Source organism: Perna viridis, chromosome 12 (genome assembly GCF_037379345.1).
Source record: "Perna viridis isolate PV_CMFRI_1.1 ecotype Kerala chromosome 12, ASM3737934v1, whole genome shotgun sequence".
Lineage (NCBI taxonomy): Eukaryota > Metazoa > Mollusca > Bivalvia > Mytilida > Mytilidae > Perna > Perna viridis.
This window is the reverse complement of record NC_142456.1, coordinates 3013148-3085236: the sequence shown is the minus strand read 5'-3', so window position 1 is coordinate 3085236 and position 72089 is coordinate 3013148. Positions and strand designations below refer to the sequence as shown.

Below are 72089 nucleotides of genomic sequence, written 5' to 3'. Positions count from 1 at the left end.
TCCACTGTTTTTCAGAAAGGTAAAGTTACTTTGGGGGGGAGTAATCAAGGGAACCACGATTATAGCAGTAATCAAGAGAATGTAATCTAGGGATAAAGACGTATTTCTAGAAACACCCGTCGAGTTGCTCATAAAAAAGTCAAATCCGTGGTATACAAAAGAGGAAAGGAAAACTATGACACGTGGATCATATATTATTAGTATATCTGTGATATGCAAGCAAATTGGTGAATATATACACTTACTGACACTTTAAGGTGAATAAATCGTTTAATACTGTATATGTGGAAAGCATGCTTGCTTTATAATTCAATCTGTTGTTAGTTGGTTCAAAAATATAAGGACAAAATATTTTTTTACCAATACTCCTTTAAAAATGTCCATATGAAATACCAAATGTGATTTCTGATTTTTGAATGGCTATAATCTGATTGTTGTTCCTTCGTTATAAAACCATTACAAAAAAAAAGGAGAATAATTCTGTTATTCTAAAGAATTGTTCATTCATCAGCTCCCGTGATAATTGCCTTCTAAATGTTAAGACTCTGCAATCCTTTTCACAAAAAATCTGAAGATAATTAAGATTTCAACTTACGACCATATTAAGAGAAATCTTAAGTCATTTTCACAAACCTTATCGTAAGATTTATTTTAAACTTATGAGTGTTCTTAAGTTTTTGTCTTAAGCTAAATCTTACGACAGCTCTTTCTATAAATAATGCATAGCAACCTAGTTTCATTTTCGGTTAACCTGCGCAATTTGACTTCCGGTTGATGTGTGTCCAAAATGGCAAAGTTAGCGTACAAGAAGAATCGGTTGTTTTCACTCATACAGGCCAACGTTCTGGGATCTTACAAATACAAATGATTTTTGTCGTCTTTCGCGGCTGTATTTTCTGCAACATACATGTACTTTCCATTCATAAAATAGTATGAATGAAAAACCATCATGTCGTTGCACCGTCTGTAGTACCGTATTGACCATGTCTGTTCTAGAATGGAATAAATCGGCTTTTTATATCATTTGTATACCTTTGTGAATGAAAGCTGACTTGTACCATGTGATATTTAAAGTTTATATTTGTTTTCAAGACTATGGCTATTTGAGAGTAGAAACACTATAGTATATACACACACACTCCACTAAGGATAGGCCTTGGATTATGTACAAAGGAGCGTTTAAAGATCAAAATTGATGTCCACAAATTGATAAGAATATAGTCAGTAAGACTAAATATCTAATGTTAGGATCATTGACAAATTTGTTAATCTCGAACCTGTCTGTTAACTTATCTTGTGTTTGTTTTACTGATTTACAGAGTCAATTCTGTGAACCCTTCAGCCATCAAACATCACGTTGTTGACATTAAAAAGAAATGGCAAGATATCCCAGAAAGCCTGGCAAAAAAGAAAGAGGCAACCCGTCTCCAAGAAGCAAGGAGAACAGCTAGGGAATCCCCCTAAGATGACTTAAAGCCATAGGAAAAAAAATTGAGATAAGGATAATTTATAATCAGTATAAGTTAACATTATTTTTTTAATGTATAGTTTCATTCATCATCATTGAATATGCATTGTATTAACGTATACAACCAGAAAAGGTTGATGTATTTACAGTTCTTTACAACTGTTAAAACTAAATATCAAAGATTAAATATATCAGATATAAACTGTGATGTTGATATACATATATATTTATCAAATGACATTTTTGGAAGTTTACTTTGGATTTGTTGGACGATCTTATCGTGGCAATGAAACCCCTTCTCCTATTTTATGTGTAGCCATCATTATCATGATGAAGGTAGGAAACTCACTCAAATTCTAGCCAGTCCTGAATACAATTTTTCAATACATTTTATATACGGTTATATAGATTTTTGCTACAATTAGCCAGCCCTGCGAAAAAAAAAAAAAAAAAAATAGACAGTCACTGGCAGGCGGACAGGCTACTATTTCTAACTCTTTTTCTTGTCGAAATAATTTCAACCCTTGATAAAGTGAATACATGTATAATCAAACTTTCCTTTAGATTGTTGGAACATTCAATAAGACCATTGTTGAAGGGGTTCAAGTCACTTTGATACTTCACACACTTCACAAGTAGTAGTTGAAGAGCAAACAGATGCTAATGGTTTGATAGTTTTTAATTTATCATATATCGTATGCTAAAGTGTTTTGTTTACGTGCATTAATCTCAATTTCAATACAAGTCTAATTAATATGTTGATAAATCATTTTTTTTTCAGTTTGAAATTCCACTGATAAATTTAATTTGTGACTTATTATCATAGGATGTAATATGACCTTGCCTTATGTTAAAATTTCTCAAGTTTTTTTCTTTTGACTGAAGCCCAAGAAGGTCAGAAAGACACTGATGGAGGTAACTCCAATACATGTAGCAAGAATGTATATAGTTCATCGATCGGAGAACTCTGAACAAGGTATTCTTGTGATTTAACCTTATCATGTTATATTTTATGCCAAAGATACTAGTGTAATATTATTTAGACAAAATTACTCATATCTCCCATCGAATTTAAACATCATACTTTAAATTTTATCTTAAAGTCTTTGTCGGAATCATGCAAATTCTGTGATATGCAATACACCACCAAAAAAGGCTACACATTTTTATTCTTGTTATTAAGTTGCTTTATAGGTCTATGTCATGAAATGTATCATTCTTCATTCCAATCTGTCTGGTCTTAGGAGATAATTCACATTGAAAATCCAACAGTTATCTCCCTTTATTTTCAATTCTATAGTGCATTATATATATATATTTTTTTACTCCTATGAAAAGCCATATGCTATTTTCTGTCTACTAAAATATTCTAAACAAAACATAAAAAATAAAAATATATAAGTTTTCCAGCCATGTTCCACTGTTTGAATGATTCTTAGTTTGAGTGTTACTTAATTTAACTTTCAGTTTCTTTTTTATTTAACGTCATTGACATAGATTAATCATGTTAATATACATTGATTCATACATGTACCAACCAAAAGCATATTTACACAACAGTGACACAGTGCAGTGCAGAATATTGTCTAACGACATATTAAGTTTTTATATGTTACATGGACAATTTAGAATGTATTTATGAACGATATTCATCTCAAGACAATAATTTATCTATAAAATGTGCATTCAATTTTTGCTACAAATTTTCAGTTGTTAGTGCACATGTAGATACCATTTCAAGCAGTGTCCCTACCACTTTTGTGGCAAAAGGAGAAAAAGGGTAATTGTCAATTAATTCCTTTTCAAGACAGTATTTTATGCAAAACGTCTGCTGACTCATCAGTGACCAAGAAATCAATATCCAATAGTACCACTACTAATAACTTGTTGGAACTATATTTAAAATTTTTAAAGTACGATATATATATATATATATATATATTTGTACTTACAGTGTATACACATTTTTGCTTTTTATGTTTCTTTGGATCATGCGATTTTAATGAAATGTGGTGTGCATGCACTTATATTATACATGTTTATAAATTAGGGTACGGACTAAGATTACATTAACCAATATAATCTGAGCAGATCTATAGATACATGTAATACATCAATCTCATCAAAAGTGAATAAATGATGAATGTATTCATATCTTTTAGCTGCAGCTTACAAACCTGAAAGTGTGTTAGAGGCTACAGAGCGTTATTTCAGGATGGAAGAGGATAACATTAAATTAAATGATCTGTAAAGGGAAAAGAGTTGAGCATTATTGAGCAGATGCTGGAAAGTAGATCAACTGTAGCTCTAGAATCAATAACAACTTCCTTAAATGCAGGACATAGTTTAGATCTTCCATCTGTGTCACTAATTATTAAATTTTCAGAAAGTTATTTTGCTTTCTTTTTTTCTTAATATGACCACGTGACTTTGTGGTCATCAAATAGTATGGTGTTGTCATTGTGTTGTTCATAGACCTTTAGTTTACGTGCAATGAATTGAAAATAAGTGGGTTGATCTGTTGAAAACTTTAAAACTACAAGAGGAAGGTTGTTATTTATTTCAGGGTTAATTCTAAACAAGAACGTAAGTGAAAGTAAATGTATCTCTTTGATATTGTACTAATATGTCACCCGAGATGTTCATGGTTTCACCTCTGTGGTCATATCAAGCTATACCTGTGAGGAATTTCATTTGATTGTGTAGGAAAAGAAGAGTGTGTTATTTCCAAGTTTACTGTTATTAAATTTCGATTACATCTGTGCAAACATAGTGACACAACTTAAAATCACAGTACTTTAGTACTGGTTCAAACGTGTACAATATACAAATACACAAGCAATTGCAAGCAAGACATTAAATGATTAATTCAGATCAATTCATATAAAGTGTTACAGATGTTTGTTTAAACATTTCATGTTTGATTAATGCAGTTATTGAATTTGACATAATTAGTTCATATTGTATTGTTTGGTAGAAAGCTTGTTGTACTGGAGTTTACATCTTAAAGGTCTAGAACAACATTAATTAAAAAAAACAATGTTTATAATCTTGTTACAAAATAATTTATTGAGGTCAGTGGTCGGCTGTCTATAAATGAACTAGCATTTATAGAAACACAGGTTATTTGGTAATAAAGACTTGAACGACAGGAATAGTCAAACTTTGATTACAGTTGTTAGTATTTTTGACTCTTCATGGCATATTAAGTACAATGAAAGTTAAGTGTCTTGAAGTAAATAAAAAACATATACCTGAAACCTGCCTTCAGTACACCAAAGGCTCTCCCCACAGTGTTCCTGGATTTACAATGTGTCTTATTATATCGTACTTCTTGTGGTGCGTTAGGGTTTAACAAGGGTGTCATGAGCCATTTCTTCAAACCATAGCCAGAATCTCCCAGCAGCCAACCATTCTGGTTCTCCATCACTGCTGGAATGTTGGAGTTTGCAAGGATGAAAGCATCCTGGGTTGCTACGGGCCACTTTACAACTATGTTTGTGAACCTGTAAGAATGATAAATTGAGATTATAAAATTCACTCCTTACCTTCAATTGTCTTGGAAACCATAAGCGATTTCTGAAATATGAATCGATTTTGAAAGTGTATGATAGCATTAATTTAACCGCATGGCATGTTAGACTTCTTCGAAATGAAATGTTTGGGTAATACAGGGATTTTTTTCGCCCCGTTCGAAGTTTATTGAACCAAGGGTTCTCGGCGGTTTAATACGACATGTCTTTGACGGCTTATAAAAATATAGGTATTTTTTTTGTTTTGTATGTCATAGATTGAAATAGCGTACAAAGATCCATAAGCCTGAGTTTCTGAGAAACTATAACCACTAGGATAATGTTTATCTTCATATTAATTGATAGTTGATGTCGAAAATCTGCATTAGAGATTGCCTGAACATTTATGGCATGGAACTGCTTCCAACATACAAAGTTAGGTTCATCAACCCCAGAATTACCTGAATAGGTATAAGGGTCCCGTCAATTGCACCTAATACATTAGGAAAGCTGCTTATACTGTAAAACATCTGTTTCACAAGTTTTTGTTCATCGTCTCCTATGGGAAAGATTATATTCAACATCTTTGTGCAAATAGCTCCACAAACTGCATGTACCAATCTTGATGCGGAGGCAATTGAGATCCCATGGAGATCAACAACCTCTGACGAGTAATCCCCTTTTGCTAGGATTCTGAGTGTTGTCATACCCTATATGAAAAAGATGTAGAAATTTTCTATTAACGTTACTGTAATTATATATACATATATATAAAATCAGGATGGTGTGAGGTATAATTCATGAAAAACTTGTAGCACCACTGTTTGTAGCTTTTGGATACACGTACATGTAAGATATGATTAGAAATTCAACGTATATAAATAGCATAACTTGAACGCAATCCTACAAAAATGTATGATTGGCTTTTTGATAAAAACAATCCCCCTAAAAATTCAAATATTGTGCGTCCGCCGAAGTGGAAGTTTGCAAAATCTGCAGTAGCTGAGTAATCATTTGATTTTAAGGGGGTTAAATTTTCTATCCTGACATATTTATTATAAAAAAGTCCTGCATTATGTCTTCAGTGCATTAAATATAAACAGAAATGTTACGACAATAACAGATACTGGTTTTTCATTTTTCTTGAGATCAATATTCTGCTTCTTTTATTCATTGAAAATTTCAATCCAGCCTTTTATTTCAAATTTCAACCAAGCACCATTATACCAACTTCAATTTCTTGAATTCTCGATAACTCGAACACATTTGGTCCCTTAGAGTTCGAGCTACCGACGTTTGACTGTATTGTGAATGTGTATTACTTTAGAGGAATAAGATATTTCACCATTTGTACCAGCTTAAGTCCTTCAAATGTAACACCATGGATATTTTTAGTTCTCTTCATGGCGTCAAGATATTGTCGAGTGTATTCCCACCACCAACCATACAGCTTGTCTTGCGAAGAAACAAGTTAAAAGAAACAGTTAAGAACTATACACAATTTGCAAGATTCTAACTTTTACTTTTACATCTATCTTTATATGCAGCATTTGAATTGTAATAGCATTATATTACAGTATTGAACTAAGGAGTAGTGTGTCCAAATAAGATTAAACCAATTAAATTTACATGAGAGAAGAAAGTGTTTTATGGTGAATCAATTCTAATTTATTTGGGAAATTAAAATATAATTATAAAATTCAAACTTAAATGGAAATCTTCTTCACCTTTTACTATGTGCTCTTCAAATTAATGATTCCACGAAAAATCAGCCGGAAATCCTCGAAGACGACTCGAAAAGCAATCCTGTAACACATGGCGATCTTTCGGATTTCTGTTGATACAAATGATTTTGGATCCAAGATCTTTATGTTTCTGAGGCAGATAGTTGTATGGAAAATGAGTATGGAAAATTATTATCGTTTTCCAGATAGGTGAAATCAGTTGTGAAATCTTAAGTGTTTTCTTTAAAGTGATATCGCGATAGTTATATCAGTTGTATGGTCTACCATCATACAGACGATTTCGTGCAACCAATAGGTTCCTTTTATAAGAAAAAAAACTATATAAGGCCACTCATTAAGTTTCATTTGACCTCTCCACCCCCATTCCCTAGACCAAAATATCACTTTACTTAATTATGGAGTTATTTCTAGTACACATGATTAAGCTTATTGCATGTCTAAATCAAATAGTAAATAAAGACATTTTCTGCAAAATATCAAATATCGTTCCAGAATAAGGAAAATCAAGAGACATCAAGATCTACAGAAAAAGAAATAACGTGAAAACAGAACAAAACATGAACCAAATACACAATATAGAATTAAAAACACTTAAAACCCAAATCACTTGCAATATTAATTCATAAAAAAAATGTTTGATTGACATCAATTGATCTGGAAGTGCGAGCATATTCTGTCTACTAGCGAAATCTGTATAATTTCAACAAATAAAAATAAGAAAGAATCAAGATCAGTGGGTTATCAAGACGGTATTATATATTATCAAGCAATGAACATGTCTCACAACTGTTTCTACAGTATCTGCGTTCTACTAAGTCGGTATATAAATTACATACACGGCAAATTATTTGATGTTTACTTTATGTTCTTTGTTGTGTGTGTCCGTTTATCATGACTGGTGTTTGTCCCTGGATTACATTCTTTTGATTACCGCTATAACCTTGGTTCCCTCGATTACTCTGTCAGAGAGGGTAAAAGCTGTGATGTCTTTATGAAACATACGAAAGATTTAAGTAGGTCATTGAGTTTCAATGCTACATCAGTTTTCAAAGACCCCGATGTAGCAAAAACATTGTCTACTAAACATAACAACTATGTTGCTGTACCAGTAGACAAAGCCCAAAATAACATTTTTTTGTCTGCAAAACGTATTACATCCAATGTGTATTTTCAGAAGTAGACGCAGAAAATAATAGCAGTAATAAGACCTATACTGTCCCTCCACTATCTCCAAAGAAGAGATAGTGGAAAACTATAAATATGTCTTATCTTTTCTTATCTCTCTACCAAAGATGATAAATGTGTTCTACCGACTATGTACTGGGTTATTAACCCCAACGGAAAACATGCAAACATCGCTACATAGCTGGATCTACAAAATTTACCACCACATCTCTTTCAAAACGTCTAACTTCTATACTCACATCTGTCAAAGAAAGTCTTACCACAACACTTTTTACTTCCGTATTGGTTTTAATTCAATATGTATCCTGAAAAATTCTGAAGATCTTCTGGAAACCCTGAATTCAAGATTTTTGTGATCATACAATAGCATTTAACCCTATGTTTTTCAACTCTTTATACTTCTTTTCCCCATACTCAGTTAAAATCTCGACACAAAACATTATGCATCGTTGTTACTCCAAAAAAGACCATCTTACTCTCGGATATTTGATATATAGCATCAACCCCAAGGAACTTGAGATAAAGAATACTACAGACACAGTGAAAACATTTGCATAATTCTAGACTTCTTACATTAAGGCTTCTGGAACAGGTCTCTGTTGCTACAAGATTGAAGTCTTTACTACATAAGTTTTATGGTCGTCATCATGAACTTGTGGAGCATTCCTCCTTCGACCTCGACTTGACTACTAATGGGTCACTCGGCGGGTGTGTCTTGAAAAACAGAGAACCCTTACCCTACTGTTGCAGCTGGTCTATGTTTCCAAGTTTTAGTGGAGTCCAAGTTGCTCATTTACTTTGTTAATTTGTATGTTTTATTTTGGTTGTTTTGTTCTCTTTGTTATGTCTGGTCTTTGTTTTAGGTTATATTCTTTTTTTCTTCCGCTAGAATCTTTGTTCCCTTGATTACTCGTATTGGCGTCCACTTACATTTCAGAATTTGTTTTTTTTTTTTTGCTTTTTTGCTTTCAATTATATATTGTGTATGCAAAGCCTGCACTTGTATGTGACCTGAATATCAATTGTATGATTTTATTAACATACATATCAAGATTGTTTTAGTTTATGAGAATGGTACAATACTGCATATGTCTTTATAATAAACTTACACAAATATATGAGTTCCATTTTCTACAGCTGATTAAAATGATCCGAATTGTTTTTCTAGGAAATATCATATACGAATTCAACGTTGTATCCTTTCATTTCTTTTTCATATATGGCGTCAAATTCTTCCTTTTGAGCAATTGTAAAATAATTCTTCCAATCGCCTACTTGCCCTAAAATGATAAAAAAATCTAATTATTTCTTTGATATCTGTGCTTTCCCTTACCACTTTTATTTCGTCAAGCTGACGATCGTCAAATTTTAGATGGACCATACCTAGACAATCAGAAAAATGTTGCACATGCACTTATTAAAATTGAAATGTTGTGTTGTTTTAATTCCCTGAGTTTCTAAATATACACTCAATCGTATTTCTAGTGATTTACCCGTTAACTACCCAACTACTGCAAATTACAATATACAAAGGATTTTTCTGGCAAACAAGTAAAAGTGCTCTATATATTAAAGATTTCTCCAATCTTAAATGTGAAAGTTTTACCATCTAAGATGTAGGCACAACTTCTGCACCATGTTAGTATCAAATCTGGGGCAGAAAGTTTCCGACATTTTAGTATTGCATCTGGGGCAGATAGCTTCCGATATGTTAGAATCAAATCTGGTGCAGATAATTTTCGACATGTAAGTATCAAATCTAACGTAGAAAGGTTCCGATATGTTTGTATCAAATTTGAGGCAGAAAGTCTCCGACATGTTGGATCAAATCTGGTGCAGATGAGTTTTGACATGCAAGTATCAAATATAACGCAGAAAGGTTCCGACATGTTTGTATAAAATCTGGGGCAGAAAGGCTCCGACATGTTAGTATCAAATTGGTGCAGATATGTTCCGACATGGAAGTATCAATTCCAGGGCAGATGAAACAATGGAAAGGAAAGTATTAATAACGAGACATTTTTTTTAATCAAGTAAAAACCAAAACTTAATCGACATTTTCAGACTTGAAATATATGTAAGTAATATACAGGAGTACGATGAATAAAAGACAAATAGAAAAAGATATATTTTTGTCACCATGACTTTTTTCGAAAGTCACTTTCATTTTAGAAGTCAGAGTCGTCTAGTGACACTTAACAACGTCTTCAGCCATGATTATCTGAAGAAACATATAAAGCGGTCGGAGAGAAAATATTTATCTTGTGCAATTATTTGAGTACTTTAATGTATTGTGTCTGTAAATATAAAATAGTGCAAATCTGACTTTTTGTTTTTTTTCCACTATTTCCAACGCGCAGATAAATCAAGAATTTGGATGCAGCTTAGACTTGTATGTATATATATATATATATTCTTACATCAGTATGCTGTTGATGCTTTCAGTATATGCTATGTACTTACATAGTAATGCACATGCAAGTAAGATGGTAGAATTCCCACATCCCAAAAGCCTTCTATGTATTATATACTTATTGGGGCTGTATTTGTATACCGTTGCAGATCATCTAATGTCTTTTATGTAAACAATCACTGAAAATTTTATGTGGAGATTTGTATGTATATATGAAAATTAGCTGAATGTGGTGGATTTTCATACTGTTACAACGCAACTCACCTTTACGAAACAGGATCGATTTTCCATCTTTTGCTAAAGCGACAGTCGCGTCAACTTTGACATGCCTTAGTTTATCAAATACCACCTTTTCGGCAACTTCCTTCACGAAATCATCATCAGCGGGTACATCGAGAAACTCTGCTAGTTTTTTTATTTCTTTTTGTGGAGTCTGAATATATATTGTAAAAAGTCTATTTTTCGATTTTTGAGCAATTTAACGGTACAAGACAAATAGTATTTAAAGGTTTTAATACAAATACAGCTTTCAACTCATGCAATCATTGTTCAAATATCATATATAACTATTCGACCTTAAGTTAAAGACCAGCCTTGTATTGCGTATAGAAATCGCGTAGATATGCGTTTAAAATCTGAACAGTAATAAAGTCATCTGAAAAGCACTAGGTACTCTTGAAAGAAACTAATTAAAAATTTATTCGAAATAACTTGGAAATTGTAAAAGTCATTCAAATGAAAAGAACTGAAAATGTCATAGTAAGAGAAATAAAATACCTTAAACAATGCCCCAGCTTAAAGAATAAAAACATCTTAAAAAAATGAACATTGTACTAGCTTAGAGTTAGCATGTATTGAAAAATGTACCAGCTTAATGAATTTACATATCTTATAAAATGTACCAGCTTAGACAAAAAAATGTAATTGTGTACAAGTTTAGAGAAGCTATCTGAATTTACCACCTATAATATCTAAGAGTTTCTATCGGTCAAAAATAAATATATAAATACCTGTATGTACCAGCTTAGACAAATATCAGAATGTACCAGATTTGACAGTATGTTTCAATTTAAAAGAATAATTTTCCATTGTATAGCAGCTTAGAATACAGTCTAAAAGTTACCAGTTTAGAAAATTAAAATATCTAACTGTGTGTACCAGATTGGAGATATAAAATATTTGATTTTATGTAATAGATTAAAGAAATGACATGAATATTAATCCATGAACAAACTTAATATATATATAATTGTTTACACCAGTTTAGAGCCAAGGAGCCTGAATAGCTCACCTAGATAATGATTTGCCTCTCAAGGGCAAAAACTCAGACGAGGAGTCTTCCAAAAAATTTTAAAACTTACCATAAGGATCATTTCATTATTGAAAGATTCTTTCTGTTTTCAAGATATTTTCTGAAAACTGTGAAAAACGTCTTACAAAGTGTCGTCACACAATTTTGATCCCTGCAGACTTTTGTAGACCTTATCGTAAGTATCAGTTCAATAACTGAAAGAATTCGGCTAAACCTAACGATTTTGGAGATATACTTTGGAGAAAAACTTCTGGCTGACCCTTTTGTTTTTTTTTGTCAGTCCCAGCGGTCATGCTTTTAGACATATCAAAATTCCCCATATATAAAGACTACTATTCATACAATGTTTGGTTCTTATTGGTCCATATTTAACTATAAGTACCAGCTGAATTAAATAAGATATTTCTAACCGAGTGTTTCAGCTTAAAGAAATAAGATATCTAACTATATTTACCAGCTTAAGTCCTTCAAATGTTACACCATGGATATTTTTAGTTGTCTTCATGGCGTCAAGATATTGTCGAGTGTACTCCCACCATCCACCATACAGCTTGTCTTGTGAGGAAACAAGTTAAAATAAATGGTTTAGAACTATTTAGATTAAAAACAATTCTAAAGTTTTTAAACTTTTACTTTTACATCTATCTTTATATGCAGTATTTGAATTGGTAATAGCATTATATTGCAGATTGAACTAAGGCGTAATATCTCCAACTAAGTTTACATCAATAGAAATTTACAACAAATAAAGTACTGTATGATGAATCAATTCAAATTTATTTAGGTAATTTGCGCCTTAAATATAACTTAAAATTTAAGATTTGAATGGAAAAAAAATTTCACCATTTACTATGTGCTCTTCAAAGTATGATTCCACGAAAATTCAGCGGGAAATCCTCGAAGACGACTCGTAAAGTAATACTGTGACACATGGCGATCTTTGGGATTTCTGTTGAAATAAATGATTTTGGATCCAAGATCTTTATGTTTCTGAGGCAGAAAGTTGTATGGGAAATGAGAATGGACAATTCTAACTTTCTTCTCGTTTTCCAGAGAGGTTAGATCTGTTGTGAAATCTAAGTGGACGTTTAAAGTGGCATCTCGACTGTTATATTCAGTTGTATGGTCTACCAGCATACAGACGATTTCATGCAACCAGTGTGTTCCTTTTATAAGAAAAAAAAACATCCATATAAAACCACTCATTAAGTTTCATTTGACCTTTCCCCCAGAAGAAAATATGATTTATTTAATTACAAATTTATTTCGAGTTCACATAATTAATTGCATCATTAAAATAAATAGTAAATGAAATAGCAAATATCGTGTTCGAATAAGGACAATCCCGAGACTTGAAAATCTAGAAAAAAAAGTCATAGCGTGAAAACAGAGCAAAACATGAACCATATACACATATAGAATTAAAAACTAAAGAGCAAACAATTAAACCCAATCACTTCTAATATGAATTCCTACAAAAAACGTTCGGCTGACATCAATTGATCCGGAAGTGCCGGAAGTTTGAGCATAAGTTGCTCTACTAACGATATCTGTATCATTTCAACAAATACAATTCGGTAAGAATCAAAAGTCTGTAAATGAATTAAATAAACGGCAAATTTATATGAGTTTTGTTATAAATACCATTTGGATTTGAAATTTATGTACCGTTAGGACGCTTGCTTTCTCGTGGGCGTTAGACCGTTAAAAATATCAAATCGATTGCATGGGCGCAGACATGAACACTTTGAATATTATTATAGCTTTTTACCTCATGATTTGTACACTTTCAAGCATATCTTAAACATTAGAAAAAACATTATATCGTATATAAATATATTTTCCTGTGGTTAAAAACATTTTTACTTCAACATCAGAACCACTATGGTCACATGTAGACAAAAGATAAAAAATAAGGATATATCCTTAAAATATTCATATCTAATATTAACCTGATTTTGGGGAGGTACAAAGTAGTATGTCACCTGCTCTCGATTCAAAGTTTTTAACTCGGTTTAGTTGTTCCTCTGCATCATTTTTAAAACAGGGATATGATGGCCAATCCCATCCTCTACACTGAGTCCAAGGAAAAATTGTCATCTCAAGATCGCTCTCAGGATTTCTAAATTTATAGTAAAATTACAATTTTCATTTGTTTGTTTGTTTGTTTGTTTGTTTGTTGGGGTTTAACGTCTGAGCAGCGATATTTCAGCAATATTCAGACGATGAACATGAAATTGGTGATAAAATGAACATGAAATGATGATGAAATGAAAAAGGGATGGGACACAAGGATAATCGGGTTGACAAATTTTGATTGCCACTGGAAATAGGGAAAGGTGGGTAGGGTCGGGCAATTTAGCCTCCTGTGGCAGAGCCCTATGGTTCCTACTCCGGGAGAATACCACAGTAGGGTTCTTTAACGTGCGAGATACATGGCATCTTTCCCAAGACGGTGCACCACTATGGTTTGCGGTCAGGTTTTCCGTATTATAGCCTGACAACCCCAGCATGTAACACGCCAGGGGTACCCCATTCCACCACCTGAGGCGCACATCCCAGTTGCTCTGTTGGCAGAGCGCCCTAGCCCCCCGCTAGGGTTCTGAGCACTATTTAGTCGCCTTTTACGAGAAGCTTAGCGCTGCTGCGGGCATATTCTTTTAACACCCGGACCTGCATGGGGCCACAATTTTCATAAAAATAGAGGAACTTCCGCTGAACATCTTTAACTTGTTCCTGTTAAAACGCCTCTTTCAATCATCACTGATTTAAATTTGTGTATAGTACATAATATACATTTACCTGTGCATCGTTTAACCGAAAAAAAAAAAAAAAAAACAACAACAAAACGTTGCGATAGTTCTTTGTATAAAACATTAACATTTACAAATGAATTAAAAGAAGGTTAACATGTATCTATAAAATTGAAAGACATTTCTAAACAAAATGAATTACTTTACCTTGCTGACATGGTGGTATGAAGGCCGACTGTAAACTAAGTGAAGTATTAACGTAATGGGATACCTTATAAATACAACTTCCCACAGAAATCATGCAGATAGTGCAAGGAGCATACTTTTATTTTTAATTTTCAAAATAGCTTCAATGCATCCATTGTAGACAAATACTTAGTTGATAAAAAAGAAGGTTCGAAAGTTGAAGAAAATGATTAAATATGTAGTAAGGACGGGGTACCATCACCGTACCTATTCTTTTGACACCCGGACCTGCACGGGGCAAGAGACAAATGACAATGATAAATGAGTACATAATGATCAGGGGTTAAAAATATAAAACGTGGTGATTTTGAAGTTTCAAAATCAAACAATTTGTTTAGTTTATTACAAATGTTGCAGAACATAGGACACCTGACAACATATTGAGATCATTGAAAGAAGTGGCTCAAATGTCTGGTTAGAAATTTCACCTGCATCTAACTTCGTGCGAAATTACTGAAGTTGCACATAAATAATACTTTTTGACGTCTTATATTCACTCCAATGTTGTAACAGCTCGTAAATTATTTTTATGTCTGGATTAAATCATCTTTTTAACAAAACAAAAATTGCCGAAAAGTCTTTTTACTGCCTAGGCCACAATTTTCCGTAAGTAACAGGACCGGACACTGGTAAAATTTAACTTAATCGTCGGATAGTTGACTCTAGATACAACACTTTCTACTTATAAAATTTTTCTATATTTGCATGATTATCAGGTGAGCCTGTTCTACAATATATTATTGACTCAAGTATGTTTCGCATACTTGTAGGATATATTTAAATTGTCTTTAAAGGTGTCAGATAAGCAACTTAAAATATCCTTATCTTTATCGTTTGTTTCGTAATACACCCAACGACTTTTCAAAAGTAAGTTAGATTCATTGTAACATAATAATCATACCATAAATAGCATATACATAAATAGAAGAGAAATGCAAGAAATATTTTGCAGTTCAGAACATAAAGTTCAAGTACTACATACCGTAGAGATGATTCGCCAACAATCAATTCTTTGGCTATATATGTTATTTTTACATAATGATAATCATTTCTGTATTTCAAAAAGATCTAGCTTCGTGCAGGTCCGGGTGTCAAAAGAATAGGCCTGCAGCAGCGCTAAGCTTGTCGTAAAAGGCGACTAAATAGTGCTCAGGAACCTAGCCGGGGGCTAGGTGCTCTGCCCACAGAGCAACTGGAATTTGTGCCCCAGCTGGTGGAATGTATTTTTGTTACTTTGTATTATGATTTTAGTTGCTTTATGTTCTTTGTTGTGTATGTATGTTTTCGATGACTGGTCTTTGTCCCTGGATTAATTCTTTTGATCAATTAAGGTAATTTTCATTACAAAGTTCAACTACAGAATGACATACATACAATCGTTATATATGGGATGTTAATAAGAAATGAAATTCATATAATTGGTAAACATGCATTAATTACACCCTGTCGGAGTTTTTAAAGACTGCCAAATATACTTAATGCGTTGAGAGCTGAAAATGGGGCATAATTATTATTGTTTTACAATAACTCAGATTTTAATTTAACGCCAACGGGATCCCTCACACAAAATATCTAAACCTAGATTAATCTTTTGACAACCCTAGCACTCCAATAATCACAATGTATACATGTTCTCAACAACTAAGTTTCCTTTCCACTAATAGTAAAGATAATATTTCTGATATCAGAAGCGTTCTATCAAACAGGTATTTTGCTAAATATATAGTTTACACAGTACCTTATAAATATCACTCTCAGTAACTTGTGACGTTTGTTTTCTCTGTAAAAGTATCCTTAGTTATTCGTTAGAATAACATATATGTAAACAAAATCTTTGTTTTGTTTTATTTGTCTTTTGTTTACCAATAATTTTTATTTTATTGTAACACTTTTGAATGCACAACGTGTCACCATTTGAGCAAAATGTAATTTTTTTCTTACATCTTTTTACAAATAATAAAACCAAACAAAACATCCTTAGTATACCTTAATGCAAAATTAAACGACTGAAGTGAATCACAATATACAGTTAATTGTTTGGTAACTTACAACTTCGACATAAAAGGAGATCCTGCTTATCATGTTTCATTGAATATTTTTTAACATGAGACCTAACTTCAGGACACTCGCCTGAAAGCTATGCATGACTTAGGCTAAAATAGTATGAATGAAAAACCATCATGTCGTTGCACCGTCTGTAGTACCGTATTGACCATGTCTGTTCTAGAATGGAATAAATCGGCTTTTTATATCATTTGTATACCTTTGTGAATGAAAGCTGACTGGTACCATGTGATATTTAAAGTTTATATTTGTTTTCAAGACTATGGCTATTTGAGAGTAGAAACACTATAGTATATACACACACACTCCACTAAGGATAGGCCTTGGATTATGTACAAAGGAGCGTTTAAAGATCAAAATTGATATCCACAAATTGATAAGAATATAGTCAGTAAGACTAAATATCTAATGTTAGGATCATTGACATAATTCGTTGACAAATTTGTTAATCTCGAACCTGTCTGTTAACTTATCTTGTGTTTGTTTTACTGATTTACAGAGTCAATTCTGTGAACCCTTCAGCCATCAAACATCAAGTTGTTGACATTAAAAAGAAATTGCAAGATATCCCAGAAAGCCTGGCAAAAAAGAAAGAGGCAACCCGTCTCCAAGAAGCAAGGAGAACAGCTAGGGAATCCCCCCCCCAAGATGACTTAAAGCCATAGGAAAAAAATTGAGATAAGGACAATTTATAATCAGTATAAGTTAACAGTATTTTTTTAATGTATAGTTTCATTCATCATCATTGAATATGCATTGTATTAACGTATACAACCAGAAAAGGTTGATGTATTTACAGTTCTTTACAACTGTTAAAACTAAATATCAAAGATAAAAAATATCAGATATAAACTGTGATGTTGATATACATATATATTTATCAAAGTTTGGAAGTTTACTTGGGATTTGTTGGATGATCTTATTGTGGCAATGAAACCCCTTCTCCTATTTTATGTGTAGCCATCATTATCATGATGAAGGTAGGAAACTCACTCAAATTCTAGCCAGTCCTGAATACAATTTTTCAATACATTTTATATACGGCTATATAGATTTTTGCTAAAATTAGCCAGCCCTGCGAAAAAAAAAAAAAAAAAAAAAATAGACAGTCACTGGCAGGCGGACAGGCTACTATTTCTAACTCTTTTTCTTGTCGAAATAATTTCAACCCTTGATAAAGTGAATACATGTATAATCAAACTTTCCTTTAGATTGTTGGAACATTCACAAAGACCATTGTTGAAGGGGTTCAAGTCACTTTGATACTTCACACACTTCACAAGTAGTAGTTGAAGAGCAAACAGATGCTAATGGTTTGATAGTTTTTAATTTATCATATATCGTATGCTAAAGTGTTTTGTTTACGTGCATTAATCTCAATTTCAATACAAGTCTAATTAATATGTTGATAAATCATTTTTTTTTTCAGTTTGAAATTCCACTGATAAATTTAATTTGTGACTTTTATTATCATAGCTTTTAATATGACCTTGCCTTATGTTAAAATTTCTAAAGTTTTTTTTCTTTTGACTGAAGCCCAAGAAGGTCAGAAAGACACTAATGAGGTAACTCCAATACATGTAGCAAGAATGTATATAGTTCATCGATCGGAGAACTCTGAACAAGGTATTCTTGTGATTTAACCTTATCATGTTATATTTTATGTCAAAGATACTAGTGTAATATTACTTAGACAAAATTACTCATATCTCCCATCGAATTTAAACATCATACTTTAAATGTTATCTTAAAGTCTTTGTCGGAATCATGAAAATTCTGTGATATGCAATACACCACCAAAAAAAAAGGCTACACATTTTTAGTCTTGTTATTAAGTTGCTTTATAGGTCTATGTGATGAAATGTATCATTGTTTATACAATTAAAAAATTATCAAAAACAATGTTTATAATCTTGTTATTATTAATTTATTGAGGTAAGTGGTCGGCTGTCTATAAATGAACTAGCATTTATAGAAACACAGGTTATGTGGTAAGAAAGACTTGAAGGACAGGAGCAGTCAAACTTTGATTACAGTTGTTTGTATTTATGACTCTTTATGACATATTAAGTACAATGGAAGTTAAGTATCTTGAAGTAAATAAAAACATATACCTGAAACGTATCGTCAGTACACTAAATGCTCTCTCCACAGTGTTCCTGGTTTTTACAATGTGCCTTATTATATCGTACTTCTTGTGGTGAGTTAGGGTTTAACAAAGTTGTCATGAGCCATTTCTTCAAACGAAAGCCAGAATATCCCAGAAGCCAACCATTCTGGTTCTTCATCACTGCTGGAATGTTGGAGTTTGCACGGATGAAAGCATGCCGGGTTGCTACGGGCCACTTTACAACTATGTTTGTGAACCTGTAAGAATGATAAATTGAGATTATAAAATTAATTCCTTACCTTCAATTATCTTGAACAAGTAATCAAGGGAACCAAGGTTATAGTGGTAATTAAAAGAATGTAATACAGGGACAAAGACCCGACATGGAAAACAGACATACACAACATAGGACATACCGTAACTAAAATCATACATACAAAGTAACAAAACCATAAGAGATTTCTGAAATCTGAATGGATTTTGACAGCAATAATTTAACCACATGGCATGTCATGTGTTCTGGAAAGTTACCCTAATAGTACAATAATATTTGTACCACATGTTAGACTTCTTAGAAATGAAATGTTTGGGTAATACAGGGATTGTTTTGGCCCCGTTCGAAGTTTATTGAACCAAGGGTTTAATACGACATGTCTTTGACGGGCTTATAAAAATATAGGTATTCATTTGTTTTGTATGTCATGGATTGAAATAGAGTACAAAGATCCATAAGCCTGAGTTTCTTAGAAATTATAACCACTAGGACAATGTGTATCTTCATATTAATTGATAGTTGATGTCGAACTATAGCAATAGCTTACTTCAAACCTGCATCACAGATTACCTGAACATTTATGGCATGGAACTGCTTCCGGCATACTATGTTAGGTTCATCAACCCCAGACATTCCTTGAATAGGTATAAGGGACCCGTCAATTGCACCTAATACATTAGGGAAGCTGCTTATGCTGTGAAACTTCTGTTTTATAAGTCTTTTTTTCATCGTCTCCTGTTGAAAAGGTTATATTCAACATCTTTGTGCAAGTAGCTCCGCAAACTGTATGTACCAATCTGGATGCAGAGGCAATTGATATCCCATGGAGATCAGCAACCTCTGACAAGTAATCCCCTTTTGCCAGGATTCTGAGTGTTGTCATAGCCTATATGAAAAAGATGTAGACATTTTCTATTAACATTATTGTAATTATATATAGATGTATATAAAATCAGGATGGTGAGAGGTATAATTCATGAAAAACTTGTAGCACCCCTATTTGTAGCTTTTGGATACACGTACATGTAAGTTGTGATTGGAAATCAACGTGTACAAAAGGCATAACTTGAACGGAATCCTACAAAAATGTATGATCGTCTGTTACTTTGATAAAAACAATCCCCACAAAAATTCAAGTATTGTGCGTCCCCCGAAGTAGAAGTTTGCAAAATCTGCAGTAGTTGAGCATTCATTTGATTTTAAGGGGTTGAAATTTTCTATCCTAACATTTTGATTATAAAATAGTCCTGCCTTATTTCTTCAGTGCATAATATATAAACAAAAAATATTACGACAATAACAGATACTGCTTTTTCATTTTTCTTGAGACCAATATCCTGTTTCTTTTATTTATTGAAAATTTCAACCCAGCCCTTTATTTATTTTTTGAACAAAACTAAAATTATTTTTTAATAAGGGCAAACAAATTGATAAAATATAATTCCAATAAACTAACAATGTAGATTTTCGAGTAAAAAAAGTACTTAACTCCGGCTGTTTCTGAAAAAAAAATGAAAATTACTCTATCTCAACATAAAATCCCGGTCTCCCCCCAAAGAAGAAAATAATATCTGCCTATACATGTATACATGTATTTTACAGTTTAATTATCCTTGTTATTGAGGTATACTTCTTTTGAAGTCCCAACTTTTAAGCTGCTCCTCCGAGAAGGTTTTTATATACACAACTTGTTTTAATTGATTTGCAATTTGTACTGGTCATTTGGATTAGCGATTTTCAATTTTTAAAGCTTATTCAAATCAAATTGAGTAAATATCTAACTACAGAGAGTATTAATTGCTCACAGATCTTGATAAGTAATGTAAAAACTCATCTATGGCTATAGGAAATATATACAAATAGATAATGTGTAGGACATAATTATATAGTGACAACATAAATTATTATATTATCATATTTTGCCCGCGTTTCTTTCTTTTTTTCTTCCCTTCTTTTTTTAAAATATTTTTAAATAAAATAGTTTAATTTCTACGGTTTGTGTTCAGGACTGCGGAGAGGTTTTTTAACCTTTTTTACTGCCATTCCGTGTCTCGTAAGGACTCACATAAATTAATTTTTGCAAAACAGATCACATCGGACGTGACAGAAAGCCAGTGATGTTAAAGACGGAAGAAATGTGTAGGCCTAGTTTGTTTGTTCATACAAAATGCTTCCTTGTATATGAGGAGGTATTGCATGAAATCTGGCAGAAGGTTTTTCAATCAAGTCGCTAAGGCTGTCTGTAATATCTTAAATGGACCATCTAGGGAATGATACCGTGCTATTAATTGGTTATTATTTAGAGCATCGAGGTCATCAGTTCGATCACGAAAAACGCGTTCTCTTCTAAAATTTCGCATGTATATAAACGAAAAACGTTCATGTACAATGATCTATATTTGCAGCAAACGGAAACGGATTATTTTGTCATAATTAGAGAAAGTTCTGTATTTTGATTTGTTGATTGAAGCAATGTTGCCAAATATACTTCATGTAAGTCAGGTATCATTCACCGGATGCCAATTGTGCTCATATTAAGGGAAGTAATGATTAAACTATCAAAACCATACCTTTGGGGATCACCAATTTCTATAATCAGCCAAGAATTATTGAAGATATTTCCAATTTTTAGAAAGTGTTTTTGCATTTCATGTCAAGAAAAAGCTTTTTCAAACTGATACTTAAGCTGAGAAAAAATGGAAAATGACTTCTTACCCCAATATTTGAAGTTCTGAAACAAATTTTGCGTTATCGCAGTAAAGTAACAGTATAGGTCCAAATATAAATGCATTCAAATAGCTTCATACCTTAACGTTTTACCGGCTAATTTATTTTTTTTTTATTTTTTCGGGGATGGAAACGTTTAGACACTGCACGTGTACATAAGTGTACATTTAAGTTTAAAATATTTGTAAATGTTTTATTGATTGTTTTTAGTTTGAATAGTTGTTTTTGATGAATTGAAATTATTGGTTAAGGAGGTAGACCTAGGGTAAGGGACATAACTCATGAAATCAGTGATATGTTTCTATCAAATACAATTTCACCAAAGCCTCTCAAGCTTTCGTTTGAAGCAGAATACAATGAATCCAAGTTAATAAGATGCTTAGATAAGATTGATGTAAAATGCTGAATACAAACGTTCCAATGATTTTTAAGAGTTGAGTCCCTTACCCTAGGTCTACCTCTTTAAATTGCGAGTTGTTTAACAAAAAATATGCTATCCAATACAAATGATGGTTCGTATCACTATGTTTGTTATTGAAAGACACATAGCTACAAATTAGGAAAGGTTCCGTCAAAATAAAAAAAAAATTTGGAATATGATTAATAGGCGAATTTATGTGTAAAGATTAACGGTTCTAGCGGTAAAGCAGTTGTCAAAGCGCCGACTCTTCTGACAGTTCTAGTAGATCTAATTTTTATAGAGCTAGACAGAATTAGAGCCTTCCCTGCTAAAACTGTCAGAAGAACGGACTGTTCTGTGACACTTTTTGAACTGGCTGGCTCTTCTGACAGTTTGACTGAGGGGTTATAACAAATTTCATATGAAGTTATTATAAAATACATATTTGTCCATTGTGATTAATGCGGTTTTTCAACAAACAGTCTGCATTCCAGTGGAAACAAATTGTGCTTCGCTATTCGTTGACTTATTTCTTTACTTTTATTAGACTGACTTAATAAGTGATCTGATCAAAAGAAGGATCTTCGTTTAGCCATATCCTTTGATCTCAGTTCTTGAAATAACGATGATCTTACTACTGTAAACCGGGAAATTTTGCACCATCTTTCTTCGCTGTATCTGCTATTAATCTGCTTTCGTACAGTTTTAAATTCATCAAGTGGTACTGTGTTCCTCGAAATATTTTCGCGATAGTAATTTTCGCGTAACGAATCTTGGTGCGAAAATAGCAAAGATAAAACTGCCGCGAAAATGTCATAGTTTTCAATATTCTGTTTAGAATAAGTTTTTCAAAGATTTTCCAGCGACAACGGCCGGTAATTATCGGTACAGGATTTATCTTTGTTTCCCCCTTTCAATATTAACACAATTAGACCTTCTGCTGGTCACTCGGAATGACAAGTTTATTAATAATCTAGTTGAATAACACCATTGGGCATTTCACGGTCTTAGGTCTATCATAAATGATATGTTTGTTAAATATTTTCTCAGTGCCACAGGCTTTCCTTCTCTTAAGACCCTTAATTACGCATCTTATTTCATCTTCCGCCAGGAAGGTAATTATCTTAATTTTACCTTCAACTCCGCTTTAGCTTCATATAAATTGAGTTCTCTTCATTACAAGCCTCTTTGTCACATTGGTCGGACACAGTATACACTGTATAGTAATATTCGTCGAATGCACCACAAACCGATTCGGGAGTTCGGTGTATCGAATCACTGAAGATAATTCCAACGCACGGTTTAACTTTCATAGACTTTTGCCTTTTGATATTCTTCCAAAATAGTTTAAGGTTACATTCTGACGCGTATTTGAGTCGTCATACGTGTCTTGTATGAATCGTCCACTTTCTACTGCCTGGATGTTTCTGAATTATCGTTTGTCTCTTTTATAATCTGTATATGTCTTATGTTGAATTCCTCTTGGTCTACCATTTTTCACCCATATATTGAGCTTTTCATGTTCTTTAGTATGAACAACTTTCTTATCGGTAATCCATATATGAATTCGTATGTGGGTTAAAAGAAATAGTTGGGATAGTTACATTTGCAGTTTTTACTGAATTACACGTGAACTCATCATAAAAGGTTTGTATATCAATCGTGATCTTAGTTGTTTGACAAGCTTGTAACTCATGAAATATAATCAAGCATAGTTTGTTTAAATGTAAATGAAAAAAGTTCACCTTTAAACTTATCTATATACATATCGGAAAACAAGTGTTGGAGAGCTGTTATATTGTTTGACTATATACAAACAATGTAAACACATTTGTATACAAACAATCTAAACACATTTGTATACAAACAATGTAAACACCTTTGTAAATAATAAGATTTTCCAACGGACCATGTTGTTAAAATTGATGTAATTGCAGCTTAAATCTACAATAAAGATAAAAAAAATATATACACCTCGTTTTAATTTCTCGTAAATATGGCAATGGTCCATTAATCAACATGATATCTTGATATAAAACTTTGAAAAAGTTTAATATCACATTTTAACACAAACATATGAGCATGTATCACTATAGATAGGGTGCTCTTTAAGTAGTTTGTTATGTTGCAGTATCCTTTAGCCCTTAGTGCTTATAAAATGTAATGGTGTATTTATCTTATTAGTTATTATACATGAGGAAGAAAGAAAAGGGTTTTTGTTTGTTTGTTTATTGGGGTTTAACGTCCGAGCAGCAATATTTCAGCTATATTCAGACGATGAACATGAAATTGATGACAAAATGAACATGCAATGATGAAATGAAAAAGGGATGGGACACAAGGGTCGACAAATTTTGATTGCCACTGGAAATAGGGAGAGGTGGTAGGGTCGGATAATTTATCCTCCTGTGGCGGAGGCCTATGGTTCCTACTCCGGGAGAATACCACATTAGGGTTCTTTAACGTGCGAGGAATGTGGCATCTTTCCCAACACGGTGCACCACTATGGTTTGCGGTCAAGTTTTCCGTATTATAGCCTGACAACCCCAGCATGTAACACGCCAGGGGTACCCCATTCCACATCCTGGGGCACACTTCCCAATTGCTCTGTGGGCAGAGCGCCCTAGGCCCCGGCTAGGGTTCTGAGCACTATTTAGTCGCCTTTTACCACAAGCTTAGTGCTGCTGCAGGCCTATTCTTTTAACACCCGGACTTGCACGGGGCGAAAAGAAAAGGGGGATACGATTAAGGGACAGTTACATTCCAGTATATAAAACACTTTCATTTATATAGAAAACATGTTACACTTGTCCGGGAATGTCCTCGGATTCTGGTCATTGTAACGCTTTTAGTGGAATACGAGTTGCTCAGTTTTGTATGTATTATTTTAAGAATTTACGTTCTTTGTTGTGTTTCTCTGTTTTCGATGTCTGGTCTTCGTTAAGGATTACATTCTTTAGATTTCCGCTAGAATCTTGGTTCCCTTGATTACCCTTTTAAACATTTTATTTGCTTTTTTAGAAAAAAAAAAACATTTAAAGTATTATCTGTCTTCGAATACTAGTACAGATGAGATCAGTTTTAGCAGAGCCTGTTCTAATTCTGTCCAGCTCTCCCAGAAGAACAGACTCTACGGAAACTGTTCTACTGCTAGATCTGTCAGAAGAGGCGGCTCTGCTGAACTCTATAAAGATCTAGATCTGTCTCTATTGATACAATTCTAGTAAATATATATACAAAAATTTGCCTATTTACTTAATGAATTATATTCAGCAAGCTTCAGTTTTGTCGGAACATTTCCCAATTGTTAGCTACTTGCATATTTCTACACGCGCAGTGATAATGTGGGACAAAGTCTCATTTACTTTTTTAAATTTGTAGGTATTGTTATGGTTATCTTATGTTCTTCGTTGTGTTTGTCTGTTTTGTAATAAAGGGAACAAAGATTCTAGCGGAAATCAAACGAATGTAATCCAGGGACAAAGACAAGACATTTAAAAACAGACATATATAATAAATAATATGACATAATCAAAATATTACATATGAAATAACAAAAGTATATGAGCAACTCGGACAGGTAGGATAAGCGTCCTTGCCTTTTCTAGAAACACCCGCCGAGTTGCTCATAAAAATCAAGTCCAGTGTAGACGAAAGAGGAAAGGAAAACTAAGACGCGTCGAACAAATCAGTGGTCATGGTGCAGATGGATACACCGTAACGATCCACGAGTTCATAATAACGACCATAAATTTCTGTAGTAATGACTTCAATCTTGTAGTAAATTACCCTCTTCTTCCAGGAGCCTAATTGTAAGAGGTCTAGCGCAACACAAAAAGTCTGAGTAGTAACGGCAAGACCTGGCTTAAGGTATTAGTTGTGATATGAGAAATCCATACGTAGATGCTGAAGGGATGTTGCCAGTACAAAACAGATTTAGTACAAAACTCGACAGTTTTCGGATAGCCTTCCCTTCTTCAAGAATAAATTTCCAAACCCCAAAAAATACACGCACACGTCTTTAGCAGCTGAAGTTTTTTTTCAATTTTTTTTTACCAAAGTTAAGATGTAGATTTTGCTAAAGAAGATGTTTCCCTCCTTCACAAATAGGTAACGTTCAGCACCCTGAAGTTAATACATTGTTATGCCTTAGTTTAAGATCATGAAGATTGCCTATGGGGTCCATTAGAGCGTAGTAAAGAAAATACAATATCATACTTTATCATGAGATTCTGAAGACGGCCCATGGTATTCTGAAGAGCACCCTGATATAAATAAATGTTTTGTTGTATTATATAAACCGCCCCTTGGATTTCAACTTATATTATTATGTTTCATTATAGCCCGTTTGTGTTTATTTCGTATATATTCAATATTTCTTTACAGTACACTTTTATCACAGTCATTGGTATAGTGAATATAAGGAAGATTTTTTTATAAAGCCAATATCAAGGGAAAACCAGTATGAAACCTTTCATGTACAATATATGTTTCTACACAATTGCTGTTAATGTATGTTGCTACAAGATTGAATTCATTACTACAGAAGTTTTATTACATTCTTTTGATTACCGCTACAACCTTGGTTCCCTTGATTTTTCTTTTACACGATATTCACCCATTTTCTTTAAGATATTTTGACCGTTTTTTTTTAATTCTGTTCAGATGCTGAAAGTCAGAACGAGTCCAAAGCATCCCAGCAGAAATAAAATGAAATACCAAGACACTGAATAAAGACACTCATACATCAAAGAAAATGAAACAAACGCAAATGAATAATCTCGGCCTACATTTAATCGGTGTTCATGGTGCAGATTGATACATTCTAACGAGTTCATGATGACAGCCATAAAAATTCTGTAGTGATGACTTCAATGTTGTAGCGACATAACCGTGTTCTAGAAGCCTAATTGTACGGTACGAAATATCCGCGTAGTTCTGGGAAAGCTGTAGCATAAAGTGTGAATTGTGATATGAAATCTCCGTATATTGGTTCTGGAAGAAGTTTGTTTGTCGTTAAGTTTTGTCATGAGTTTTCTCATAACAAAACTTACTGACTTCAATCTTGTAGCAACATATACGGTTCACAAAATTATATGTTTTTTATCTTAAGATGTACGGAATTGATGCAATGTATAACATCCTAAATTGCATTGTACATGATGTTTTTTTAAGTTAATTCTTAGTTCAAACCTTTGTTGTAGATCCAAAAACATTTCAATCCTTATTTCAACGTGATCTTAATTGTCTGAATGCTTCATTTTCTATTGAGGAGACAATATATCAAGTTTGCAATCAAGTCATTACCTTGTCGGGTAATTTTACCCATTTAGGTATTGAAATGAAATTTAAATTCAGTGCCATATCCAGCACTTCTACTGTATGTAGAAGAGCACGGTATGTATACTTCAAGTATAGCGAAGATAGAACCAGAATATCCTGATATCGAAAATATTATCAATAATTATTCCCATTATCCTTGTGTCCAATTCCAACTACAAGTTGGCATTCCAATTGGCAGTAACTTTGCTTCTCTCCTAGCTGATTTGTTTTTACATTCATATGAAGTTCTTCAGAATCTCGTAAAGAATAAATACTGTAAAAGCAGATATTTTCGTGGGGGATTTAATTTCGTTTATTTCGTGGTTAGAACAAATCCACGAAAATAAGTCCCGACACAATAACGGGAGTGCCAAGCTGTCCTGTAGCCCTTTGTCATTTTATAGGCAGAAGATAAAAATAGATGAAAACATTTCTCACTAATCTTTTTATCCACTTAATTAACTGTTTATAGATGGATGTCAAAACTTTAATGAATGAGCTTGGCATATTAAAAAATAATGTAGTGACCGGAAACAGAAGGAAATTTAAATGTTTCAGATGAAAGGAACAGAAATCATATTTTTTTAAATTAATAAGTAGTTGCCTTCAATATATCCACCAGAGTTTGAAATACAGGAGACTACAAAAACAGTTTATTCTGCATTTTTTTTACCTAGATTTCGAATGTGACAACAGTGGTCATTTTAGCGCTACAATTTATGGTACATGTAAAAGAGACGATATCAACTTAAATATCATAATTTTTCCTTACTTGTGCAGAATATCCCTTTATTTTCTGCAAATTGTGTTGATATTTCACATTTACTTTGCTACTTTGAGTAAGTACCAACTACTCTGATTTCATGGAATGCCATAAATATCTGTGTACCATACTTCTGAATCAACGGTATAAGAGAAATCAAGGAAACCAAGGTTACAGCGTTAATCAAAAGAATGTAATCCAGGGACAAAGACCAGACATGGAAAACAGACATACATAACAATATTTGATGATTATGTATGGGAAAAAATGTTTTGTTTGAATAAATTTTCTATTATTATTAGATTCGTCTACCTCTTACATTTAATTTATTCCAACATACATTATATCACTCCAAATATGAAATTAATCTAGGCTATAAGCAATGCCTGGATGGAACAATTAGTAGGGCTAATTTCTATAGTTGAAAAAAGGTACATATTGCACCGTTTTCAAGTCGTCATAGGAAGACAATGAAGTTTCCGCAACAGTATCAAGTTTTAAGTGCTTGAAATAAAATGTTTAAAAGTTTAGTATACTGTTAAAACATCTTTATATCTTAAATGAGCAAGTAGTGCGTTGTTGTTTACATGTTCATTTCGCATATAATCTCCACAATAAATGATGTAAATCTTGTGTAAATGTCGCGTCAACTTTCAAGTAATCTCGTTGCAAATGCATAAACTTACTCTATACAGTAAAGTTAACTTCTATTAAATTTTGAATTTGCCTTGGAAGTAAACGCTCACAATTTGTTTAACCTTGGAACTTATTTATAATTTAAAAGTAATTAATAAGAATAATTAATAAGTGAACAATAGCCACGTTTAAAAGATAAAAAAGACACTAAATACAAATAACATATGAATAAAACGTAAAAATATTGAAAAATATGAGACCAAATTTTTGTCATTACCGCCTTTGTCAGGGGCAAAAGCATTGTTGAGAAATCTGTCAATGCCTACCAAAGAGACAAGGTGTCCTTCAAAATTGATCTTGATCATTATGAAATATGCGTCGAGATCAAATGGAGAAGCAAAGCTATTTGCAGGCTATCTGAAGGGGAAAATGTTATATACATAGGCCCCATACCAGATCTTTACAAGCGGTACATGAACGATGTCTTTGGGGTATCCTCCGATAAATAACATGATTTGATGTCTTTCATCAATAGTGTTTCTCTTTACCATCCAGCCAACTTATACACCTTCAACTCAAGAGAGCCTTTCGTTCCTCGACATCAATTGTGAAATGCAAGATGGAAAAATTTCAACCTCCGTTTTTTACTAACCAACAGATGTACATTGTTACTTAAACTATCAGTCCTGTCATCCTCAGTCATACAAAAATGATATGCACTCCAAGTTTCAATTTCTGAAATGCTGTATTTGTAACGATGACCATGATTTCAGGGCTCAATGTAATGATGAACGTTTTTTGTCAGGACAGGCTATCCGAACAATGTTCAGGGTCGAGCGATCACGTCAGTTTCCCAAGTTAAGAGATCTGAGTCTATGAAAAGAGGACGAAAAACACAAGAGACCGTGTTCCTTTGGTCTTGACAAATCATCCTCATAATGTTGCAATCCAGAACATCCTGATTCGCAACTTTAAACCTTTAGCTCTTGGAGACGAATACATATCGTCATTTTTTAACGATTCGCTTCCAATTACAGCTTATAGAAAAGGAAAGAGTCCGAAAGTGCACCTTGTTACGAATTTGGTTAAGAGTGCCTCTAGACGCCCCTTGCCAGTTACTAAGGAATACGGCACTAAGCGAACATGCTGTTCGACATGCCCTTTTACTTGGAAAACTGATGAGGTCGTCGGGCCAGCAAAAGTCTTTACATCAACAGATGGTTTCACATACGCTGTGGTTACATGAAAGTAACTGTCCTTTTGAAAACAGGCAATAATAATAATAATAATAATAATAATAAAATAAAATAAAAAGTTCCTAGAACATCGTATCATCAGTTTTCTTAGGCGTGGGATTCCCTTTGGATTAAATGTCAAGACACGCATTATTTCTAATATTAATACCAGAATATAATAGCATTAAAACCTATGATTTTTCAACACTGTATATTTCTATACCTCATACTCAGTTAAAATCCAGGTTCATAAGCTTTATACATCGATGTTTTTTTCCACAAAAAGATGGTACACCTAGATACAAATAAATAGTTAGCTAAATCTTTAAATCTCAGTTTCCGCTATATAGATGACGTAATATCTTTAAACAATCCTAGTTTCGGTGATTTAACACATCGCATCTACTCCAAATAACTTGAGACGAAGGATACTACAGACACTGTGAAGTCAACCTCATATCTTGATCTACACTTAGAGATCGATGGTAAAGGAATATATTTACCAAACCTCACGTTAAACGTGATGACTTTTCATTCAGAATTATCAACTTTCAAATCTATGTCGTGTGGCAACATTCCTTCAGCACCTGCGTATGGAGTTGTCATATCACAACTCATACGTTATACATTGTGTACCAGAGCTTGCCGTTTGCTTGTTGACTTTTTGTATCGCATTAGACTTCTTACACTTAGGCTTCTGGAACAGGGTTATGTTGCTTCAAGATTGCCATCACCACAAAGGTTTATAGTTGTCATCATGAACTCGTGAATCGTTACGGTGTATCCATCTGCACCATGAAAACTGATTTGTTCAACGTGTCATAGTTTTTCTTTCCTCTTTCGTCTACCCTGGACTTGACTTTTTATGAGCAACTCGGGAAGCTTATCTTACCAGTCCACCTGCACCGTGAAGGTTCGGGTGTTAAAAGTATAGGCCTGCAGCAGCGCTAAGCTTGTCGTAAAAGGCGACTATATAGTGCTCAAAAACCAAGCCGGGGGCTAGGGCGCTCTGCCAACAGAGCAACTGGGATGTGTGCCCCAGGTGGTTGAATGGGGTACCCCGGGCGTGTTACATGCTGGGGTTGTCAGGCTATAATACGGAAAACTGACCGTAAACCATAGTGGTGCACCGTGTTGGGAAAGATGCCACGTTCCTCGCATGTTGAAGAACCCTACTGTGGTATTATCCCGGAGTAGAAACCATAGGGCTCCGCCGACCCTGCCCACCTTTCCCTATTTCCAGTGGCAATAATATAGCTGAAATATTGCTGCGCGGACGTTAAACCCCAACAAACAAACAAACAAACCAGTCCACCTAGTCCATGCTCCAATTTTTTAGTGGAGTTCCAGTTGCTCATTTACTTTTGTTACTGTGTATGTATTATTTTAGTTACTTTTCGTTTTTGTTTTTTTTTTTGTGTTTGTCTGTTTTCGATGTCTGATCTTTGTCCCTGGATGACATTCTTTTGATTTACGCTAGAATCTTGGTTCTCTCGATTACTCTTAGTCTTAGACACGGTTTTTTATTTTGAAAATTTTCATTTTTAACTTGGCGCTTATTTCGTTATGATCAAGATCAATTTTGATCGGCATCTCATCTCTGTGGTAGGGAATGACATGTTTTCTCCTCAATATTTTTTTGCCCTGACGAAGGCCGCAAGGCCGTAAATTGTGGCTCATATTTTACGTTTTATTCATATTTTATTTGTATTTATTGTTTTAACCCTTATTCATTATACTTATTCACGTTTAATTTGAGCCACTTCACAACATATATTATATTTAAAAATATTTACATTGACATTCAACCAAATATTTTATTCATTGAAATTAACAATAATACGTGTATCATATACACATTCCCAGTAAACATATATGTAATATGTTGCATGAAAACTATTATAGATTTATATATTTAGAAACATACGTTTTTTGCATATTCATTACCAATGATTGTTGGACCCCTGTCTCGTTTACCCTATATTGCATACCCTATATCACACCTTTAGATCTATGTCGCCTGCTCTATATCTCAAAACTTCCTGGAACACTATTAAAGTATCATTAAAATATAAAATATTGTGAACATTAAACCTCAAAATATGTTTCACATACTGCATCACATGGGGCCGGTGTCCTTTGGGGTGATATAGAGTCTTGGTTTGATACGACACGTGGTTAAGATTTTAGCATGTACATGTATAATATTCAATATTAAAACTGTTCAAAGTTTGAAGAAACTTAATTTTATTGTGCTGGAAAAAGTCTTTTAATATTTATTAAATCGCACGATCTTTCCTCTGTTAAGAACCAGTGTCCCCATTTCTTCGCCCTGGCCATTTTCGCCTGATTCCCAACGATCCAGTTATTATGTATTAGGACCGGGTCAATTTGATTTCTTTCTTCAACCGAATTGTCGTACCACTTCCCATCTGAGAAAATGTTAAACGGAATGACGATTGATTTTAGACCAGAATATTTCTTGTCATGTAACTTTGATAGAAATGCCTGATCGTTTTCCTCGCCTGCAATGAATTCATTCGAACTTTTATTTTTTATTTTCTCGTATACAACCTGCATCATTCTGTTTAATTCCTTGAAAACCTCTTTAGTAGTCGTTGTCGGAAAGAGATAAAGGAATCCACCATTTATAGTATTACCTTTATAATTGCTGATAAATACTATATCACACTTGCCGGAATAAGACCTTAAAATTGGTAAAGGGTTTTTAAAAAATACAGAATCACACTCAAAAAAATAGACCTCTATATTGTTTTGTATCAAAGCTAATTGAATGGACGTCCTCAGGACCATTATCTTCAGGTACCCCGCGTGACTGTAACTTTGGTGACCTTCCATTGACTTGTCTACATCAATGACAACAATGTTAACATCAGGTGACAATTCCTTCATTTTTGCTGTTCCTTCGTTGCTAGTCACAATGAAAAGTACCTAAATACACAAGAAAAGTTCCCCTCATTACGTATTAAATTAAAACTCTACAAATGGTAGAGAGAGTAATCAAGGGAACCAAGGTTATACCGGTAATCAAAAGAATGTAATCCAGGAGCAAAGACCAGACATGGAAAACAGACATACACAACAAAGAACATAAAGTAACTAAAATCATACATACAAAGTAACACAAGTAAATGAGCAACTCGGCCTCCTCTTAAAAACTGGGAGTATGGACCAGGTGCACCGGTAGGGTAAGCGTCCTCTGATTTTCTAGAAACACCCGCCGAGTTGCTTATAAAAAGTCAAGTCCGGGGTAGACAAACGAGGAAAGGAAAACCATGACTCGTTAAATAAATCAGTTTTCATGGTGCTGATGGATACACCATAACGATCCACGAGTTCATGATGACGACCATAAAACTTCTGTAATGATGACTTCAATCTTGTAGCAACATAACCCTGTTCCATAAGCCTACTGAAAGGTGGTTCATGTTGTAGAAACATCCACCAAATAAACTGTATTTTTTATTTTACTTATTTTTTAAAGAATAATATCTATTAAGGTTTTTGACAAAAGTATTTGTGATACTTTTGGTAAATGGCTTGCTGGTAAGCAACAAAGAAAGAATAATCATATGTGCTCCAAATAGAGCAATTTTCCCCGAAATCTATGTTTCGTTCTTGAATCGTAAACGTAGCTGAGACGCAACACAAACGTGACCAGTCAGAATATGATGTATTTGGTCTCCTGTACGGAGTATTCATAATACAAATGATGAATCTTACACGGTAATAACGTTATAAAGCCTATACAAACAACATTAAAATAACATTGTCGATTGCAAACAAAGTGACAAACTGTGACCATGTTTCAATTTGTATGGAATTGTCCTCTTTTAAGACAGTATATCCTAAACATTGACAAAACAATTAAGATAATTGAACAGTTAATTTATCTAAAAAACCCAATAAATTATAAAATGAATTTGAATATTTTCTTCAACTCTCCGTTCCTGGTTTTCTAAACATGAGTAAAAATCGCCAGCTCATGGTACGGCCAGGGGTCAATATGAAACTTCAGTCTGTCATTGCATACACTTTTTGCGTTGATAAATATTGTCTAAACAGCTGATGGCAAAATATAAATAATATTGAATGCAGTACTTACACTCCTTGAGACGTTAAGGTTTCCCGCACGCACTCTAAACGCTCACCAAATGCACTATAAACGAACGCTTCTATCGTGCGTTTAAACGAACGCTCCTATCGTGCATTTAAACGCAAGATAAACGAGCTCTCCCAACGTGCATTATAACGCACGATAGACGCACGACGAAAAATAATAATATTGACATATAATGAAGACAGAAAAAAACAGAAAATAAAATTAATGAAATTATATAAATTAATAATAGCGAGAAATATGAAAATAATAGCTTAATCAAGGAAATAATCAAGGTAGAAAAATAAACGAGTGCTTCTATAGTGCGTTTAAACGAACGCTTCTATGGTACGCTTAAACAAACGTTCCTAGCGTGCGTTTAAACAAACGCTTCTATCATGCCCTTATCGTGCGTTTAAACGATCGCCAAACGATGTGTAAACGCACGATAAACGATGCACGAGCGCTAAAATGGGAAAAGTGAACGTCTCAAGGAGTGTAAGTTGGCTTGAACAGTAATCAATAAAACAAAGAGACAAAGATTGTAGCGGAAATCAAAAGAATATTATCCAGGGACAAAGATCAGACATGGAAACAGACAAACACAACAACGAACATAAAATAATCAAAATAACACATACAAAGTACCAACAGTAAATGAGTAACTCGAATTCCACTAGAAACTGGGAGCATGGACCAGTGCAACGTTAATCCTCTGCTTTTGTAAAGACAACCGCCGAGTTGCTCATAAAAATTAAAATCCGGGGTAGACGAAAGAGGAAAGAAAAACAATGACACGTTTAACAAATCAGTTTTCATGGTGCAGATGGATATACTATAATGATCCACGAGTTCATGATGACGACCATAACACTTCTGTGGTGATGACTTCAATCTTGTAGCAACAAAACCCTGTTCCAGAAGTCTAAGTTTAAGAAGACTAACGCGATACAAAATAGTCTGCGTAGTTACGGCAACCGTATGAGTCGTGATGTGAAAACTCTATATGCAGGTGCTGAAGGGATGTTGCCACAGATGAAAGGAAATTTGACAATTCTGAATGAAAACTCATCACGTTTGTCGTTAAGTTTGGTCAATAGTTTTCCTTTACCGTCGATCTCTAAGTGTAAATCAATATATGAGGCTGACTTCACAGTGTCTGTAGTATCATGTATCTCAAGTTATTTATGGTAGATGCGATGTATCAAATTCCCGAACCTAGGATTGTGAAACGATAATACGTCATCTTTATACCGGAAACAGAAATTAAATGATCTAGTTTAATTATGTTCTTTCTTTCGGATCAGATCAGGTATAAAGTCAGCATCATAAGAGTGAAGGAAAAGGTCAGCAAGTGAAGGAGCACAATTTGTTCCCATTGGAATGCCGACCATTTGTTGAAAAATGCGTCCACCACACTGAACACATATGTTGTCGACAAACCATTTCCAGCATTTTGATAACATCATCTGTTTATTTAGAACATGATTTGGAATTATTTTTGCAAAGTATTAGGAATCTCTACAAAGAACTATATATTAGTATCTAGGTGTACCATCTTTCTTGGAGAAGCAACGATGTATAATGTTTTTAAGTCGGGATTTTAACTGATCATGGGGAATAGAAGTATTGTTGAAAAATCATAGGTTTTAATGCTATCATATTCTGATAATTATCTTGAATTGAGGGTCTCCAAAATATCTTTCGAATATTTCAGGATCCACACTGAATTAATACTACTACGGGAAAATCAAGTGTTGTGGTAGGACCGGCGACCCTCTTTGACAGCTGTGAGTATAGAAGTTAAAAGTTTTGAAAGAGGTTTGGTGGTACATTTTACAGATCCAGCTATGTAATGTTGTTTGTATGGATTCTTGTTGAGTTTTGTAATCCAGTACATAGGCGGTAAATCACAATCATCGTTTTTGGTGGACAGACCAAAAAAGGATAGCACAGATTTACGATTTTCTATTACTCTTTTGAGAATGTAGTGGCAGTGTAGGTCTTATCACTGCTATTATTTTCTACCTCTACCTCTGATAATAAAAATTGGATGGAATACGTTATGCATATAAAAACAATGTTGGTTTGGGCCTTGTCCGCTGGTAAGACACCATATTTGTCATGTATAGTAGACAATGTATCTGCTATATCGGGGTCTTTGAAAACTGATGTAGCATTGACACTGATTGACCAACTTAAATTTTCATTCGTTTCAAAATTAGAAACCTCACGGCCTTTACCCACTCAGACAGAGAATCAATGTCTTCTTGTTCTCGTTTTGTCAATTTTCTTGTGTAGTCCTCCAAGGCATCCATAAGATCTTCGAAGACATTATTCCAATTTATGGAGCGTGGTTCACGGCACTAGACAGCACCTTACGCAGAGATTCGTTTTCATTGATGCCTAAATCTCCCGTAACGACGTGACGGAAGGGATATATTTGAATGGAGAGTTTTTGCAAGAACAGTCAGATGCTTAGCCTTGAAGTCCTCAATCTTGAGGTTTTGCAATAGCCTTTTATATAATTTAAAAAGGTCTTCGGAGCTAGTTTTACGATTCAGTTACTTTAAAATAGATCTACCATGGTCTTTTTCGCCGATGCAATTGAACGTTGCTAATGTGACAGTCGCATATGTGTTTTACTATGCCTTCAACGTATGACCTACCATGACAATCCTGCCTATGATTATCATACCACGTTTTCTTTTATTATAGGTAATAATTGGGCAGAATAAAGTTATAAATGATTTTTAAGGCAATTTTAAATAAAGTTCAATGCTAACCGATCATTTCATCTTTTAACGTAAACTTCCAATCCCATACATGTAAAGTACGTACTGAAATTATGAGTACAAGAACTCGCCAACAATATTAGCGACTTAAAAAGCAAACGACATGTAAGAGATCAAGATGAAAAGAGCAATCTGTTACAAAAAGAACTAAGATTGAAAAGTCAATTCTGTAGATGAAAAAGTACTACGTTCCGTGGTTTACTATTCTTTACTATTTTCTTGATGAACATAAAAGTGCAAACATGGAAGACGCGAAATTGAACACTATACAACCCATACCATTGATTGAAACCGCTAAATTGAATCCGAAATCATATTCACTTGACAAAATTCGCGAGAATGAATACGTTCAGTTATTTTGAACAGAAACTAAATGAAAAACTTCAAGAATATATAATATGTGCAAATAAACCACAGCATAACAAGGTGCGTTCTTGTAGCTACATTCTTACTTGTTTATGGAAGCCCATATGTTTGGTATTGCATATCCAGCTGTACACCATATCATTGTAGCCATCATTTACTATCGTGATCAGCACAGGTCTTTCCTTAAGTTTCAGCGCTTCTTCCAATATCAATGCAATGTTACTATCATCATGTTTCGTAATAGATCTTGTTGTAATCGTGTTGGTTTGAAGTACGTTGTATAGTAAGCTGAACATGAAGATGAAAACGAAAACTGTAAAGGCATAGGTTTTGGTGCCCATTGCAGAGCCTACTGTCTCCTTGTTTGATGCCCTCGCCCTGAAGTTACAAAAACGATTAACTCGAACTCGTACTGCTGTGACATCTATGGCAACAACGCCTGCACAAAGTCCAGCGCCCTAGACCACTCGGCCAGCTAGGCTATATAAAAATATATCTTTCGCTAGCCGGATCATTCCTTCTCGTAGGATTAATCTAGGGCTGTAACTTAGTAGACGATATATGGTAGTACAGGACAGCAAATTGGAATAGCTAGACAGGGAGTTGAAACTTGTAATGAGGCATGAAGTTTAATATATTATTGAACTTTGATTTAATTTGTGTTTAAAATCCATGGGTAGAAACAATCAAAAGCGTAAGACCAGCCAAAAGTCCAAAACTGGTTATACGCCGCCCATGAAAACAAGTTCTAACATGGCGGCCATGAATCAAAACAATCCGTCCAACGTCTGTCAACTCATAATACAGGCCAATGACACAATGTACGGCAGCTTTATTGAATCATCAAGAAGTCCAACAAGTAAAAGTAATATTTGTAGCCCTGCCCAACAACAATTTAGCATGCCACCACCAGCTCAGCATAGTTCACCCCTCCAACACACTGCAAACCCTGTTAATTTGCACCCAATTCCAAAAGAACCCCAACATCAGCAGCCCCATTATTAATACTCATCAAATCATGTCAATGGAGTTAGACACTGATGTTAGGGTCAAAAGATTAGAGGCCACTACGAATGAGAGATTACCAAAATTGGATATTATTGACACTCTTTTATAAAAGCTAGATCGTTTTGAAGTTTCGATGAATCAAATCAGAATTGAGATAGATGATATCAGGGAAACACAAGAACAACACTCAAAACTAAATGATAAAGAAGAGGCCCATCACCATAATGTTAAAGCTTGAAAACTCAAACAGAAAAGTGGAGGCTGAAAATGCTGAACTTAAAGAAGAACTTCTATCAATGCAAACAAGATCCATGAAATATTACCTGATTTTTGGCGGTATACCTAACCCTGATGGGAAATATGAAAATACAGAAGATGCACTAAGAGATTTCTTTGCAAATGAACTTGAAATCCAAAATGTCTCAAATATTTAATTCCAAAATGTTCACAGATTGGAAGAACGCACTGAAGGGAAGGAAAAGAGTATCATTGCTCGTTTTGTGAAATATAATGAGCATGAACTGGTGAGGAAATTTGCGGCGGAAAAATTGAAAGATAAACACAATTTTCAGTGTACCAGCAGTACCCGATAGAAATTACTGACAGGCGCAAACCTCTGATCCCTAAACTCAAGGAATTCCGCAGTCAGAAGAAAAATGCAAAGTTTTCCTATGATAAACTGATTGTTGATGGTGAAGTATTTGACTCATTCCGTAGTGAGACCTGTCAAGTCCGGGTGTCAAAAGAATAGGCCTGCAGAGGCGCTAAGCTTGTCGTAAAAGGCGACTAAATAGTGCTCAGAACCTTGGCCAGGGGCTATGGCGTTCTGCTCACAGAGCAACTGGGTTGTGTGCCCTAGGTGGTGGAATGGGGTACCACTGGTATGTTACATGCTGAGGTTGTCATGCTATAATACTGAAAACCTGATCACAAACCATAGTGGCGCACCGTGTTGGGAAAGATGCCACGTCCCTCACACGTTAAAAAAACCATATTGTGGTATTCTCCCGGAGTAGGAACCATAGGGCTCCGCCACAGGAGGCTAAATTGCCTGACTCTACCCACCTCTCCCTATTTCCAGTAGTCCGAATTTCCTCTGACCCTGCAACCCTCCTCTTTTTTATTTGGATATTGATATGTCGGATTGGGGTCAGAACGATGTGCCATACAAACAGTTGGAGATTCAGCGGTACCGCGGAATATCGCCTTTTACGTGCTTCTTACGACTTTCATGTTAAAATCGTGTAGGTGATGCATACTATTTCGATTTGGGATTCATTTTTCGTTATGTTGATGTAAGTTTTTTTGGCTATTTGTCATCAAATCTCGATAAAAAAAAGTTTCAAAGCCCTAACCCAGGGTCAGCAGCCATTTATTTTCGATTACCAACTTAGAGTGACGCAAGCGAGATTTGGTCGCATGCAAATGAGATTCCGTCATGCACAGATGGTCACGTGAGATCAACAAACACCGCCTTCTTTGTGTGTCTAAACAAGCGTGTGTACTGGAACAACATTGAGTCGATAAGTCTGAAGTGGGACACAGGTAGATTTGGAATCGTGGTGGTAAATGAAAGATGTCGTCGTATATTTGATGGACGCAAATTTTAATGTGACTTTTAACAGTAGTTTTAATAAGTTTCACTTAATTTTTCATTTATTTTATCCCTTGTCCCCTGTACTTTGTAATTCAGTTCTCGCAATTTCATCCCAAAAATTGAACCAAATTATGCCACATGCATTTTGTTTTGAAAAAGCAACTCCATCAAAATGGTGGCTGATGTCTTTATGTTTTTCATTCCATAAGCGCACCACAGCAGCCTATTTATACCCCACTGGACATATATATCTTATCAAGGAATAGGTGCAAAAACTAAGAGCCATAAGATTTCTTCATATGAAATTTATGAAGGCATAACACGAAATTGATGGTGTATGTGTTTGTCATTGAGTTAAAAATAATCTTTATTTTTTTCAATGTAACTATGAACAAATGAATTAGGAATGGGAAAAAAAGTGAGGGGGTGTCTTGTCAAAAATGCTATATATTCATGTATTGGAAATGGTATGTGAAATTAATGAATGATTCAAGTCCATAAACATTTTTGTTTAATTGTGTACATTTAGCATGATCACTGGAAATAACAACTTTTCAATGAACTGATTTTTGCTTCAGGTATCAAAGAAGGTTGTGCTACCATTATCCTAGCATCACCAGAATATGTGATAAAAAAGCATTACAGCGACATCCTGTTAGAAACATATTCTGAAAAAAAATGTTTAGTTGCGTATGATGAGGCACACTGTATATCAAAATGGTATGTTGTATATAGTGACAAAAAGAAATGTATGCAGTACAGTTAGAATTCTACATGAATGTATATATTTTGATAAAAGCAAACCCACAGTGTACTGGTAGCTGCCTCCCATGTGTAGTAACTTATGTTTTACATGAAAAAGAGCATTTTTTGTAAAGGGTTACTGTTTGAGCTGGCACACATTGTATATTTATTTTTTTTTACATTACACAATAAAAACCATATTTAATTTTACAGGTGATTAGATTTTAGAGAGGACCATAGAAAAGTTTGAATTATTCAAAGTAAAATAGATTCTACAATTCTCAATCTAATTGCAACTTCAACCAAAGACATAAGGACATATCTGTTGTATTGGAGCTAAGTGAGGCATCTGATGTGTCAGTTTTATCGAACAATTAAATATTATATATACATGTACATGTACATTTGTATATCTGCAAATTGAAACAACTAATATTTGTTTTGGCTCTCCAATCCTAAAATCACCGTGTATTTTGTACAGAATGATGTTTTTGGCATTGATGCTCAAACATGATTTGTACAATGGACCATGTCTTATGTTTTTATTATTCTGTCTTTTTTCAATCTCTGAAGCATCGACCATTTTATTAGCAAGGGGCAAGTGATCTTTTAAAAATGCTCCAAATCCTGACAGGAATATTTTACTCCTCCAATGAAAAGTACAATAATAATGATTCTATGTTTCCCCAATTACTAAACAAGGCATTTTTTTTTCAAAATGAAGTATTGATTTCAGTTGCTTCTGAATTAAAACTAAATGTTTGTGTTTGTGCAACAAAAATTTCATATCTGACATCAAATCCCTGCCCCTTAAATCCTACAAGAATATTGTCACTGGAAGATGTAACTAAGTTTACATTTTTATTTATGATGCATGCACATAGAGACAAGTGCAACATTTTGTTTAAACATATAGGTACTCAAGTAAATTCCAAATAAACTTTTAATTAACTAATGTGAATGTTATAAGTTTCACCATAACATACATAGGTGAAGAAAACTCCTCAGCAATTAAACAAATTGAAAGCAAATGCGAAACCCTACAATACAAGAATGTGTCCAACTTAAAATAAAAAGCTTTGCCAAATGCAGCATGATACAACCACAGTCAATTATACTCTACAAGTGTGGACTCAATATTAGTTATTGACGCACTTAACATAGAGTCTTACAGTTTATTATGGACACAACAAATCATTTGGACACAATATTACATATTTTGAAATTCAATACAAGTATAAAGGTCTGCTTTAGAGTGCATTCATGGATCACTTTGAACTTCATTATCTCAAAAAAATATGATTTGTTAGGGCGTGGCTTCCTTTATAATTTGAAAACTGTAAAAGATATTTGAAATTTAATTGAAAAACTCAGGCAAGGATTTTGATGTGACATCTACAAATTTTTTCAAACCAAACCAGAAATAAACAAATAGTTTTCCCCTTTATTTCTCGAATCAAGGGAAAAATACTTGTTTAGGGCCCTTTATTCTTACTTGGCTTAAGTCACAACATAAACAATCAATCCAAGTCTGTTTATTGTGGTATAGAATATTGTGAAGCAATATCAGGCATTGCTATACTTTTATTAGAGTTGTATTGATAATTCAATGAATTTCTTGTTTTAGGACCCATTTATGCCTCTAATTCTAACCCCCAAAATCTATACCAACCTTCCTGTTGTAGTTTGCAACCTTGTTTTAAAATTTGTAAAGATGAACCAACTAATACTCAAATTTTCACAAAAACCAAGTGTCTCCATATGACCACAACAAATCCAAACCAATATGCGAGTGAACAGTTTTCTGGGGTCGTATTAATATTTGAGATAATTTGGACTCAGACCTGTGAATACAGGTAGATAGCGTTTATTGTGACCAAAGAGTATAATTTGGGATTTATGTCCTCATCTATGGTAACTTGTTAGGACTTACATGTAGTCAACAGAACCACATTGGTATTCAGTTGTAAGAATCAACCATATGAGGTAGTATGTATATGTATTACTGTTAGTTTTTACAAAATGCAAAGAGATATGGCTGTTTTTTTTTTCTGAAAATAATATTAATCTTTAACTTAGGGAGAATTTCCTCTGAAACTGCGACCCTCTTTTTATTTGGATATCCCAACTCAACATACACATAACTAATTAAAAAAGAGGATAGTTGCAGGATCAGAGGAAATTTGAATGGTCTTTAGGTAGTTGCAAGTACTACATTTTTGTGTAGAAAGTCAGACATGAACATAATGAAACAAAAAAGCTTAAATATGCTCTCTATAAATCCATGCAGACATGTTAGGTGGTGAAAGAAAAAAATATTTTAAAAGCTTAATATAATTGGCTTCCCTAAGCCCTGTCTTCTCCATAGAATCTAAACAAAAAAAAAAAAAAACAAGAAACAGGTATACAGACATCCAGTTCATCACAAATTACACTGCCAGTTAAAATCTCACATTGGAATAACATTATGTTAAACTTCAATATATTAAGAATCTAAGCAATTGAAGATTCAAAATAAGTGCAAAACAAATTTATAAACTGCTATATAAAAGCAATTTAAAATCTAGTAGAAAATGTACATGATTGACTTCTGCACCCCCCCCCCACACACACAAACACCCTAATGCATTTCCAATATTTTAATAACCTGCTCGAAAATTGAGTTTAAACAGTTGAATTAGGGTATTCTAAGGATGGGGTGCCACAAGTAATATTTTACACATCTAAAAAAATTCACAGTTCAACCACAAGTAATGGACAATAGGATCCAACCACGTGTTTTCATATGTTGTTCCAGTACACACGCTTGTTTAGACACACAAAGAAGGCGGTGTTTGTTGATTTCACGTGACCATCTGTGCATGACAGAATCTCATTTGCATACGACCAAATCTCGCTTGCGTCACTCTAAGTTGGAAATCGAAAGTAAATGGCTGCTGACTCTAGGTTAAGGCTTTCAAACTTCTTTTTATCGAGATTTGATGACAAATAGCCGATAAAACTTACATCAACATAAAGAAAAATGAATCCCAAATCGAACTAGGTATGCATCACCTACACAATTTTAACATGAAAGTCGTAAGAAGCGCGTGAAGGGCGATATTCCGCGGTACCGCTGAATCTCCAACTTTTTGTATGGCATATCGTTCTGACCCCAACCCGACATATCAATATCCAAATAAAAAAGAGGAGGGTTGCAGGGTCAGAAGAAATTCAGACTATATTTCCAGTGGCAATCAAAATTTGTCAACCCCATTATCCTTGTGTCCCATCCCATTTTTCATTTCGTCTTTATTTTATGTTAATTTTATCATCCACTTCATGTTCTCGGCCTGAATATAGCTGAAATATTGCTGCTTGGACGTTAAACCCCAACAAACAAACAAACAAACAAACAAACCCGTAGATGAACCTCCATATATACCTGGTCTACCTACTAAGGGAAACTAGGACAATACATCAGCCATTCGTCGAGGTCAAGGTCATGACAATAGAGAGAAAATTAATATCCATTGTCTTAATGTGTGCGGTTTGAAAAAGAAATTACTGAACCCGGACTTCATTAACCTAACACAATTATATGAAATTCTTGTATTTACAGAATCTTAGCTAAGTGAATTTGATGAACTTGAGATCCCCTAGGATTATAATTACTTTTCAAAAATTAGAAAAAAATGTAAAAGAAAATCTGGAAGAATTATTATTGTATATAAACAATCATTGTCAAAATATTTAACCTTTTTGAAATCAGATAGCGATTTTATTCAGTGGATTGTTATTTCAAAAAAGATATTTCCAACAAAACAACATTGCAAAAAGGTATTGGTGGGATGTGTATATGTACCCCCAGAAAGCTCTAAATATTTATAGAAATTGAGAGCGAGATGATTAATTTTTCAAAAGATTGTCATATTTCATTGATCGGTGATTTCAATGCTCGAAGTGGGAACATGATCATGAGCGATTGTGTAGACTTTGATGATAATTTATTTGATATTTTAGAAATAAGTGAAGATTAAACTTTTTTGCATGATACTGAAATGTTCAGAAATGAACTAGTAGAAATGGAACTTCCCATAGATAGACACTCACAAGATAGAACTCAAGTTAGTCATTATGGTCATAAAGAAGTTCGTTGTATATTGCCAATGGTCGTATATGTGATGATAGAAATATAGGTAAAACTACTTGTAAAGATGCATCTTTACTCGATTAATTACTTATGTCAGAATCTATGTTAGATATTGTTACTGAAATCATGTAGAAGATTTTGACCCAATGTACTCTGATGCACACAATCGTTTGCAGTTGTCTCTAAACTCTGTTAAACAAAATGATCCAAAACAATCACATATAAATATCACTTAACTAAGTTGGATAAAAGAAAAAGCGAATATTTCAGGCAATCCTTGATAAATAACACCGAGGATGTTTTGGTCAGTATTAAGTCCAAGCTTGACAATATTGAATTTGACTTGATCACACCTAACCAGGTAAGTGACCCCGTCACAGATATAGGTCAGGATTTGATTGATACTGCTAAAATACATTTTGAGTTTCAAATCGAGTTTCAAGGAATAGAGATAATGAAAATAAATCTTGGTTCGATAAATTATGCAAGGAAAAGCGGGATGAATTCCATACCGCATGTGGTAAATTTAAGGCAACACATTCTATGCCACATAAAGCTGAAATGAATGAAAAAGCGAAAGCATATCGCCAAACCCTAAGTAAGAGTTATGCAAGGTATTCTGGTAAATGTGCTAATAAGTTGAGGTCTGATTTAAAACATGAACAAAAAAGTCATTCTGGAAGATTTTGTATACATATTCGCAAGGAGACAAAGAACCGCCTAAATAAGATGTGGAAACCTTTTTCGAACATTTCAAGAACTTGAACGCAGGCGAAGAGTCCACTGAAATAGATATAGATGTAAACAGTGTGTGCGATGACACTATGTTTGATGAATTATTAAATGGTAATATAACTGTTAGAGGTGCAAGAAACAATAAAAAAAGGTTAACAAATAGTAAAGCGCCCGGGATATGGTTACTAATGAATACTTAAAATTCTCATCACCTAAACTTATATCAATATATTGTGATTTATTCAGTTTAGTTCTAAATGTATAGTTCGTAAGAGCCGGACATGCGGTATTATAAAACCATCTATAAAAAAACAAGGGTAATTATGCAGATCTCGATAATTATCGTGCAATTACTTTTATTAGCTGCATGGGTAAACATCTTTACGAGCATATTGAACAGTATATTGAATGTATTTTCAAATGAATTTAGCGTTCTTTCTGAGTACCAAGCAGGTTTTAGGAAGGGATATACAACCCTTGATAATATATTTACTTTACATGCACTGATGGAGTTTTACTATACTGCACTGACATCCGGAATGCATTCGGCACTTATTGAGAGATGGGTTTTGGATGAAAATAGGAATAATAGAAATAAAATAGAAATAGAAAATTATAAAATAGCGATATCAAAGGGAAAATTTTCAGAGTAATATATAATATGTACCACGATATTAAATCTTGTGTACAATGTGGTGAAAGGTAGTCTGATTTCTTTCCTTGTTTTTTGTGGTGTAAGGCAGGGACAGAACTTGTTTTTGTTCTCTATTTTCCTGAATGACATAGACATTTTTTTTGCCAAGCTCGATGGAGTATCACTTGAAGTTATTGAAAAATTGATGATAGATAAACTTCATGTTTATTTTAATTTTTTTGTAATCTTGTATGCGGATGATACTATAATTCTAGCGGAAAGTAAAGATGCATTCCAAACTCTTCAGACATTTTTCAGTTTACTGCGAATGTTGGAAAATTTAAGTAAATGTCAATAAGACAGAAGCCGAATTTTTTGTAGACGAAAGTAAAGACAAAATGTCAAATTTTATTTTGGAGGTGAGAGAGTAATCAAGGGAACCAAGGTTATAGCGGTAATCAAAAGAATGCAATCCAGGGACAAAGACCCGACATGGAAAACAGACATACACAACAAAGAACATAAAGTAACTAAAATCATACATACAAAGTAACAAAATCAAATGAGCAACTCGGACTCCACCAAAAACTGGGAGCATGGACCAGGTGCACCGGTAGGGTAAGTCAAGTGAAAATTGAAATAGTTGATTCATATGCATACCTTGGTCTTATATTTAGATACAATGGATGTTGTATAGATACTCGTAAGAAACGTATAGAACAGGCTCAGAAAGCCTTGTTTAGTATTAATAAACTCATAAATAATGAGAACATACCTATAGATTTGCAAACTAAAATGTTTGATTGTATGATTGAACCTATATTGTTATACGGCTCCGAAATTTTGGGCTTTGAAAATATTGATGTAATTGAACAAATCCTTTTGAATTTTGAGAATACTTGGTGTTAGAAACAATGCCCCAAATTATGTGGTATACAGAGAGCTTAAACAATTCCCTCTGCAAATTCGTTTTAAAGTACGCATGATGTCGTTTTGGGCAAGGGTGGTTCAAAATGAGAGCAAATAATATGATTCTCTTTATCAATTGATGCTTAAGCTTCATAGCACTGAATTATTCAAATTCAAATGGATTGAATACTTAAAAATACTTGCGATGATTTAGGTATAAGTGAATTTTTTGCGAATAAATTTCCAATTATTAATGTTAATTGAATTAAGCAAGTTTTGTATAATATAGCCTTATTTTTGGTTCATCCAGAGATGAATTCTACTCGCTTTTCAAGACATCCTTCGGTTTTTAAAACTGTATAGTCAAATTACCAAAGTATTACAGGATTTGGATCACAAAACGCACTTCTAATCTCCACTTACCAATTGAAAAAGGAAGGTGGTATAACATTCCAAAACCTGATAGATTATGCTCTTTTTGCAAAGGGAATGTTGTCGACGAATTCCACGTATATTTTGTTTGTGAAAATGTCGCTGTTTAAAATTTAAGACTAAAATATTTGGCAAGGTATTGTCATGAGTATTCAAATCGTAACAAAATGGGTGGTTTACTCTCTTTTTGCAATTTGAATTTGTTAAAAACACTTTCTGTGTTCATTAATAAAATATCTGCTATTCTATGATAAATTTATCACATTCTCTATAAGTAATTGTATTTGTCTCAGTATTTATTATTGCTGATTTCTGTGTCGTTTTGTATTTTTTAATTACTGACTGACCTCATTCAACACATTTACGTTACGTCTGAGTGTATATAATAAAATCTAAAATCTGAATCTGAATTATTGATGCATGTCGGAACAAATCCATATTATACAAACAACTCTATCACTGCTATATAAACGTTTAATTTCATTTGTAATTTTTATATATATTTATATCAACGCATGATTTATTGCTTTGTGACATTAAACTCAAGATTCAATTCTCAAACTAAAAAAAATATTTGATAATGGCGTAATGTGATTTTCCGTTACCTTAATATAATTTTGTCTATATCCACTACTTCCAAGTTATCTAAGCATAAGACATTTGGTTGAAACGAATGACTACGCTCTAATGTAAACAGTTTGTGTATGTAGATCGTCTCTTTTTTATGTGTTCACGTTCAGGCCTTGTTATATATATATATATATATATATATATATATATATATATATATATATATATATATATATATGAAGGTCTGAAAAATTCCTAACGATGTTAGAACTGTCAAATTTGCGATACAAACTTTGGTCGTTCCCTCCGCGGAACTCGAACTCGTACCGCTGTGACATCTATGGCAACACCGCCTGCACAAAGTCCAGCGCCCTAGACCACTCAGCCAGCTAGGCTATATAAAAAAAAATAGCTTTCGCTGGCCGGGTCATTCCCCCTCGTAGGATTAATCTAGGGCTGTAACTTAGTACACGATGTATGGTAGTACGGGACAGTTCATTTAGATGTTATTATGTAGGATAGAGGATCAAATTAATAATGCATGTCACAACAAATCAATATTACACAAACGTCTCAGAATGTGATGTCTCCTTTCGCTACACTGTTCCATCAGATCAAATTGATACAGGGAAGATATGTAAACGTATAGAAAGGTCTGAAAACGGTATTTTTCGATATACCGAAGCCATTATTGCCTTACACTGTAGCAAGTGCAGTAGATATAATAACCAAAGAGCTATTATCTCATCTTTATGCTAAAGAATGAAATAAAGTTCGAAATAATCTTTGATCAGACGCCGATTGTGATATAGCCACTGCTATGAACATGTTTGCATGTACGTAAATGCACTTACTTTGAACCGCTTTACTGTCATTTACTTGGGTTTAATATTTGAATGTTATAGTTTTCAATATTTGTTCGCTCTAATATTCGTATAAATCTCCTCGATAAAAGATTGTTCACCATTATGACATACTTTTGCGTGTAACGTAGTACAAAAATGGGAGGCTTTAATTAAGCTCGTTGAAGCATTAGCGTATACAAATCTGTAGCATGCTGTCTAAAGATAATTTTTTTGTAATAAATTTTGCAACGCATTTTATTCCCTTATGCGATCCGGCAAGTTTGAAACACTGTTATAAGATCAAGCGCGAATAAAGCTTTTTACTCGCTCCTATTTTTATTTTGAAAGTAGAAAAAATTAAAGTCGTTTGCTTTGTTTGCCTGTAAAAAAATCCAGGCTCTGGGTATTTATCTATTGTAATGATTACGCACAGTTCTATAAAACAAAGTTCTTTCAACATTGCTTTCTTTATCTGAGAAAAAATCTTCAATACATATACATTTACAATGTGCACAATTTGGACGCAATTTTGGGTGTATAAAATCCTGTTGCTTAAGTTTCTTGTATATAAAGTAAATTTTCCAACATTTCTTTCATATTTAGTGTACACCTACACATACGCCAAAAAAAAACAAAAAACAAAAAACAAAAGACAAAAAAACAAAAACAAAAAAAACAAAAAAAAACATGTAGACACTTAAAATACCCGTATTTATATTAAAACTTACCTAGGGAAGTACTATGATGCACCGCTCAGAAAGATCATGGATGAATGTACATGTAAATTCTTCACGTTTATGTGTAAATATCTGTGTTTAATAGCTTACATGTAGTTTTAATACAATATTCGTGCCAAGCGGTTCTGTCGTGCTAATTCCTGTCTGCAGTTTAGCTTTTTGTCGTCTTTTTGAATAATTAATGCAAATTGTAGCGTCTATAGTTTATTTACGAAGTTGTCTTTTACTTCAGACAGCTGCATCTTGTGTTACGTTTGGTTTCAATCCATGTCTAGAATATGAACAAAAATAGGCGCGACCCGGGTGGTGGATTTGATGGGGGTGCGACAATGCCTTATACATGTAAGTTGTCAGGTTAAATAAGCATGGTCTGACCGTGAACCATCTGAGGTTTAGTGGTATGAATATCCAAGTGACAGTTATTGAAATTAGTTTTCGAACCTGAATCTAACATATGCCAAGCTTTCATGCATTTTAGCGGAGATACGGGTTGCATTGATGTTAATCTTCGGAAACTCTACAAAATGAGACCCCTGTTATTTTTATTCAAAATTGAAGTGCGTCACTTCTGGGCTTCTTAACTTCCAAGTTTCATCCCCATTATTATGACTTATGAATAGCGGAAGGATTTAAGCTCCCATCGGGAGACGTACAAAGCTGTTGGAGATTACAGAATGTATGATCAAATTTCGGGAGGTATATACACACACACACACACATATATATATATAGTCAATCATGCAGTGTTGTATGTAGTTTAGGAAGAAAAGGTTACACGTGATTTGTATATATGCCTCATCTCTATTGATTCTGTTTTCAGCGGAACATACTCGAAGACTCAATTACTACCGAATTTGATACAAGTTTCAGTCAAGTAAAATGCTATTTTACGGAAGGCGGGACAAACATGATTAATTGCTAAAAGCTTTATGAAAGGCAGAAGTAAAGGTACGAGTGCAAACATTCTTCATAGGGCTAAAAAAAAATAAGTCATCATACGTATGACTCTATGACTAGGTTTTCCCTACATGATGATTGGGGTGTTTTACGGTCTTGACTATACTTAGGGATCTCGCACGACCGCCCCTTACGGGAATTCTGTTAGTAATGCCAATTAGTAGTAGTAGGAAGCGAAGCCCAGCCTTCGAGATACCTGACCGAATAACTCAGAGTGTGTCCTACTAGCGGCTGGGCTGCTGTGTGGACGCTCTGGTCTACTCCCAGACCCCACGTGGGCCGAGAGCGATTGCCCACTCAAATTGTTTTATTTTGATATTCCCCACTCTAACTGTTTGGGAGTACGTCAACGTGTTGAGTGTTTTCCCCACATCTTGTTTATATATATGTCTAACAGATAGCGTAAATCATAACACTAAGGTGCACTTGTTTTGTTTACTTATTCAACATATACTAATTGAATATGCATATAACTTTGTTTATTTCTTTCATAAACGAAAATAAATTTTCTCTTCTGATTTAAAAAAAAACGAAGATGAAATAAATTGTTTTAATTTTTAAAATGGAACAATTTTAAATTATTAAAGGGGGATAATTTCATTTCTTCTTCTAGGTGCTACAGTGCCTTATGTACCCTCATCCTTCATCAATAGAACGTAAGCACATGCGTCCTGAGCGTTTTCGTTTCGTTTCAATATATGTATGTGTTTATTGTTTTTGTTAACATCGTATGTTCATCGCAATTTTTAATAATTCCCTGTATTTGAGCTTGAGTGAATATATTATGATTAAAAAAGTAGTAATCGTAATTCTAATATTATGCGGCACAAATGGTCAACCCGTAGTGAAACAATAATAAAATACAGTTTCCGTTATTATTTTCTTTATTAATTTTTTAACTACATTTTAGATACGTATGATATATGTTATACTAAATAACACAATACATTAAGTACCATCAATGTAGCAAAACTGGATCTAACCCATTAACTAATTACAACAAAACATTTTTCAAGTTTTTCTAATGTATAATCATCATAAAAGAAACGTGGGAGCAGTTGTTAGAAGAATATTTTTCATTATATATAACTCATAAATCAAGTTACACTCATCGACAAAACATAAATGTTAAGAAGCACAAATACCAGTTTGTACATTAATCTTTTTTTTCAAGTTTGTTGCACATAATTCAATCCAATATTTTGTCTTTATTAAGAGTAAATTAATACTCATAACATCAATACGAAATAAAATGTTAAGTGCTTATCCTTTGCCCTCTGTGGTGTAACAAACACAACTGACCTTTAAAAATATTGTTGTTACATTTTGTAGGAAGATTTTGCTTTACAAGGACTCTACCATTCAACTGAATCTGATTGTTTTACTTTGGAAAGTTTATACATTTGGACTTGTTACATACCACTCATAATGATTGTCGTGGTGGAAAGTGTGGTATTTCTCTCGAGTGCTACACTAAATATTATAACATTTACAGAGGAAATATATTAATTGATTGATTTTAATTATCTTCTAATGGGATCAAATGGTCTTACAACAGAACAAAATAATGAATTAGTCTTAAAAGTGCAATTTGATATTTTAAAAAGTAAACAACTCGTAGATTAACACTAGTATTGTACGTTTTTTTTCTAATGCATTTCATCATGTTCCTTCTTTTTCACCTACACGTTTCCTTTTTTTTCAAATATTATTTCTTTATTTCACTATTGCATAAATATATGTCAGAATTAGACCGTGCTGATTCAAAGTACTAATATTTGTCATATGATGATAGGTGATGGATTAAAATAAACTTAGGTTTGTTTCCCAATCTTTAAGATGTATCACAGTTGTATTAATTATAGTTGATGAATTTATTTGAAATAAAAATATGTTTAAACTAGAAAAATATTTAATTTCCTGGAAAAAGATAGGCTCTCTTGTTTTAATGGCCATTACAGTGGACTAGTTGAATGTCATTAGCTAGTTAACTGAATAGTTAACAAGAGCTTTAAAATTCCCGTCTGTTAGTATTTAATGTAATAGACCTGGTGTGTATCCCGAATTTATTAAAATGTGTACATAACATTTCACTAACTGTTGTTCATCTTCTGACAAAAACAAAAACTCAAACAAACAATCGAATATTAAATGAAACGTACAAAAAAAAAACAAAAACAAAAACAAAAAAAAACATAAACAAACAAACATACAAAGAAGAAACAAAAGACAAAAAAAACAAAAAAACAAAAAAACAAAAAACAAAAAACAAAAAAAAAAACAAAAAAAAACAAAAACAGAAAAAGCAACATCATTCATTAATTGAGTTTAAAAAAAGGTCATCAAGTTGTTTAAATGATCTTGAGGTACAGTATCTTAAACCTTCTATTTCAATCAAATAATTAGCTAAAGCATGCTAGTATTCAATATGAATAACCATTATCAAGCAAAAATTATCATATTAGATAAAGATCATTGTTGAGAACAACACGATGCAAACATAATGTCATGCAAATATTCATTCTCTACATGAGGGTAACAATTTTAAATGGACACAGTTTAAATTCTGGATAGTCATATCATGGACACAAAAAGCTTGAGACAGCATGAAGCTTTTTAAAAACATTTATCTTATTTTATCTGGAAAGTTCAAAGATTAATAAAAAAGGCTATAAAAGGAATGACAGTTATAGCCGCACAGTTTCATTCATGACAGAGGTTATTTCATTTTTAGTCATATCAAAAGGAATCTTGGAATGCAATTGTAGCCATCATTACTTTTCAAGAATAAACGAATGATATATTCCTTAACATACTATTTGGAAACATTTAAATAATACTTCAATTTAATTGTTTACAAAGAACTAAGTTACCGTAGGGTGATATCTTTCTTCTAACAGTTGAACCCTTGCTTTGAAAAGTAATCAAGGGGACCATGATTTGAAGAGTTATCAATTATTCTAGAGGAGAAGAAATAATACAAAGTAACGCTAAGACCGAAACAAATTTTTCTAAAGTAAACGTATTGGCATATGGAAAATGCATATAATGTAAGATGATATAAAAATCATTAAATCATCAGATATTTAGTCTGTTGTGTAAAGTTGTCTGACCACAAGACTGCAATGACGGGGAGAAACAGACCACAAGACGGCAATCACAGGGAGAAACTGACCACAAGACGGCAATCATGGGGAGAAACAGACCATGACCACGACTTGTTGATGTTTTTAGGTTGTTGATTACAGTCAATAAAGCATACAATCTTGGATGCTGATATTTTTTTTCAAATTTAAGTTGATATAGCAGTCGCCAGAGCCTAGATTTGTTATGCATGTTAGTGTCTGAAACTATTCCTTACACTGCCGCATGAAAAAAAGTTCCATTAGCATACCCATTAAGATTCAAATACAAATACTTAGGTCCGCTTTATAAGTGGATCTAAAATATCAAGGTCAATTCCATGTTGTTTATGATCAAACCCAATAAGCTACTTTTTCTTCGAACTGAATATGCTGTTAAATTTGGTTTGAATTATGGAAAAGATATGGGTTCCTCTGTGTCTTAATATTTACAATTGACAAAAAGTATTTGGTTCGTTGTGTAAAACTTCTAAGTTAATTCGGATCAAAATCTAAAATAATAGATGGACAATAGAAATGTGTTCTTATGATTCTGTGAAAGTTCTATTGAATTCCATTCACTGGTGTAGGAGGAATAGCGGATTTTAGATCGGACGTTCATGTCCCCATATTCACAAATGACATAGTCCATGTTTTGCAAAGTGAAACTCCCAAATCGTTTCGGATCGAAATCTTAAATAGGAAGTGCCCCTTACAACAAGTAAAAAAAAATCATTGAAAGTTTCTTTCAATTTCATTCAATGTTGTGGAAGAAGTAACAGATAATTTTTGCCTCCACCCTGTGTAACGGAAATGCGTACGGACGATGGAATGAAGGGCAAAATGACGGACGAACACACCAATCACTATATATCCCCATTTTACAAGTGAGGGTAAATTAATTGACCTCTAACCTATTATAATGATAGAATACCATTACTTATTTTTAAGTTACAGAGTTTTAAAACTAACCGAAAATGGAAAACAAAACTGATCGGAAGTCATGTGCAAGACAGTGTGCACTTTGACTAACCATAGCCAGTGTTTATTATGCACACATTACATATGTACAGACAAATCAAACAATACTTACAGAAGTAACCGATACGAAAATATGAAAATTTAGTCAACACTCTTCCAAACTTCCAATAGGTATTTAGAATACAAGATAACTTTGCATTTAAATCTACAGGAACGTTGTACCATCCCGTGTACAAAACATTCATCCGGGTTTTGTGTTTTCATGTATTACATCTTGATGTCTTAATTTGATGTATAACATGTTGGCGATCACGTTCCTTTGCTTTTGGGTGTTTGGAGAATAACTAATAGTTTATATTACATTTTGTTCTGTTTTTGTTTTTAATTAGTTTTTTCTTCAGATTTGAATAGCACCCCTACATCACCAGCCCACAAAGGTGACCGTTGGTATGAAAGATCTATTATATATACTGTTACATCTGACTATTCTAAGCTTAAGTTTGAGCCTCTGTAAGAATCAGTCAGTGGGTGAAAGTTGGAATTTAAAACTCATCTTGGTAGAGTAATTTGACTATTTGCACCATCAGAATCAAGGAAAAAAGACACTTATAAAAATAGAGAAAGTATCCATGAGTGATATTACATTGTTAGATCGGTGGGGTTTTGACATGCATATTTCTAATTTTTCCCATTTTGCCTAATTTTTACAAACACGTACACTTATTTGTTAAACCAATGACATTAAACTGATAAATCAATGTACTTTTACCAGGAAAACAAAATAATGAAGTGCTAGAAAAAAAATCAAACAAACAAACAAACAAAACAAAAACTCAACAAAAAAAAAATAAGGGACAACACTTACTAAAGACACATACACCATGCATCCAAATCATTAAATATAAATATACACATGTCGCATCCTATGATTCACATTCAGATTATTTGAAACATGTATAAGCTTTCTTACAATATGTTTCAATTTAATTAAGAGAATGATGATGGGGAAAGTACATTAACTAGAGCCAAAAACATTTCAGATTTAATCGACCAAATTTTCCTTTCATTGTATAAAGCTGAACTTTTTTTGTAAAATGTTGTTTTTTTTATTTTAAACTAACGCTGATCTGAATCTTTTCCTCAAGTTTACACCCATAGATATATTGTTTAGCAATTATCATGAGTTCATTAAGAAATAGGGATTCATTGCTTAAACAAAGTTAAATTTCTTTCTCGTTTATACTTATTGTTATCATTTCAGCTGATACAAAATCATGATATAGATTATATTGTATTCACATGAACACAATAAAAAAAAAACAAAACAAAACAAAAAAAAACAAAAAAAAAAATGCTCAAAGGTCTCATTATAACCTTAACGAACTGTACAAATTCTTGAGTTTACTCTTAAATTGTATTTAAAAAAAATTGTTGTAATAATTCTATGCAGTAATTTGAAATTACTGTTTTTAGATAAGAGTTTTTGCAACATTTAAGCACCATGAAATACACATTCCACGGAAGATTTTGTATTTTTAAATTATTCTGTCGGGTTTCTGTTCTATGATTTAGCAGACCAAAGTTTTTGTATGTATACTTTTAACTTTTACATTTTCTAGTCTTTTCAATAAAACTGTTTTTTGTAACAATGTTGTCAAGCTCATTTGTAGCCATCTTCCTCAATTCTACTCTTAAAATATTTTCAACGAAAAAGGAACGCTAGAAATTAAACTTAAGAATTATAAGTTATTAGTATAAATAATTTTGCATTTTTATCAAATCAATGAGAAATTCAATGTACTTATCCCTCCATTTTCCAAACTTAGGAAGGTCATGTACAGGTGCATAATTCAAATTGTCTAAACTCGATATATCATAAATTTGTCCATCTATAACAATATATTTTACAATACATAAATATCTCTCAATACACAAAGTTTGTAACCACATCAATAATTAAAAGCACTTTTTCTTTTTTACTTGAAATATTCTGAAACCTCCAAAAATGCATAAAATACTTTTCTGCAACATCTTGCCAAATAGTCCATAGGCTGGGAGGGTCCACCGTGAACCTCCCCCCACCACTCATCAACTTCATGGAGATTTAATGTACCTTCATACCTCTCATTACCGAATCAATTTGTTGTCATATTCTCGGATTCTCGTACAGTTAAAGCCTATATTTTTACAAGAGTGGGTAAAAAAAGCCAAGATTTTTTTGACTCAATTATTTGAGCGTCTAAGCATTCCTGGGACAGCAGGCGTGTCCAAACTAAACAAACTGTGGTATCAACATGTAACTCTATGACTCAGCCTTATAATGGCATTTAGAAAGTTGCGGTAACACCTAGGATTTTTGGGCATAATGAAAAAATTGTTTAAATTATCATATTTTTAAATATCAAAACCCCTAGAGTATTTACTCATCAGTAGGAAATGGGATTTTCGATTTTTCCGTAAAGAGTCACATAAATTCGTCTCTACATATTTTTATTCAACTAAAACATCTCAAATTTGGTATTATTCGATAGTTAATTTTTGACATTAAATAAACCACGAAAACCCAATTTTTAAGAAAGAAGTTTTAAAAAATGTAAAAACAAACATTACCCCTACACCTAGAAAACTAGTCTTAGTATCAAACAGACTTCTCATTCACAGCATACTGACACTGTAAAACTCATATTTTTTTGGCGTTAATAGTTAAGATAACGATGTACCAACCATATCTGATCAATTCAGGCGCTTATATTTTCCTTTTGGTGTGACAGTTACTATAAGAACCCCAGAAGTATAAATTGTGATAATACTAAACAGAACATACCAAATAAGCCTTTTTCTATTGATGCATAAATACTGTAGGGGTTTTGACATGGAAACATATGTCAATTAAGCGAATTTGTGGTGGGGTAGGTGTACATTTTATTTTATTTTACCCGTAAACCCAAATGTAACCGCATTTGTTTTTGGTACCATTGTTAAGCCGTGACATTGAGCTACATGATGATTGGTATATGTGTCAGGTTACTTTGTTGAGAGAAAGGAGTTCAAAGAATAAAACAAGTAAAAAAATGTTTTTCGTCTCAACGAGGTATAAAATGTAGCCAAAAATACAAAAAATGCTTTTTTATTGTAGTTTATTTTTTGGCGACAAAATCATTCGTAAATGGGAGGAATAAGGGTACCTAAATGATGGTTGATGAGTGTGTGTGTGTGGGAGGGTACGATGGTTATCTCAAACCACATACTATAATCTAAACTAAAGTTAGTATCAAGGTGGATCATATTTAAACCACCATCTCAATTTTTTTCAATCATACTGTTTATCTTAATCTTTTCTGTCTTTCCATCCCATATAAACTGCTTAACAGTCGATTGGTAAAGCTAAAAAATTCACAAATGTGACCTTTCCTAAAAGAGATAGTTTACGGTGCTGCCGACTTTCAATAGTTTTGAAATTTCGTTTGACTTTTGTTTAAAGTTTAGCTCTGTCATAATCCAAAGAAATAATAAAACCTATATGCCAAGAAGTGTAACATCTGTGTGAGTCAAATTCAGTTTGAAATCTTTACATAAAATATGATCACAGTATATTTTACTACCAATCCAAAGTGCTGTTGTTTTTGAATTATTCATTTTTAAGCCTGAACAATCTTTAAAGATTCCCTTTATGATTTTAATTTTCAAGTGTTAAAAAAGTACCATCTGCATATTTACTTATTATTAAAGCAGAAGTATAAACTAGAATTCTCTTAATAATACTAATGGAATCAATCTTCATTGATAACAATTCTACACCTATGATAAAAAGATAAGGTGACAGATGATCACCTTGACGACAGCCTCTCCCAAAATTAAAAAAAAATAGACAACTGCCCATTGTTGATTACACAGCTTCTTGCCTTTCTTACAGTGAAGTTAACAAACGATACACAGACGGTTTAAAATTGAAACTTTCTAGAGCTTAAATGATGAAGTTACATTCAGTCAAAGGCTTTTTCGAAATTTTTTGTGTAAATTTAACACGGTGATTGGAAAAAGAGTTGTCATAATAAGTAATGTTCGTTTCGATCTTACAGAGTTCAAATTTTTGTAAAAATGTTTTATTCATTTTAAATTTCTCAACAACAGTAGACAGATGATTTCCAGGATCACCGATAAGTTCATCAACTGCTTTGGAAATAAGGATTAATATTTTAGAACACTCTTCACTATTTTCATAAAAAAAATAGCTTTAGCTCTTAATATAATACATCATTTTTTTTCTGTGCTCAACAAGTTTGGCCTTCTTATTATATAATGTATTTTGAAATTGTTCATTATGTTCAAGTCAAATTTCCTCAAATTTCTCATTTAATTCCTTCATTTCCTCCATTCATGTTGAGATTTTATAATGCTATACAAAACATTTCACTTCTAAATGTCATTTTTAAAATTTCAAAAACAAATATTTGGTCGTAACAGGACAACACTATGTTTTCAGGGTCAGTTCCTGCAACTTGGTTTTCTGGTATTGTTTCAATATAATTATAATCATGTAATAATTGTGATATTAATACCGTTGTACTAGCTTTGATAAGGATATTGAATAGTTAAAGATATAATGGAATGATCAGTTATATCAATTCTCTTTAGCAGTGAATATATAAGTCTTCTGATATTAAAAGAGTAATCAAGGGAAACAAGGTTATAGCGGTAATCAAAAGAATATAATCCAGGGACAAAGACCCGACATGGAAAACAGACATACACAACAAAGAACACAAAGTAACTAAAATCATACATACTAAGTAACAAAAGTAAATGAGTGACTCGGACTCCACCAAAAACTTGGAGCATGGACCAGTTGCACCGGTAGGGTAAGCGTCCTCTGCTTTTCTAGACACACCCGCCGAGTTGCTCATAAAAAATCAAGTCCGGGGTAGACAAACGAGGGAAGGAACACTATGACCCGTTAAACAAATCAGTTCTCAGTTTCCGTGATTTGTTTCTATATAATACCTAAAGAGTCAATTATAGTCTGTTCTGTTTGACTGGAGAGTTCTGTTTAAGTGTGTTAGGATTACAGATCTTTTAAGGATCTACAAGATTTATGTTTCAACCATATTTTTAACAGATTTTCTACAATGCGGATGACTATCCAGTACATTATCATATTTGTTAATATTTTAATTTTCAACAAAGTTCTAATCACCACATAACATTATTCAAGAGTTTCAAAATAATGTCATAAAATTCATGTTCATCTGTATTATAGTCATACAAGTATACAAGAAAGTATACAAGTGATAATCTCAAACTTGATGACAATGTCATTAAAAGCTACGTAAGTGTTAAAATGGTGGAAGCTACATTACGTATAAAAACTGATTCATGATTTACATCAAATTAAATATTGTTTGTTAACTATTTATATGTATTATTTGAAAACGCCGTGCTATCGTGTTAGTGCGTTAAGAGATATATAAGGTTCTATTTCTTTTGTAATTTTTATGTAAACTTTGGCCCTATATTTATTTTAACGCATGCTTTATTGCTTTGTGATATTAAACCCAAGATCAAATTTTCAAACTAAAAACAATTGATAATGGCGTATGGTGATTTTCCGTTACCTTAATATAATATTGTCAATATCCACTATTTCCAAGTTATATAATATGCTCATAACATATTTGGTTGAAAACGAATGACTACGCTCTAATGTCAATAGTTTGTGTATGTAGATCGTCTCTTTTATGTGTTCACGTTCAGGCCATGTTTTTTATTTTTATTTTTACGTATTTAAATCATCCCACTGCGCCTAACGCTGCGATATTTTGTTTTTGCCAATACATGTAAGGTATTTTTCAATATCCCGAAGCTATTATTGCTTTAATATTTGTACTAAATAATCCTGAATAAATCTACATTCAAATTATTTCCAGATAGAAACACATTTTTTTTAAATTCATTAATTTAATAGAACGTATGCACAATAGTGTGAAGCGTTTTCATTCGTTTCGTTTTTGTTTTTGTTTTTGTTTTTGTTTTTTTTTTGTTAACAACATATGTTCATTGCAATTTTTTAACTCCCTATATTTTAGCTTTGAATAAAACGACACAATAGTGAATATATTAGGAAAAAATAAGTAGTAATTGTAATTCTAATATAATGCGGCATAAATGGTCAGCGGGTAGTAAAACGATGATAAAATAGAGTTTCCGTGATTTGTTTCTATATTGATACCTAAATTATTAGATATGCATGCTATATGTTATACTTTTAATAACACAATTAAATTTAGCACAATCAACACTGGGTCCTAACCCCTTATCTAATTACAACAAAATATTTTTAAGTTCTTCAAATGTATAAGGATCATACAGGAAACGTAGAAAATGAAAGAGTAGTCAAGGGAACTAAGATTATAGTGGTAATCAAAAGAATATAATCCAGGGACAAAGACCAGACATGGAAAACAGACATACACAACAAAGAACATAAAGTAACTAAAATCATACATACAAAGTAACAAAAGTAAATGAGCAACTCGGACTCCACTAAAAACTGGGAGCATGGACCAGGTGCACCGGTAGGTCTCGGTCAGAAAAAATATAGACTTTTATTTGCAGGATCCAACAAAAATTAGATGTTAAATATTTGCAGAGGAAAGAATTATAAAATTTCTTTACGCAGAGTGGAAATGTACTCGAACTATGGGTGGTAACGTTCTTATTGTGACTACACCTCTCTGTTACAGTTTACATTGATAATGAAAAGAGGCAAAATTTAACAAAATGTCATTAAGAAGGAAAAAGAATAATGATTCGATATTTTATGAAAAACAATATGCAATCATTAGAGCTACCAATTGGTCCAAAACTGCCGCCATGTCAATTCTTTTTTTTTTAATAAAACACAATAAAAAAATCAAACACAAACACACAAAAATAAAAAAACAAAAAACAAAAAAAGTTCTTAGATTGTAAGATCTCCAGTGTCAACGTGGGCAGTTGTAACAACATCTGTTTATTTTTGTATAACTCCCAAATCAAAATAAACTCATCGATAATACATAAATGTTAAGAAGTTATATGTCAGTTTGTACTCTAATCTATTGTTCTAGATTGATTCATCTTATAATGTTTTATTGAGAGTAATTAATATTCATAACATCAATACCCAAAAAAAATCAGTACGTATCCTTTGCCCTCTGTAGTAATATCAAACTGCAATTGACCTTTAAATATATTTTTCCGTTATATATTGTAGAACGACTTTGACAAGGACTACAGTTCAACAAAAATGATTTAGATTGTATAACTTTGGAAAATTTATACTTTTTGCATTGAGCATAACACACATAATGATTGTCGTTGTAGAAATTCTCTGTAGAGTTTTATATTAAATACAATAAACACATGAACACAGAAAGCTTGAAACATCATAAAGTATTACTTAAAAGTATCTTTTTTTTTCAATTTTAATGGTTAAAATAATTAAAAAAATATATAAAAATGTTGGCCTCATAAGAGTGTAGAATCGGTCTGCAAGTATAGGAGCCCAATTTGTTCTGAATGGAATTCCGACCGTTTGTTGGAAAACGCGCCCGCCACACTGGACAAATATGTTGTCGCTAAAAAATTCCAGCATTTTAAAAACATCTGTATATTTAGAACATGATTTGGAATTATTTTTGCGAAGTATGAGGAGTCTCTACCAAGAACTATATATTTGTATCTAGGTGTACATCTTTTTTGGAAAAAAAAACCAACGATATATAATGTTTTTAAGCATGGGGAATGGAAGTATACAGTGTTGAAAAATCATAGGTTTTAATACTATTATATTCTGATAATAGTCTTGAATTAAGGGTCTCCAAATATATTTATATTCACATTGTATTAATACAACTACGGGAGAAGCAAGTGTTGTGTTAGGACTGGTGCCCTTGTTTGACAGCGGTGAGTATAGAAGTTTAAAGTTTTGAAAGAGGTTTGGTAGCACATTTTGCAGATCCAGCTATGTAACGTTGTTTGTATGGATTCTTGTTGAGTTTAGGAATCCAGTACATAGACAGTAAATCACAATCATCGTTTTAGTGGAGAGACCACAAGAGGATAGCGCAGATTTACTGTTTTCTTCTAACTACTCGTTTGAGAATGTAGTGGCAGTATAGGTCTTATTATTGCTGCTATTATTTTCTACGTCTACCTCTGATAATAAACATTGGAAGTAGTACATTTTTGCAGATAAAAATAGTGTTGTTTTGGACTTTGTCCGCTGGTACGACAACATATTTGTTATGTATAGTAGACAGTGGTTTTGCTACATCGGTTTGTTTGTTTATTTGTTGGGGTTTAACGCCCGAGCAGCAATATTTCAGCTATATGCAAGCGATCAGCATGAAGTCGATGATAAAATGAACATGAAATGATGATGAAATGAAAAATGGGATGGGACACAGATAATGGGGTCGACAAAGTTTGATTGCCACTGGAAATAAGGAGAGGTGGGTAGGGTCGGGCAATTTAGCCTCCGGTGGCGGAGCCCTATGGTTCCTACTCTGGGAGAATACCACAGTAGGGTTCTTTAACATGCCTCGTATTATAGCCTGAAAATCCCAGCCATTGACACACCAGGGGTATCACACTGCACCACCACCTGTGGCACACAACCCATTCGCTAGTGTTCTGAGCACTATTAAGTCGCCTTTTACGACACGCTCAGCGCTGCTGCAGGCTTATTCTTTTGACACACGGACCTGCACGGGGCCTGCTACACCGGGGTCTTTAGAATCTGATGTACCATTGACACTCATTGACCTTCTTAAAACTTTCATTCATTTCAAAATTAGAAACCTCACGGCCTTTACCCACTCTTGACAGAGAATCAATGTCTTCTTGTTCTCTTTTGTTTAATTTTCGTCCTGCAAGGCACACATAAGAACTTTGAAGACATTATTCCAATTTATGGAGCATGGTACTAGAAAACACCTTACACAGAAATTCGTTTCCATTGATGTTTAAATCTCCCGTAACGACGTGACGGAAGGACCATATTTGAATGGAGTTTATGCAAGAACAGTCAGGTGGTTTAGCCTTGATGTCCTCAATCTTGGGGTTTTGCAATAGCCATTTATATATATTTAAAAAGGTCTTCAGTGCTGACTACGGAGCTAGTATTACAATTGCGTTACTTTTAAAAAAGATCTTCCACCGAGATCTTTTTCGCCGATGCAATTAAACGTTGCCTTTGAGACAGTCGCACATGTATGGTATTATGTCTTCAATGCGTTAGTAAACATATGATCTACCATGACAATCCTGTCTTTGATTATCATTCCACGTTAATCATTTATTATAGGTAATAATTGAAAAAATTAGATGACTTTTCTTTCCGTATTGCCTACATTCTTTTCATCTGTGAAAACATCCCTTCAGTACCTGCGTATGGAGTGTTCATATCACAACTCATACTACAAGATTGAAGTCATCACTACAAAATTTTAATGGTCGTCATCATGAACTCGGGAATCGTTACGGTGTATCCATCTGCGCTGTGAAAACTGATTTGTTCAACTTTTCCCTTTCAACTACCCGGACTTGACATTTTATGAGCAACTCGGCGGGTGTTTCTAGAAAAGCAGAGGACGTTTACCCTACCAATGCTCCCAGTCCATGCTCCCCGTTTTTAATGGAGTCCGAGTTTCTCATTTACTTTTGTTACTTTGTAGATATGATTTTAGTTACTTAATGTTCTTTGTTGTGTATGTATGTTTTCCATGTCTGGTTTTTGTCCCTGTATTACATCTTTTGATTACCGTTATAACTTTGGTTCCCTTGATTACTTTTTCTGAGGCGAGTGAGAATAAATCAAAAACTGAAGTTAAAGTCGCTAATCTTCAAATATTACATGCCACATGCTCTCACCAACTCAAATGGCACGACTGCGATATGCTCTAAAATCTAGTGGCTTCCGCTAGAATCATGGTTCCCTTGATATGATAACTTGTTCGTAACCGTGATGACCCAAATGTTTTTCGATAAAAAACAACTGGTTACCAGGAAATGCGGGTAAAATTAAGTTCCACAAGTTTCTCTGAAATTTTTAGCTATCTTTGGGTAGCTTATTATATTGATCAGGGAATCAGATAAGAAATCAGATTAAACAACGAGGAATGACTATATATATCATTATATGTTATTAACATTATCGGGGCCCTGATAATATTTATGACCTATATAGTTAATAGTAACGATTCCCTGTGTCTGATCATTTCATGTTTTAACGTAAACTTCCCATCCTCATACAAGCAAAAAACACACATGTGTATGATGTTAAAGAGATACATTCTGATCTCGTATGAAAGCAAGAATTGACGGTAAATACAGCACCGATCAGATTCCTAATATTGCGTAGTAAAATACCATTATGCAAATCATATGCAAATGTTAAGTACCGATATTACGAGTGCAAGAAGTCGCTAACATTACTAGCGACTTAAAAAAGCAAACGACAAGTAAGAAATTAAGGTGAAAAGAGCTATCTGTTACAAAAGGAATTAAGATTGAAAAGTCAATTCTGTAGATGAAAAACTATTAAGTTCCGTGGTTTACTATTCTTTACTATTATCATGATAAACATAAAAGTGCAAACATGGAACATGGAACTCGCGAAATTGACCTTAAACACTGTACAACGCTTATTAATGATTGAAATCCGAAATTTAATCAAAATTATTTTCACTTGATAAAATTCACGATAATAAATACGTGTACAGTTATTCTGAACAGAAGCTAAATGAAAAACGTCCAGAATATATAACGTGCAAATATATATCCGCATAACAAATAGGTGTTTCCCTGTAGCTATATTCTTACTTGTTTATGGAAGCCCATATGTTTAGTATTACATATCCAGCTGTACACCATATCATTGTAGCCATCATTAACTAGCGCGATTAGTACGGGTCTCTCCTTAATTTTCAGCGCTTCTTCCAATATCAATGCCATGTTACTATCATTATGTAGCTTCCGTTTGGTATAAGAACTTGTTGTAATCGTATTGTTTTGAAGTGCATTGTATAGTAAAATGAACATGAAGGCGAAAACGAAAACTCTAAGTGCATACATTTCGGTGCCCATTGTAAAACCTACTATCTCCTTGTTTGATGCCTTAGCCGTGAAGTTACATAAACGGTCTGAAAAAAGGAAAATTAAAGCCAATAGAAACACTCAGATAGTGCTGTACTATATATACATTAAATAATAATTAAATAAACGGTAATCGCTTGCGGTCATACGATTTTTAAGAAAGTTTAGGTAGTACAATAGGCTTAGGTCATTTCTGAAAATTTGGTCTCAATTTGTTGAAATAAAGCTGTTTTGAGACCGTCCGCACAGAAATTTCTAGTGTTTTGTCATAACAAGTGCATATTTTGGAAATCCTTGGTGTGTGGATGTTCTAGTCATTTACAAGTTATTTAGTGATTATTGTTTTAAAATCAAGTAGCCATGGTGACATACTGAAAACAAAATAGTGAATTTTAGTACAAATCAGGGGTGCCTTTCCAAAACTAACAGCCAAATACTATGTGTTATAAAATATCAGGCACTTTGAAACTACCACAGGATGAAAGCATGCATGGAGTAGGTGGAAGAAGGATAAAAGTAATAAGACCCTATTCGATTGATTCTCTCGCAATTTTAGTTCCGAAAGTTCGTGCGAAATAAGGTATTTTAAAAATCAGCCATCTGATGCTAAGGAGAGAACCTAATACGGCAGGGCACTGAAACGTTCCGGATACCATTTTTCATTTAAACTACACCTGTTTACCGTTACATATATTACATTTGCGTTTGTATAAATGCTTAACTACATTTAAACAGTGCGCCTCAATGTAACTGTATAGTGCACCCTTAATGGCGTTACTTAACTATAAGGAGACGGCAGAAATCCGCTTTGTACTACTTTATAATTCAATTTTATTCTAGTGTACCAAGACGACTTCCATAGTCGCTATTTACGTCGAATCTGGGGCAAACTATTTTATACTATATAAAACAGGGATACAAGACCATATATAATTACTTTAACCTTAACGCATTAGAAATTCTACTACCATAGTACCGATATACCGATAAAATAAGGCTTTTAAGATTCTGCTTCCTCAGCTCCAATTGTAATGTCTCCTATCTTCTGCCTTTTGATTCTACTTAAACTTGATATAAATAATGCATGCGAAAATCGTTTATTCTTTAACCTGTTAGAATATCTCCTACTACATATTGAGATTATAAACATGTTGAACGATTTTATTTTTAAGTTGGTGTCTATGTCATTGGCAATTTCATGCAGCCTGTTTATGTCAAAATATACTGGAAATAATAAACCGTTAAGGAATCGATCGGTTTAGAGCACTTTAAAGCCGGGTTTGCCCCCGTGCAAGTCCGGGTGTCAAAAGAATATGCCCGCAGCAGCGCTAAGCTTGTGGTAAAAGGCGACTAAATAGTGGCCAGAACTCTAGCCCGGGGCTAGGGCGCTCGGCAAACAAAACAACTGTGTTGTGGGCCCTAGGTGGTGGAATGGGCTACCCCTGGCGTGTAACATGCCGGGATTGTCAGTCTGTAATACGGAAAACCTGACCGCATACCATAGTGGTGCACCGTGTTGTGAAAAAGGTGAAGTTCCTCTAATGTGAAAGGACCCTCTTGTGGTATTCGAAAGGAGTAGGAACTTTTGTCCTCCGCCACAGGAGCCTAAATTGCCCGACCTTACGCATCCTTTCCTATTTATAGTGGCAATGAAAGTTCCTTTTAGATCCTTTTATCCTTGTGTCCCATCCCGTTTTTTGTTTCGTTGTCATTTCATGTTCATTTTATCATCCATTTCAATTTCATCGCCTGCATTGCTTCTCGGGCGTTAAACTCCAACAATCAATCAATCAATCAATCATTAAAACCACAATTAACCAAACATTTGCAATGGAAATACCGTTATCAAGTCCAGGCTATAACCGTGCTTTCAAACTTTCAAGATTTACCTTGGTTTAGCCATTTAATCTCCCTTTGACTATTCCTTAATTCCTTAACGCAATTGTAAATATGTAAACTTTTGGCCTTATATTTATATTATCGCATGATTTATTGCTCTGTGACCTTAAACTCAAGATCAAGTTCTCAAACAAAGTATTGGTACTAAATAATCCTGATATATCTACATTAAAATTATTTTCAGATAGAAATGTCCTTTTTTTAATTGGTTAATTCAATAGAACTCATGTACAATACATATTGTGAAGCGTTTTCGTTTCGTTCCGTTTTTTGTATTTTTGTTTTGTTTTTATTACCATCGTATGTTCATCGCAATTTCCTATCCCCTTCATTTTATTACAACAAAAATGAATCATAAATGAAACGTGGACAATTTTTATTTGCAGAATCCAACAAAAGTTAAAAAGTTAAATATTTGAAGAGGAAGAATTATAAAAGTTCTTCAATCAGAGTGGAAATGCCGCCATGCCAATTCTTTTTTAAATGAAGCAAAGAAAAGAATCTAACACAAACACTCAACAATCAAAACAAAAAAAGTTCTTTGATTGTAATTTCTCCAGTTTCAACGTGGGCAGTTGTAACAACATCTGTTTCTCTTTGTATAACTCCAAAATCAAGTTAAACTCATCAATAGTACATAAATGTTAAGAATCTAAAATGTCAATTTGTACATTAATCTATTTTTCAAGGTTGATGCATATTATTCAAACAAATAATGTTTTCATTGGGAGTTAATTGATACTCATAACATCATTACGAAAAAAGTTATGTACTTATCCTTTGCCCTCTGTGGTGTAACAAATTGCAATTAATCTTTAAATTTATTTTTCCGTTGTATTTTGTAGAACGATTTTATTGGACAAGGACTCTACATTTAAACAAAAATGATTTTGATTGTATAAACTTGCAAAATTTATATATTTTGAATTGTAGCATAACACATAATGATTGTCGTAGTGGAAATTGTGATAACTCTCTAGAGTTTTATACTAAATACAATATATTTAACGTCTAAGAAAATGGTTAAATGTCCATTACTTGCTTAACGTCATTCGGTAGTTAACTATACAGTTGACAAGATTTTTAAAAATTCCGTCATTCCGTAAGTATTTGAGAAAAAAACAAATATGAACTAAGACTCACTAAAAATGATTATTATATAAAATTTAACATCATATTGCATTTTATAATGCACACAGTTTATAAACTCGAAAGTGATATCATGAACACAGAAAGCTTGAAACCTCATAATGAATTACTAAATTTTCTTTTCAATTTTAAGGGTTAAAGATTAATAATATATATATATATATATATATAAGATGGTCAAGGTAAATAGTTACATCCTTACTGTTTAATTCATGACAGTGTGTTTTATATTTTTATCTTATTAAAAGGAATCTTAGTATGCAGTAATAGGCATCATTACCAGACTAAATAAATGATATATTAATCAACAGACTATTGTGAAACATTTAAACAATACTTTGATTTCCATGTATTCGAAAAACTAATTTGATGGAGGCTGATATCTTTCTACTAGAAGTTAAACCATGGCTTTGAAAAGGGGACCAAGATTATGGCTTCAAATAGTAAACAAGGGGACCAAGATTCTAGCTTTGAAGAGGATCAAGGAAACCTAGACAGTAGAGGAAAAAAATAATACATACAAACACCCACAACAGAGAACATCAAATAAAACAATAACATGTACATAGAAACACACAAAACAGAGAATGTGAAATAAAAAAAGTAACACGTACAAAGAAACAAACACAACAGAGAATAAAAATAAAGTAAAGAAACAAAATACCTGCATAGAAACAAACAAAATGGAGAACATAAAACAATGAAAAAAACAAAAACAAAAACAAAAACAAAAACAAAAAACGACGTACATAGAAAGAACATTGAATTTAAAAAAAAATTCATAGAAAAAAACATAACAAAGAACATAGCAAAATAACAGGTAAAAACAAAAAAAAAAACCAAACAAACAAACAAACACAAGAGAGAACATAAAAAAATAACAGGTACAAAAAACAAACACAACAACGAATATTGAATAAAAAAACGTACATAGAAACAAGCAATAAAAAACTATAAAGTTCATTAAAATAAAAAAAACCAAAAAAATAAAAAAACACGTACACAAAGACAAACAAACCAGAGAAAATTAAATAAAAAATAATATGTACATTGAAACAAACACAACTGAGAACATTAATAAAAAAACAAGAGTAGGTCCGGTTAAGACAAAAGAGAAAAGGAAAAACCACGAGAGGGTGAACAAATCAGTTTTCGTGGTGCAGATTGAACTTTTTTACAGTTTGAAGCTTGGATATCAAGAATCTTTTACACGTTCTGATAACTAAAAACTGTTCAATTTAGTTTACCTCCCTTTCCAAAGGCTTAAATCTGTGTATAATAGAAAGTATGCATCTCTTTTGTCAGTTTTCAATCCTAACTGCCCAAAGGTGTTCATAAGTTAATGATCAATTCATCATGGGCAGACCTACTTCATTATCCGTAGTTCACTTTATTCCTCCCTGTTATACTTTATTAAATAATACGAACCGATACGTTCACTGTGTTTTTCTTTCCCATTTTGTCTTCTCCGGTCGTGACAAAATCAAAAATGAAATATGCCAATAACAAAATGTATACTGGAATGAAAGAAGTGAACTCACCTATGCTTTAAACTGTTTAAAAAACAAAACAGAACTGTCAAGTAAAACACTGTAGTACATGTTTCAAGTACCACATCAGGCCTGTAATAAATCAGATTTATGATTGGTATTTTTTTCTTTGTATTATATGAAAATGTCAATAAAACTGATCAGAAAAAAATATAAACGTATATGATAAACAGCAGATTTATATAGATAGTATTATGTTTTAGCCATATTGGTGTGTCAGCGGCTTATCTATCGATTGATCAAGGTTTCGATCATTGGTTGCGACGCTTTAATTCTGTGAGTCAAATCATGAACTCTCCCGCTTCATTTTGCTCCAACTTTAAAGAAACCCACGAAATTGGAATAGACATTGAGGTAGCAGAAGACCGATTGAATGATTGATGGATGTTTTATTTGACAAAAATCCAAAATGGAAAAGGAGTTATGGCCATCGCCACTATACGTCACCTAAGATGCACGATGTCTCCATTGATGGTCTAACCAACGAAATTTCCTCATTTTTCAAGGATAAATCAATACCGATTATTTCAAATTCCTAAACTTCACCTATTCCAAATTAACAAATTTTCGATCATAAAAGGATATTGAAGAACCTGACTGTTCCTGCAAAAACTCTCCATTCAAATAGTCAAGTCGTTACGGGAGATTTAAACATCATCGAAAACAAATCTCTGCGTGAGATACTTTCTAAAGATCCCAAGTACCGTGAACCACGTTCCATGAATTGGAATTATAACTTTGAAATTCTTATGGATGCTTTGAGGACTATGCAAGAAAATGGATAAAACGAGAACAAGAAGACATTGATTCTCTGTCAGAGTGGGTAAAGGCGTGAGGTTAAGTAGGTCAATGAATGTCAATGCTACCTCAATTTTGAAAGCCCCCGATGTATCAAAAACATTATCTACTATACATGAGAAATATGCTATCCTACCAGCAGACAAAGCCCAAAACAACATTTTATGGTGTACAAAACGTAATACATCCAATGTTTATTATCAGAGGCAGGCGTAGAAAATAATAGCAGTAATAAAACCAAAACGGCAACTACACTCCTGAAAAAAGAGATAGCGGATTAACGATAAATATATGCTACCAAAGACGATAATTGTGATTTACCGTTAATGTTATATATTTCTAAACTCCACAAGAATCCATACAAACAACGTTACATAGCTAGATCTGCAGAATGAGTTGTCTCAGAATGTGACGACTGTATTCGCTACACTGCTCCGACGATGTTAGAAATGTCAAATTTGCGATGCAAATATTCGGTCGTTCCCTTCGTTTTTCATACTTTTCTATACGTATACATCATCTTCCCTTTATCAATTTGATCCATTGGAGCAGTGTAGCGAATAGAGTCGTCACATTCTGAGACGTTTGTATAATATTGATTTGTTGTGACTTACATCATTAATTTGATCATCTATCCTTCATAATAACACCTAGATGAACTGTTTCGTACTACCATACATCATGTACTAAGTTACAGCCCTAGATTAA

General features: G+C 33.3%; 3 protein-coding genes and 1 pseudogene across 11 annotated transcripts in view; 1 reads left to right on the top strand and 3 right to left on the bottom strand.

Annotated features, from left to right (window-relative positions):
* Window positions 1-5580, bottom strand: part of LOC148600777 (sulfotransferase 1B1-like) — a 16491-nt gene extending 10911 nt beyond the window's left edge. For both annotated transcript variants that reach the window (XM_088555222.1, XM_088555224.1), the window contains exons 1-2: window positions 5442-5580; window positions 4723-4974 (exon numbers count right to left, since the gene is read on the bottom strand). In XM_088555222.1, the coding sequence (XP_088411348.1) occupies window positions 4723-4895 (173 nt within the window). In that variant the 5' untranslated portion in view covers window positions 4896-4974; window positions 5442-5580. The remainder of the gene's footprint in view (window positions 1-4722; window positions 4975-5441) is intronic.
* Window positions 765-3753, top strand: LOC148600778 (uncharacterized). 4 transcript variants are annotated; one of them, XM_088555227.1, is made up of 4 exons: window positions 765-1804; window positions 2354-2444; window positions 3179-3248; window positions 3631-3753. In XM_088555227.1, the coding sequence occupies exons 1-4, from the start codon at window positions 1676-1678 to the stop codon at window positions 3647-3649; spliced, it is 309 nt and encodes a 102-aa protein (XP_088411353.1). In that variant the 5' UTR covers window positions 765-1675; the 3' UTR covers window positions 3650-3753. The 4 variants fall into 4 exon arrangements, with proteins under 4 accessions (XP_088411353.1, XP_088411355.1, XP_088411354.1 ...); XM_088555229.1 differs by having other exon boundaries at window positions 765-2134; XM_088555228.1 differs by lacking the exon at window positions 3179-3248.
* Window positions 5581-8849: 3269 nt separating the features above from the next.
* LOC148600776 (sulfotransferase 1B1-like) lies at window positions 8850-14673 on the bottom strand (annotated as a pseudogene). Its single transcript, XR_015917110.1, has 6 exons — window positions 14596-14673; window positions 13588-13757; window positions 12479-12801; window positions 12090-12190; window positions 10588-10756; window positions 8850-9190 (listed from the first exon to the last, which is right to left on the bottom strand). The product of XR_015917110.1 is annotated as a sulfotransferase 1B1-like (transcript).
* A 14154-nt stretch (window positions 14674-28827) lies between these two features.
* On the bottom strand, window positions 28828-70698 carry LOC148600775 (uncharacterized). 4 transcript variants are annotated; one of them, XM_088555261.1, is made up of 4 exons: window positions 70575-70698; window positions 65713-66032; window positions 37533-37824; window positions 28828-33117 (listed from the first exon to the last, which is right to left on the bottom strand). In XM_088555261.1, exons 2-4 carry the CDS (start codon window positions 65778-65780, stop codon window positions 32413-32415), a joined length of 1065 nt encoding a protein of 354 aa, XP_088411387.1. In that variant the 5' UTR covers window positions 65781-66032; window positions 70575-70698; the 3' UTR covers window positions 28828-32412. The 4 variants fall into 4 exon arrangements, with proteins under 4 accessions (XP_088411387.1, XP_088411388.1, XP_088411389.1 ...); XM_088555262.1 differs by lacking the exon at window positions 70575-70698 and adding an exon at window positions 70462-70546; XM_088555263.1 differs by lacking the exon at window positions 37533-37824.
* Between the last annotated feature and the right edge of the window lie 1391 nt (window positions 70699-72089).

Coding starts and splice junctions, on each gene's coding strand:
- LOC148600775 (XM_088555261.1), bottom strand. CDS start 65,780: ATGATGGCTACAATGATATGGTGTACAGCTGGATATGTAATACTAAAC. Junction 37,825..65,712: donor ATATGGGCTTCCATAAACAA/GTAAGAATATAG, acceptor TTGTAACTTCAG/GGCGAGGGCATCAAACAAGG. Junction 33,118..37,532: donor ATATGGGCTTCCATAAACAA/GTAAGAATGTAG, acceptor TTGTGTATTTAG/GTACTTTTCATTGTGACTAG.
- LOC148600778 (XM_088555228.1), top strand. CDS start 1,676: ATGTTGATATACATATATATTTATCAAATGACATTTTTGGAAGTTTAC. Junction 1,805..2,353: donor CCATCATTATCATGATGAAG/GTAGGAAACTCA, acceptor TTTTGACTGAAG/CCCAAGAAGGTCAGAAAGAC. Junction 2,445..3,630: donor ATCGGAGAACTCTGAACAAG/GTATTCTTGTGA, acceptor CATATCTTTTAG/CTGCAGCTTACAAACCTGAA.